This window comes from Rousettus aegyptiacus, unplaced genomic scaffold (assembly GCF_014176215.1).
Source record: "Rousettus aegyptiacus isolate mRouAeg1 unplaced genomic scaffold, mRouAeg1.p scaffold_m13_p_1, whole genome shotgun sequence".
In the NCBI taxonomy this organism is placed as follows: domain Eukaryota; kingdom Metazoa; phylum Chordata; class Mammalia; order Chiroptera; family Pteropodidae; genus Rousettus; species Rousettus aegyptiacus.
In genome coordinates, this window is record NW_023416284.1 from 164,739,815 (window position 1) to 164,811,903 (window position 72,089).

Here is a 72,089-nt window from a genome sequence, read left to right on the forward strand (position 1 = left end):
ATATTCAAAAGATATAAACTTACAGTTGTAAAACAGGTAAGTTGTGGGGAAGTAATATACAACATGGTGACTAGAGTTAATACAACAGTGTTTTATATTTGAAAGTTGCTGAGAGAGTAGATCTTACAAGTTCTCATCAGAAGAAAAAATTGTGACTATGTGTGGTGACAAATGTTAAGTAAACTTATTTTGGTGACTATATTGCAATACGTACAAATATCAAACCATTATGTTGTACACAAGAAACTAATGTTTTATGCCAATTATATTTAAATTTTTTAAAATCCCATATTCCTTTAAGTATAAGCTGTACCTTAATCTTCTACCTACCTTCTCCCCACCCCATATTCTTCCCAAAGCCAGGCACAGAACCCAGCCTATACGTGGCAATACTTTCTGGGGTGAGTCTTGACTCTGCTTTATGAAACTGCTGAGCTGTGAGAATGAAAGAACAGTTTGAAATGGAAGAGAAAACAATGGACTTAAAGATATCCTTACGTATATTAAAATACGGAAAATTTTTTTGCAGCTCAGGATCCTACATTCATTGCTCCTTAGCTTTGAAAATTCCTTTGCAACTCACTCTCCCTGAGCCCATCGTCCAATTTGTGCTTAAATGCCACTTCCTCAAGAGTCTGACCTGATCCCCACTCTCAATCGAGTCCCCTTGTAATGCTCCAGTTGCACCCTGTGTTCTTCCCTTATTACATTTGTCAGTTTTGTAATGATGAATTTGATGATTTAATCGATTCCTTCCCATGCTTACGGTAACTCATTTTTATTAAGTGATTGCCATAGGCCAAGAATTGTGCTGAGGGCTCCATGCGATTATCTTATAATCATACTAGGTGTGAACTACTGTCATTATCTCTGCTTCATAGTAAACTGAGGCAAAGAGAAGTGAAGTAACTGGCTCCAAATCATTCAGTTGGGCTTCTAACTCAAGGATCTGACTTCAGAGTTCTTGTTTTTAATTAACTACTACTTTACACATATTTGGGACTAGGGTATCAGCAGTGTGTTGACTCTGAGTGGGTGCTGAATAAATGTTGACTGAAAGAGAAGATTTATTAGACTATATAATCATTTGAAATTCATTTTTGAGATTTTGAATTGAAAGCTCTTTCTGCAGCCATAATTTCTAAGCCATTGTGTGTTAGTATCAGTGACGCCTTCTTATGAAGGCCCACGCACTTCACCCTGCCCATGTGTGCAATATGACATTTTTGACCTTTAGCCAGGAGGAGAAAAGGGCCAAGTCCACCCTCCATTCTCAGTGCTCTGGATTCTCTCCTTCCTGGAGCTTCTCATCTGGCAATCCCTGATCATTCTCCTAATTTTGAAAAAGGACCTTGGCACTGACCAGCTACTTGACAAGATGGAAGTTACTCTTCCTCTTCGAGCCTTAGTTTCTTCACTTAGAAAAAAACAGGTAATGTGGAGTTTTAGCAATGAGATAGCACAAGTGAAGCACTCAGCATAGTGCCTGGCACAGAGCAAACACTCAATAAATGTTAGTGTTTATATTCCAGCTCTGGAGTTGCAGAGCTTTCTAAAGAATCTCAAAGTATCTCTGAAATCTAAGCATGAATCTTTAATGAGGAACTCATTGCAAACCTGCTATCCTTCCATCTCATTGTTGGCATCATCATCAATGTCTATCTCTGGATTTATCTTCCTCTAAGCAGTTAATTCCTCCCATTCTCCTTTAGATTTTTAACTATCATTAAAATATTTCTACTTTTACAGTCTTTTAACACAGCTTAAGCATCCCAGAAAACATTCTGTAAGATCTCTCTACCACCAAACATGCAAATAACCACCAGCAAGCAGCAGAGTGGGAAAAAGTGTGGGAGGCATAATCTTCTTTCCTCCAGCGCCCTGGGCAAGCTATGTAACTTGCTCAGTCATAGTTTCATCATCTTAAATGAGAATTGCAGTTCCTCCTCATGACATGTTGTAAAGATGAGATGAGATTGTGTTATTTTTGAAAACAGTTGAATAATTATACATTCATTCTTTTGTTTATTCATTCATTCCTGATTGGTAGCTCTCATAGAATGCAGCCCAAAAGTCCAGGCTCCAGAATGTAGAGGCATACAGGCGGAAATGTAGAGCAAATATTGGGCCACATAGATGAAGCTAACTAACCACCCTGCAGATGGACCTGGAGTTTATTATTTAAGTTATCCATTTATATTCTTCTTAGACATAAACACCAGCCAGTAATCTTAGATAATTTAACTTGGCATGAAATGATGATGCAATTAACACTAATTTTGATAACCAGTAATAATTTAGAAAAAAAAATTAAGAAGCAGAACTGTGTCAGGAAGTGGATCCCCTTATTAGTTAACTTAAGTTGAAACATTGACTCTTAGAGCCAAAAAGTAGTTAATCCAACTCCCACGAGGCTGAGTTACCCCAGTCACCAGCTTTTGACCAATTAAGTGGGTATAATGCTCTAGGGAAATAAAGAGCCTCAAAAGTTAAACTATAGACCAGTATAAAGCTAAAATAATTAAAAGTGTAATACAGACGCAAGATGGAACAATGAAAGTCCCAGGAGTACTGAGAATTTAGCATATGATGTGACATTTTGAAATCAGCACAGAAAAGTGGGATGATTTAGTAGTACTGGGACAACTCATTTATCAGGTGAAATTTGAGTTGAATTGTGTCCTCTCAGAAGGTATGTTGGGGTCCTAACCCCTGGTACCGATAAACATGTTCCTATTTGGAAAGTGTCTTTACAGATTTGATCAAACGATGAGGTCATGTGTGGCCCTAATCCAATGACTAGTGTCTTTACAGAGAGGATTTGGACAGAGACACACAGGGAAGAACGCTATGTGACAAAGATTGGAATGATGCAGCTACAAGTCAAGGAAGACCAAGCAACCAGCAACCACCAGCAGGTAAAAAGAGGCAAAGAAGGATCTTCATCTACAGCCTTCAAACAGAATCTGGCCCTGATTTTGAACTGTGAGAGAATAAACTTCTGTTGTTTTTAGCCACCCAAGTTTGTGGTAATATTTGGCAGCTTAGAAAACAATATAATAAAGCTGCATCCCTATCTCACTCCTTATGTGGAGGGAGGGGGGAATCTAGGTGAATAAAAGAATTAATGTAAAAATGAAACAAACAAAAAACATGGATGAAATTTTGTATTTTCTTGGGAAAAGATTAAGAATGAAAGGAAAAGGTGAATAAATTTGACTTTATAACCATTTTAAACTGTGTGGTAAGAGACTTAGTCACAGACAAGAAATTACAATGACAAAAGATGCAGTCAAATAAGATATAAACGGCCCAGAAAGAGGCAAAGGACAAGATTAGTCAAGTCACAGAAAATACCTAATATATAAAATACGCTCGGCTTTCCTAATTATTAAAGAAATGCGAAAGCATTAAAATGGTTTACCTATAAGACTGGAAGAGATTAAAAAGACCAGTATCTGTAAGAATCAGCTAGTGTAGAAAAGCAGGTACTGCATTTACATCTGGCAGTACACCTGAGTACAATCCTTTGAGAGAGCAGTAATTTTTGCTTTTTTCCCATTCTAATGTGTGCTTTTTCATTGGTCTTAAGGATTTGTTTTTAATAATTTTTCCACAAAGGATTAAATTCTGTAAAGGATGTATATTTTTATGGAATGTGGTATGTATTGGTACATCAGTTAAAAAAGCAATTCATAAGACATTGTTCTCCAAATAAGTAAATATGAAACCTCACCAGTATTTGATACTTTCTTCCCCACTAACAGACTAGCACCTCATTTTAGTTTGCACTGTTAAGTGAGGAGCAATATTTATCCATGGTTTGTTATTCATCTGATATTTAAATTTTTCTCAATTAATTTGAACCTTAAATCCTCTTAGTAATTCCCAAGAACTCATTGTGTGATGTAGACATTAACTGTGGGTTTGCCTCTCTTCGGGGATTCTCTCTCCCACCACATGCTTCCCAGGGTCCTCTCACCCACTTCTGTGGCTCCGAGCACCACTCTTCCGCTAGAGACTCCGCAGTCCACACGCTCTGGATAAATTTGATCTTTTCTCTATACACTAGGTGCTAAATATTGAAAGACAGACATAAAAGGACCATTTTTAAACATTAGACTACTTTTAGAACTGTTTTAAAGACTAGATGTGAATAATTAGAAAATGATTCTATACCATCAATGTAAGGGAACAAACAAATGGAAGAAAAATATTCTAGTTAACTGCTTGAATACAAAATTAATTTTTAAAATTCTTTATTTAAAAATCTCTTAATGCAATGTTCCATAAAAAATATATACATGTTTCTATTTACATACTTTTATTAATTTTGAGTTTGAATTTGATTTTAAATTCAACTTGAAAAGATTTCAGAATTTCTTCTGAAAGTAAGCACTTAAAAATACTCTAAATTTATCAAAAAAAAAAAAATCCAAAAAACAAAAAACATATAAAAGCACAGATAAGAAAACAAATCCTTTATATCGCTTGATATGGTTAGAAAAGACCCTGGGTGTCATGTATTATCATTGGAAGTAGGGTTAATAGAGAGTGTTCACTATTATATGGAAAGGTTCAGATGTGACAAGTTCATTTTTCAAAAGAGTCTTTGAGGTTTCCAGACCACACGTGACAGTGCCAAGCTGGCTCTTTACACTTTTATCTAAATCAAGGTCCTTCATCTGATTACTATCCATAAAGGTACACTATCTGAAATCATGATCTTTTCATGAAATCAAAGCAGAAAAACTGTTCAGGACAAGGAGATCCTTCCACGTTGGTCCATGTTGGCCGATCTCATGAAATCTCTTTGGAATCTGCTGTGACTCTATAACCAATCAAGGACTCTTTACCACCTTCGTCTACAAGCAGATCCACCAACACGTGTGGTTTATCGTAACCAAAGGAGGTGGTAGTGTTTCTGAGCATTGTGGACTCCTGTCCTCCTGTCTTTATTTCAGTTTTATTATTTGGAGGAAATTCTGAGTCAGATAAGAAAGTGTCCGATTCTACAACGCCACTATCAGAACCACTTCTGGAGTGATAAGAGTTTAAAGCAACGCTGCAGGGTTCAGACTGGTTGCTACTTGAATGGACAGAATCATCTCTCTTCACTGGGGTCAGAGGGCTACCAGGGGCCGTGTCAAGGGTATTCTCTTCGATGGTCACCACGTCCGTTTCACTAGAAAAATCTTCTCTGTGCTCTGCTTTTGCTAGATCGTCCTCGGTATGTGAGCTTGAAATTACTGCTGGAGACAACTGCTCTTCCACCTTCTCATGTTCAGGGACGATGGGTTCGTAGGTGACAGGCGATATATATTTCGATTCAGATTTTGTCTCAGAAGAGGCATTTTTCACCACAGATAGCTAAGGGAAGATAAACCAATGATTAAAAATAATAAATTACTAAACTTAAGTGCCTACCCTCCCTCCCAAAAACAAACAAACAAAAAACACACAGTCTAAGGGTAATGGACATTGAAATTTACCACTAAATGGCATATTTAGGATAATAGCATAATAAAATCTGGTGGTTGCCTTTTCTTTCTTTCAAATGAAAGTATACTATGTTAAGATTAAAAACAAGGATTTTTAAATAGTTACTATCTCACTAATATACATCGCTTTTTGTGAACTGCCTTTCACACGTATGCACGTTACACTTACAATGGGAGTACAGCTCCTTATATTTTTACCATATGCCTTCATAATTATCATTTTCATTATCATTTTCATGGGCTCATATAATTTCTTACACTGATGATTAAATAATTTCTCTAACAGTAGATGTTAAAGTGTTTCTAGTTTTACTATTTAAAGAATATGTTGAAATAAACAATCTTACAGATCTTTTTATTTATGAAATTAGAATAAATTCCGAAGGGTAGAATTACTAAGTCTGACGGTGTGGCATGTTTAAGGAACTATGACACTGCATATCCATTGCATGCTTACCTTCCCACCAGGGCTGTAAGACTTTTTACCAGTCTATACCAGTTCTACTACTATCGGTACTCCCGGATATTCAGGTTTCTTTTTCCTTCTCTAGTGGGTGTAAAATGGTATACTACAAACTTGCTTTTTGCTTAATTACTACTAAGGATGAGTATTATAATTCATACATGAATTGTCCTTTGTTGATAGTTCTTATCTACTTGACTGAAATGTAGCAGATTCATAATGAATTTAAATGTGCCCTCTGCCTATCAGACATTATTCCTGCCGTATTTGATTCAAAAAGTTACCGTTCTATTACCCTTTAACTATTCTTTTCACCATACAAAGACTTTTAAATGTAGACATTAAAATGTCAAACTTCTAGTTTAGTCTCACTTTTGGTCATCTTTCCTACTACACTCCAATCATAATGAAGTGTTTTTATATTTGCAGTTTTTCAAAAGCCAGGCTTTCTTGATGCTGGGCCTTAGCACGTACTGTCTCTTAGTACCTGAATAAACTCCTATTTGTTCCTCAAGACTGCTCAGGCATCACTGCCTCTGGAAAAGCTACAATTAACCCCCACCCCCAAAAAGTCAACAAAGTCTTCACTCACATGTATATAAACCTCTATTTTTGAACCTATCACACTGTAAACCCGTACACCCACTGAATACTTATCCTTTTATCCCACTAGACTTTAAGTTCTTTAACAGACTTGTCTAATTTTTGCCACAGGCATCAAAAAGTACCTGGTGCGTAGTGAAAAACACATGGTTTTGGATATGTGGTAGATCGAGTGATTTATGGTAGCTGACCTACTGCTGAGTATCATTCTACTTTTAAAAAGATTTTTCAGGAACTATCGAAGAGGTTCAAATTAACATTTTAGTATACATAATTAAAGAAAAATATTTAAATACATTACCAAGGACTTGGGTAACATGATGCTTCCTTTCTTACATGGATTTATCTTCTTAATGTGAAAACATACAGCTAGCAGGATAACTACTACAAAGACTAGGAGAGCAGCGACAACTGGAATCCAAAATGAATCTAAAAAAAGAGAAAAAAATCACAAATTGGAATTGAGATGAAAGACTGCTATATCCATCGATTAGTTATAAAGTCTTAGAGCTATTCTTTAATAGATTTACACATCGGGTAATTAATAAGGAAATGGTGTTAAGGAACACTGACACGGAAGTCAGGAGAGATGAGCAAAAAATTAGGTCCCTGTCCCAGAGAGCAACATGACTCTTTGCAATTCCACAATTCTAAACTTTCTGCAACTACACTTTCATGACAAAATATGTTTAAAATAGCTTTTTCACAACAATTGCCTTATGGCCCCAAATAAAAGGTGTTTTGAGAGTTCTGCTTTTTCTTTCATTTAAAGAGGGAAAAGAAGAATTTAAAAAATATAGCTCATTAGAAATAAATTCTAGTAATGTTCAGAAGTCTTAAAATGAGTTAGTCTCACTCCTCAGAATTTAGTTACATTTTATATTTCAAGAATGCGAATACTTATAAAGATATACAAATGTACACATATGCACACACATATATAGGAGAAGTCGCACAGAAATAAAGTCCCAAATCAGATAGAAAGAATATAAAATAGAGAAGATTTGTTTCGGAGCACATGACATCTATAGTCGCTGTTGTGCATTTTTCTCTAACGCTGTGTTTATTTTCACAGCACCATCTTCAGTGTTCTTTTTCACAGTTCTCTCTTCCAAATCAATAGTGCTCTACATGGTATGGTAGTGTTTGGCTTCCTTCATGCCATTTCATTACCTTTAATCTCCATTCCAGTTACTTCTTTGGAATAGTAATTCTGGAAGTTACTACTAAATGAATGCTTGTATCACACCTATTACAGGATGTGAAAACAAATTATAACAGAAAAAGATAAAAATAACTACATAACTGAAGTAGGCCAGCACTGGGTTAGGAGCGCTTATCAGGCAGATGGGGAAGGCTGCTAGGAGCCACTGTCTGCCACCATGTGGCCACAACATTCGTCCAATTTATAATTCAGGATGTTCTTTAAAATTAAATTTGGGGTATTTGCATTATTTTTGAATTTTGTAAGTAAGATTTTATTTTTCAAATAGCATAAAGAAAATGGGAATAAAATGCACTCCATTATTTTAAGTCATCTATTTGAAACTCTAGTATAATGGCCTAAAAGTTATTAGTATTCGATTTTAAGTATTTGGCTTGATTCTTCAGCCTAATTTCCATTCTTCAAAAAGATATTTGTATCATAACATTTTTGTACATTTTTAACCTAGGAAATATATTCTAAAAACATCCTAACAATTGAAAAAATATATAAAACAAAGATAGTCATCAATGCATGATTTATCATAGAGAAAAGCTATAAATAATCTAAAAGTCCAAAAATTGGGAAACATTAAATATAATATAATCTACATGATGAAATATTCTACATACATTAAAAATAATATTAATAAATTATGTGAAATAATATGGAAAATATTTATACTATATGCTTAAATATTTATAATACATGCAGTATAGAAAATTATATATACTATATGATATGGTCATGGCCTTTAGAAAAAGAGAAAAACAGGATAGGAAAAGAACCCACCGAACTGTGAGTAACCAAGAATTTGTTTAGATGGTAGAACTACAGATAATTTTGTTTTCTTCTGGCTTTTTATATTTTTTAAATTACCTATAATGAACATTTAAATTTGAAAACGTCAAAGGCCCAAATTTTTGTTACCATACCTGACACTTGAGAATGCCAGTTCTAAAGTTCTATTATATATGTATCTCCCACACACAATGAAAAGATGAAACAAAAATTATTTTAAAATGTTATGTGACCCATAATCCACTATTTAAATGAACCTATATTTATTTTTGAATATTAATTTCTAGGGCTTATCCAGTTTACATTACACAATTTTAACCAACGCTCCTGCTATTTGGTTTTTACTGTCCCCATAAAGAACATCTTAATGAATATATAACATCTTGCTTTATTAAAGTAATAAATTGACTTAGATTGTTGTGCATAATCCTGAAATGCAGACGTTTATGCACATAATTTTATACTTACGCGTTTATTATACTTCTTTCTTTCCTGTGTCATGGCTTCCCAAATTGGTTGTTTTATATTTTTTAGCCTGAGAAGTGGACTTATTTTTAAAAGAGCAGAGAGTTACTAAAATTGCAAACTGCCTCTTTTCACATTAACCTATGTTAGTTATCACTTCTTATATTTAGGGGAAAATAGCATGAACTTACTTATTTTGCTCTTATGGTCGGAAATGGTGATACAAAGTTCTTCGGATTTTTTGGTTGTCACGGCCCACATATCTGAGACTCCTTCAGCTGCAATACAGTACCTAGAATTCAGTGAGGACACTGGAATACTTAGGTGGCACTGAGTCTCATTGCAATCATCTTCCTTCTGTATGTACATTCTAGTTGTGGTCTGCATGGAAAAAAATGAACAAACAAACAAACAATGAAAATGCGTAGCTCCTTTTAATCTGTCCCCCTCCCCCAAATCACCATGCTTATATCAGTCAAACACCCGGAGAAAACACATATATGATAAATGTTGAACAAGTCTAAAAATAGTATTAATATCAAATAACAAGTCGGTTTGTTACTTTGACACAGCATGATGCTATGTATCCATTAAAATGTTCTTTATAGAAGTTACAAATTTAAAAACTCAAAGAGCAGGAATGTTCACTGTTAGTTGTTAAGTTAACAAATGTCATTAGTCCTATTTCTATAGTGCTAGAAACTTAGCTGATGAGAGATAAAAGCATCTTTTATGAAGAATAATAAGGGTATTATGTAGAATCTCTTGGCAGTAACACATAGAAGGGATTGAAGCAGTCTCTAGGAGTTCATCATTTGTTCAACCAGCCAAGTTCGTGGACCACCTGTGTTAGGGCCTGAAGACCACAAAGGCAGGACAGTGGTGCCTGACCTCAAATAACTGACCACAAGTTATAGAAGAGAGATATGAAAGAAATGTAAGGGAGTAATGAGTATGGCAAAAGCACTCCTATATGGAACTAGGAATCACCAGACAGTAGATGATGAAATAGTCTACAGTGTCAGAGAAGATATCAAAGGGGAGATGATACACCAATTGAATACTGAAGAATGAGCAGAAATTTGCCAGAAGAAAAAGGTGGAGTAGGAGGAGGACATTCGTTACTTGCAGGGAACTGCAAGCAGTTCACCAAAGAATGAATGAAAATAAGGTTGGAAGGAATGGGCAGACAGGTAGCTGGGAAGGATGCAAAGGCCAAACCATGAAGGTCTTGTAGGCCATGCCATGAAAGAGAATTTAGATATTATTTTGCAGCTGATGGGGATTTGTTACAGGGTTTTAAGCAGTGAAGTACTGTGGTTAGATTTGCACTTTAGAACAACTCTACTAGCAACCAACGTGATGTTTTAAAACCTAAATCAGATGTCACTCTTCTGTTTAAATCTTTCCAGATGTACAACATCTCACTTGGAATAAAAGCCAAGTTCCCCCAATGCCCGAAGACACGTGGCCCCCAATGATCTCTGTGACCTCAGCTACTTCCACACTTTGTGCAGCCTTACCGCTCCCTTTACCTGTCTGGTGTCCTTTTGCTAGGGTCTTTCCCTGAAACACTCTCCTTCATTACCCACAGAGCTCACCTCCTCTAGCCCTGGCTCCAGTAAAATCTTCCCCATGAGGCCTGCTCTGACCACCATACTGAAAATCACTACTGCCTCTTGCCCTGCTGCCTGTACCTCTGCCCTGCTTTGCTCTTCTCTATAGCAAATATCACTAGAGATTTGTCTGTACTGTCCACTGCTTTCTCCTGGTGCCAAAAGGCACAGAGCACATGCTCGACAAGTAGTTAAATGAAGGAATGGCAGCACTGCGGAGAACGGATGGAACAGAACAATTCCAATCAGAGTGTGGTCTGCATACCAGTGTCAGAATTTAATTATATCTCCATAGTAGTGCTGTTAAGCTTTTTCTTTCAAAAACAATGACTCCAATTAGAGCTTCATATTGTTTATCATTACTACCAATGAGGAAGAAAAGATTAAAATTATCCTTATCTTACCAGTGGAAAAATGAAAACATTACAGGTTAAAATCCTAGATTAGGGCTGTGCTGTTAAACAAGGTAAAGAAGAAATTTAAATGTGTTCACTTGGCCAGTGTTATGTGATCAACTCCAACACCAATTCCCTTCAAAAGCATTCACATATTTCTTTTTTCTTACCAAAACCTAGGACCCACAAGTCTTGCCTGAATAGTCAGAAGCATTCTACTTTTTTATACTATAAACACAAACAACTTGCACTAGTGATAGAAAAATTTCCATTTTGAAAAAGATGATATAGAAACACATACCTCATTTCCATTTATTCTCACATACACATCGTACGTGAATGCATGACAAGTACTTTCATCATACATGGCTCCCAGGTCTTCTCCATTTACAATAACTAAAGGATGATGTATATCAATAATGATATGGTCTTCTTTCCGTCTGATATCCAGTTTAGGTGGTCCAACTTCCCCTAAGTTGGCGGTGAAGAAGACAAAAAAGAAGTAAATCAGTACTAGCCCTGGAATTTTAGAGTACACTATATAAAATTACTGGAATAAATCAACCTACTATTTTTGTTTTTGTTCTAAAGCAGAACCACATTTAAACCATTTCAAAAAGATCTAGAAGACATTTTGTGTCCTTAATAAAGAGATGTTTAATAAATCTCCTCAGGAAAGAAGTATTCTTATCTAAACTCCTTTTTAACAGTATAAATTCATTTCTAGTGCTAAAAAAAAATAGTTCGTCATGTAAAAAACCTCATTATTTTTTTCTTTTATCTTTGTTCTGTAGATTTTTTAAAAATGGTTTTCTAAGAAAACCATTTCAGGAAAGGCATTTATCTTTGAATCCTCACCGAAACTTTTTGTATCTCCAACACCTTTGGATGTCTGGCATGAAGGCTACATAAAAGCTTGCTAAATATATTCATTTTTCATTGTGAAAATCAGAACTAGATATTCATTCAGTCAACAAATATTTATTATGTGTCTGATGTTTGGCACTTTGCTGATGAACCATTTATCTACTCTTCACATATTTACTGCACATCTACCAAGTGCCAGGAAGGTCTGCTTTTACTCACCAATGTGTCCCCAGGGGCTAACATACTTTCTAGTATATAGTATGCCTTTGACAAATCTATGTGGGAAAAGTCTGACATACAGATGGTATAAGTATCAGATGACAAAGGCGTAAACTCTAGGGAATAAAACTATTTCAAAGGCAAGTAGAGAAAGGGCTATGGAAGGGACCAAGTAGGCTCAACCTGAAAAGCAGGAGGAGAACAAGGCAGTGGTTGAATTAATGAAGCATGAAGCTGAATAAGGAAGGAAATGAAGCTGGAAGACAAAGCACAGAAGCATTAGAAGTCTAGGGAGGAGTCAAGTAACTAAAGGATTCTTTTTCCCAGGAATGAGGGTTTGAGAGCTACAAGGTAGGATGTTAGTCAGAAAAGAGGGATCGGCACTGAAGATCCTACAGCTTGAAGTAATAACAAAGATCAAGTATACATGGGAATGGGATGCCGGAAGTACACAAAGCTGAAAATCACTGGGGCTGAAGAGATTACGGAATTCTAGAATTGTTTTAATGTAGGAAGTTAGTATTAAAATTCCCACAGGTCTTGAAGATTTAGGGCAGAGAGGAAGAATGAGAGCAGCTGCCAAAGTCCTTACTGAATGTAACTCAGAAAGGAAGAACAGAGAAGACAGGGAGAAGGGTGCTGCAGAGTCTAGCTGGGCAGCACTGATCCGTATTTGTGTGGAGTAAAAGAGTAATGGTTCAGTAGGGGACGAGCGACGGGCACCTCTGAGTCCTACTTTGTGGGGCTTGGGAGACAAGGAAGACATGAACTCCCTAAATTCCTGCAAATGTTTCTTGGATATTGTAATAATTTTTAGGAACTGTTAATAAAAGCAAATATATGCAAAAGACGTGTAAGTATTTTTGAGTTTCAAATTTAGACATGTATATATTCTACTAACCTTGTTTGCACAAAATAAATTCTTTGGACTCCACATAGGCTGATTCTTTTTGTCCAATCCTAGCTTTAACTCTGGCCCATAAAGGATGTGATGGATTATTAATCATGTAAAAGATATTACAGTAATGATCAGAGGTATTGCAGACATCAGTCCACGTTGTCTCCCTAAAATGAGGAGGAATAAAGAAACATAAAGGTAACTTTTATTAATATATAAACTTCAACCATCTCTGTCTATGCTTTGCTTTTGATTCACAGTATGGAGCTGGTAGAAAGAGCCAAATAAGAACAGGATGGAGAAGCTAGGTTAAGTAGGGAACCCTTACTCTTTGGTGAGAAGTACTACAAATTCCTTTATAATAAAGAGGTTCAATTCAAATGATAAGACCTGTACAAACCACATTCCACATCTGCTCTTTAAGCAACTTCAGATTGCATTAACATGATCATTACTTAATTACAGAATCCAACACATTACATATACACTACAGGAAGACACGATTACTTACTTAATACAGAACTCTAAGCTTTATTAGTTGTGCCTTAACATCTCGGAAGTTAGTGATACTTGTCTACTTCAATTCTGGCAGGAAAAAACTAAGTGGCAGGAAATATTCTGAAAAGAACTAATTTGCATCCTTAGTGTGTGTCTAAGCATCTATAAGCAGTTCAGGAAGTTTTGCCACATGCGAAGGAAGGGTGACAGACGGCAACAACGAGCGTTATGGAATGTGCAAAGACCTAAACAAAAACAGAATAAAAAGTATAAGAGAGTAATACTCACCCGTAGATCTTTACCTGGACAATAAAAACAGGCGTCTGCAGCATTGACGAGTAGTCCCAGCGTAGTTCAGTATTAAAGTTGTAGGCCTTAACACTAACATTGGTTGGTCGAGGCACTGTAAGAGATTCCAAAAGTATAATGGATGACCGTAAGAAATTAACATTAACACTAGAAAATCTTATTATAAGAAGCCATGTTAACCAAACATATATTTCGAAGGAAAACAAAAATTCACTAGACTAGATAATAAAATTATTTCAATTGGGAGATTTCTAAAAATTAATTTTATTGGAAAATGTGTAGAGGAGTTCTGATTCATTTTAAATTAGTGCAACAACACTGTGATAGAAAGGAAACACAAGTATGAGGCAATAAATTCTTATAATGTTTTAGGAATTTCTAAAATAAATGCACTGTATGTTACAATAATCCTTAATTCATTTAATCGCTAGGATTTTCCATATTTGATAACACCAATTGTATTCAATGTCTAGGGAAGAACTGGCTAAAAAAGGGGTGGCCAATTTTACTCTAAAATACTAGCCAGTCTCTCAACCCTACACCCCGCAGAACTATACATCTTTTAAAACCTCTTCTATTGCACAGGAATAGATGCCAAACGATTGACTGAAGGAACCACTGACCAGTTATATCAACGCTTTGCTGGCATATGCGGGACTTTTTACAAAACATACCTAATATTTCTTCTTGCCTTTGCTCTTTTAAATCATTTCAGAAAAACGTTTGTTGATGTGAGCCACATGAGGGAACGGGCAGAAGTCACTTTAACACCTTGTCATCAGACATTATCAAAACCGTAATCTAGTTATTAAAAGTGGCCATACCCCCCGCCTTCTGTTCAGTGTAAAAGTCGTTGTCCATCACCCCTTGGAAAATTAAACACACGCGCCCATCTCCTCCCTTCTTCTTTCCTTCTCCCTCTCTCCTCCCCCCTTCCTTCCCTTCTTTATGAATGAACATGAAGGTAGAGATAATAATAAAACCGAAAATGGAAAACTCCATTTAATATGATTTACTTACAAAATTAAAATAAATAAATGAATGGCAATGTGGCCACAGTTCAGCGGCTTCCAAACATAACTTACCATCCTCCTCAAAAATTCTGAGAGAGTCCAAAGTATATTTTTAAAGCACCCTAGATGATAATGATGATCACTCAGTAGACTGCTCTTATAAGAAAAATATCCTGTCTATGGCCATGCTACCCTAAACAAGCCCTATCCTGTCTGATCTTGCTCGGAAGCTAAGCAGGGTCGGGTCTGGTTAGTACTTGGACCACCTAGGAAGACCAGGTGCTGTAGGCATAAAAATAAAAAAATAAGGGATTGTAAACTGACAAGGTCCTTGCAATCTGTGAGGTCAACCAACGGTTGCCTCGCCTAAAAATAAATAAATAAATAAATGATTTGAAAAACTATTTAAAAAAAAAAATTTAAAATAAAGTAAAAGAAAAATATTACCTGGGTCGGATATTTAAAAATCTGGGTTCTTTCTTGGCTATACTATTAAATATTTCCTCCAGATTTCCTCATCTGTTAAGTGAGGTGTTAATTTCACACATATAAGATATTTGCTTACTGTTAAAGGAAACACCTACTACACAGGGTACAGCGAGGTAGACTGAGGCTTGCTTAATAGGGCTCCTTTTTCTATGGTAGGTTTGTACTTGGACTATCTGAAACAACGTAGTCTCAAATAGCTTGAAATTTACGGCTGAGGTGGAAATAAAAGGCACCCCTCCCCAGTTCGATTCAACCTTAATATCAAATAATGATCACACATATAAACGGAACTTTACAACCAGATAAAAGTGGTAGTTGATATATGGAAAACTCATATAATGAAACTGAACTTCCTTCAGAAGCCTCTTCTTAATTTTAGCATCTTTTGCTTTTCCAGAGGCTGAGAATTTTCAAACCAGCAGGTCCTGGTTTCTTTTTAACAATCATTCCCTTGGTTACTCTCTCTAGTCTTGCATTTACTAGAAGCAAGAAGAAAAACCACAGAACACCTTCAACACTTTGAGTGGAAACTTCCTTAGCTAGGTCATGCAGGTCACCAGATACATTTCTTGGTGCAGCCATGCTTTCTGCCACTACATGACAAGAATCCGCCTTCCTCCAATTTCCAATAATGACAAGTGCTTCCCTTCATTTTAAAAAATGATTCCCAATAGAATAGACATTTTAACTGTATATACTCAATCTGAAATTCCTGTATTTGAGGAAATGGCATATAGAAGTCAATCTAAATACTGGAATATCAAAGTGCATTTATATTTGAGAGGACTGAATCATGTATTATAAAACCACAAACAATAGAAGATATGCACAACATTAGATTAATTTTTAATGTGAATTAAAGCATATTTCCCATAATTTAAGTAAAAGCTTGACATGGTTAAACTAAGACAAGGACTTAAATAGTAGCTTTCAAAGTAATCAAGACAGACAGGTGTCAGGAGAAAGAGGTTTTGATGGATTATTACAGACAGAAATTACTACAAGATTAAAGGAGAAACTTTTAAATATTTACACCAAAGGATATAACTTGTGGTTTTCATGTTACCAGACGAGAAACCATGTGGTTATTAGAACTGCCTTTGTCATCTTGCCAAAATGACATAACAGACGTGAGTAGTTTCTCATTAAATGTCAGAATTTTGTAACCTAAGTTTAAATTGTTATATATTCAGATTAAAATAACTAGGGCTTACAGCAAACTTACATTCATAATAAATTTACCTTATATAAATGAAAACAGATGTATAAACAGTAAGAGAGTATTATGTATGGAGTTTAAAGAAAGATCCTACTAGAGTACCTCACAAAATAAAATAATCTTACAGATCTCCCCATCTCTTTAAAATGCCCAGATAGTTTTCTGTAACTCATGTTGTCTTTGGAAATGAGTTCAGAGTTATTTGGTGCATTATATTTGTATACTACCTAGAGAAAACTTTAGCTATTTTAAGATCTGCTTCCCAGAACTCCTCAGAACAGCTGAGGATTTGACAAAACTAAACACAGGAGAAAAAAAATCAGTTTTTCATAACATTCCATTATAATGCAGGAAAAAAAAGTGTTTCTGGTTACAGCCAACTGTTTCCTGGTGATAAACTGGAAGACACAGAATATAAGAAAAAGAGCAAAGGAGGGGACAGAAAATACCCACGAAGATCAGCAAGTACTGAAGCAGTATACTTGATAGAGCAATGAGGATGTCACAAAAGATCAAAACACAGCAGCAAGAACAGCTCCGCAATAATTCCTGGAGAGGGGAGAGTGAAGGGGCACACCAACGACTACCGACATTTTCAGATTTCCTCTGCGTGGATGCTGAAAGAAGTAAGGGCTACGACCTGTGCTCCATCTTGTCACTGCCAAAAGCACCTGTGCCTCTACTGAAAGAGTGACAGCCACAGGAGGTCTTCGCTGATTGTAACACAACAGCACAAAAAGACCGTCTGGACTATGTGTCCACTTATGGCAGAAAAGAGCTCATCGTACTCTGTAGACGACATTGGACAATCTGCCTATCAATCTCTCCATGAGAAGGGCTAACTGAGGAGCAAAAAAGAACTATAAAGGGCTAGAAATTAAGTTGTTTTTGTGGATTTCGAGTCACCTGACATAGCCCCAAAACAAATGCTCCAAGTTAAAGCATCCAGACCCTTTCCTGAATGAACAACTCTTAAAAGAGATCTAACACCCTCTTCATGTTAAAGATGCAAGGCCATGGATATATTCACAAACGTTTCTTCTTATACTGCAAACTGCGAAATGTCATGAGAAATCCAGATGGATAAAGTGAAAAATATCATATTAGACTTTTGCATTTTTTTTTTCAGAATATATTTATGGTCGCGATCTCTACCTCTTGAATAGTTTCATAGTGTAGACAAAATGGCTATTTTTCTTACTGCTTTTCAACTTTTTCTCTTAGCAAGTAGTAGTGTCCTATAGATTTAAGAGAATTCTTACACATGATGTTTCAAGTGTTCATAAAAGTTTTTTCATTGAAACTTTCCTATATTTCAGGGTTCTGAAATTCAGGAATCACATATCCATTGTTTTGTGGAAGAACAGTCTATTTTCTACTTCTTTATTTTCTTTTCTAAATTTTATTTCATTTAATTGGCATATAATTTACAGCATGGTATAAGTTTAAGGTGTATAGCATAATCACTTGACTTATATACACTGCAAAATAACCAAAATAAGTGTAGTTACTATTCATCATCTCATATAGATATAAGAAAAAAAAGAGAAAACAAATTTTCTTTTTCCTTGTACTGAGAACTTCTGGGATCTACCTTCTTAGCATCATGTGAATATACCATCTAGCAATATTATAGTCATCACATTATATGTTATATCCCCATACTATGTTCTTACACCTGCAGAAAAAGATAGTTCCAAAACTAAGGGTTTGAGTGAGGACATCTAAAATGCTTCAAGTCTATTTTACCTTCCAAATAATAGTTCCTCAACTGGGTCAAAACCCCAAGTGTCCCTGCAGGCTTCTCTCATCCCTGTCTGTCTTTGGGACCTATTCTGGTTTATCACTCACTCTCTTAAAATGTGGAGCCCAGAAGCGATGCAACGGATGTGAATGAAATATTTTCTTTCTTCTCTTATTTTAAGAGATGGGCATATGGAATAGTGGCTTATACTGAACTTATAATTAACAAAATCCCCCAGATCTTTCACTCGAACCACCACCAACTTAGGGCTTATCCCATAAATACCTGCTCAACCAATTTCCTAACATAAAATGCAGGATTTTATTCTTGCTCCTGTTTATCCAATTTCATCTAGCTGGGTTTGCATGGCATGCCAATAAATTCTAACTGGACCAGTAATCATTTCTCAAGACTAACACCCCTTTGGACTGAGTCATTCTAAGTTGAGAAATACTTTAGGAACTGAAAAAATAAAAAAAGGCCTTTTCAGTCTGTGGAAGGAAAAAGATGAAAGAATAGGTTAGGTGCTAAGTCTATTTAAATTTCTCATATAGATGAGTTTTTTTAAGGCAACACAAATTTCTCATCTATAATTAAAATAATTTAATATTATAAAACATTTGTTAAAATAATGATGCACATAATTGAATGTCAATCACTAGCATACATTACACGTTTACTACAGGACAAGGAATGTGCTCAACTTTTTTACACATTATCTCAGTTAAGCACCACATCCGTCCTATGAGGGATGTAATATTATTATACATATTTTTACTGGTGATAACAAAGGCTTAGAAAAGTTATCTAAAGACTTGACAATATGTAAAGTTTTGTTGGTTTTAATTACGAAAAGCTGCTTAAGTGTCATTTTTGGGATTGTTTAATAAAATATGGGAAAAACAACCTCCATATGTAAATAGGAATTGGTGATAATTGTTTTCTGATGACTTCATAAGCGCCTGCTTCAAGTAATTTTGCCTGATTTATTATACCGTCACAATTAAATGATGGTCACTGCAAAATATGAACAATGTATTTAAGTAAATCATTTCTTTAGAATGGACAAGACTAAAATGAATACCTCATATTAGGGTTACTATGTATTATGATAAGCCAAAATAAAGACATTCTCTTACTAAGAAAATGACAAGTAAACTGATTCCTTCTTGTCAAGAATTCATTTAATTCTGGTTCAACTATTATTCTGATTGTCTGTCTAATTAAAATGGAACCGATAATTACTCATCTAGTTCACACAACAACTGCACTATTGCTGTGTGCTGCCAAATTTAGAAGATAGCTCTTTAAATGGGTTACTTTTCACTTCAATTCTTTAGGTAGTCTTTTACATAGAAATGAAATGTGGAACTTGCTTCAAGGATGAGCAGCAAATTGTGCAGTCACAAGAGGCGCCATGCTTAGGAGGGCCCTGTACTCAAAAGGAAGAGCCTGACATTTGGTTTAATGTCCTGCCTGAATGAGGAACCTGAGTCATCCTCTTCCTCTCTTCCACATCAAGTTACCTCATCAACTCCTCCCAGACTTAAACAGCGACCTGATTAACCTCCCTAGTTGATTCTACCCCCATATTATTTTATAAGATGAATGGTCTTTCTAAATAGCAATTCTGACCCTACATAAAATCATTTCTCCTCTTAAAATAATCCAGTGGCTGCCCACTGACTTGAGCAAGGTACAGTGAGCATATTATTTTGTTGACACAGCACCTGTACTTTCAGGTACCTTATTTCTCTTCTAGGAACTCTCCTACCGCCATCCCCTGCAACAATGTCCTTCCCATGTGACCTGGCACCTGACCCAACATGGACAAATCAGAGCTTTTCTCTGGGATTAAGACAGAAGAAGCTGCAAGATGTCAAAATCAAAGCTGTCAACATCCACGATTCCTCCCAACTAGAGAAAGCTGTCAGTGCTCAGAGTTAGTATTAAAAAATAGAGAGTCTTGGCAGTTTGACTTCCTAGTTGAGCTTCCTGAGGCCCAGCTGGCATCTCTACCTTTCTATTGAACTCCTGCTTAGACTCTCTGAGCTGACTAATCAATTCCTCTTTTTGCCTAAGTCAGCCAAAGCTATGTTTCTATCCTTTGCTGTTATACATGACCGTAACAAGGCACTTCATTAATTGGTTCCTACCTCTCTACCCTTCCGAGCTGCCCCTGCATCCTCACACACACATTCTACAGTAAAATGCTTAATATTCCACTCATTCAACATGCTGTTTCACACCTCTCTTCCTATGCACACACAAGTCTCTCTGCATCTCCAGTTCCAACTATGGGGTCACCTTCTCATCTTTCTGACTCCCCCGGTCAGAGCCAGGCACCCCTATCTTGCTTTCCAGTAAGTAGCCTGTGCAGTAAATTCAAGCTCTTATCACAATGTACTACAACTGCCCTTGTGGATGACTAACTTGTCCTAGGGAATGGCAGTTTGCAGAGTTGTTAAGAACTTGGGACTCTGGAGCCCAACTCCCAGGCTGCCCACTGAGTACCCAATTTGAGACTTCTCTACAAATTGGGCAGACTTCCATATGCCTCACTTCTTCATCCATTAATGGAGATACCAATAGCACCTAGTTTATAGGGTCGTTGTGAAAATGAGATGTGATCAGAACTTACGACAGTGCCCAGCACTTAATAACTGTTAGCTATATAATTATGATCCTTGAAAGCAGAAACCGAGTAACTCCAATTTTTCTATATCCAACACCTGGTACAATGTCTGTCCCAGGAAATGAGTGTTTGCTTGACTTTTAAAGAACAAGCCTGAGAGCTGGATAGGAAGGGAACACACCTAACAGAAGCTCATGGAGGAAGGCATAATATAGAGCTTCAGACTGTTTGTCAAGGGTGATGGAAGTTGGGCCTCCCTGATCCCTTCCAGGCGGTTGCTAGCTGTGGATACTGAGGAGATACTGAAGATTGAAGGGGTTTCTGATAATTTAGGTTTATCCCTCTTGCAGAAGAGATTTACTGATTTTATTGGAGCTCCGAATCATCATTACACCAAACTTTAGAAAAGCGTAATCTCGGCATCTATTTTCTGGGAAATTTCAATCAGCAGTCAGAAATACCAGAAGCTACGTAAAGAGACCTACCACCTGACACACAGGCTCGCAAGTGCATGAGCACCGCTTCCAGATATATGTAAAATGGCCAATTACTGCCACTTAATTCACAGATGGCGAAAGAATGACTTCTCTTCCATCCTAAGGATTTGCCCTTCGTCCCCAAGAGTTTAGTATTTAAATCTTGAGCTGTGGCCACAGTGTACAAATGCTGAGGAAACTGGCTTATTTAAAAAAATTAAACATTAAAAGAACTGGAGAACCGAGAGGCTTGTTTTGTTGTTTTGGCAGCAACAAAAGAGGAGAAGGAAAGGAAACGTGAAGGATGCAAACCGCAGAGACCCGGAGTCGCCTTCCCGGGGGCCAACCGCACAGTGCTTGCTGCCCCGGGGCGTCCGAGAAGCGGGACATCCCGGGCGAATGCGGGTGCGGCCGCGCCGGGCGGGGCTTCCTAGCCGAGGCGGTTTCCTCCCCAACCCCAACCCCCGCCCCCCCTCACCCCCGGTTCCCACCCGGCCGCGACCCTGCCGCAAGCGACAGTACCCGAGGACAGCTCCGGATCCGCGGCGCTCGTCTCCGCCCTGCTCGCGGCCTGCGTGATGAAAACGAGAAGGAGAAGGCGAGCCATTCTGCTCTGCATATTTTCGGGGTGCGACCCTGAGCGGCAGCGAGGGACCCGACGAGCGCGGCCCTCGGGCTTGGGCCTCGCGTCACTTCCGCCAACTCAGACCTTAAGCGGAGGTGAGGCGTGGGCAGTGAAGCCCGGACCAAAAGCCGGCGGCGCGGACCACGCCCAGGAGGCGGGGCCAGAACGGGGAGGCGGGGCCAGAACGGGGAGGCGGGGCCGGGCGGCGCCACCCGGACAGAGTGGGGACCGCGCGTGAGCCGAGAGGTGTGCTCACAACCGGGATCCAAAGGCCAGGAGAGGCCAGTTTCGAGGAAGTACGGCGTTACGGGCATGACAATCTGGGTTTGTGACCTGGGCTCACGGGTTTGTGAGGGACTTGGATCCAAAGGTTACGTTCTTTTTGCTTGACACCACCTTCCGGGATTCTTCTTCCTATTTTTTTCAGTGTTCGTGATTGCAGAACTCCACCCGAGGCAACGGCCCAGCCACAATCATTTTACCCTGTTAGACTTCGCCATCCAGGCAGGCATTTGGAAACCCGAGAGTTTAGAACAGAAATAACTGTTAAGTGCCTTCTCTAATTCCTACATTTGTATTTATTAAGCAGCCTCATCATGAGATCTACCCACTTTCTTTGTGACCACATCTATTATTCTGTGTCTCTCCCATTCCGCTTTGGCTGCGTTGGATATGCATATAGCTAACGACGTCACCTGCTTCAAGTTTCTGCATATCATGGCCTTTTGCAAAATTTTGAAATTGCAGCCCATCTTCTCTTTCTCATTAACTTGCCTACTATTTTTTCATGGCACTTATCACCTTCCCTCACACCCTACAACTGGCATATTGATGTTAATTTCCTCCTCCCTCTAGAATGCAAACTGAAATCCTCGGCATTCAATTAGTTTTTGTTGAATGAAAGAATGCATGGTTACACTAGAGTTAAGCAAAATTTTAGAGAGAAAAACCTTATGAAAATACTGCACAAACTCCAGTGGAATTATTAGCTGGATCATTTTATTTATATTTATAAATCCCTTAGCTAGTACTTCTCCGCCTTCAATGTACAGGTGAACCACCTGAACATTTTGTTAAAATTCAGATTCAGATTCAATAGGTATGATTCAGATTGGGGCTTGAGATGCCACCTTTCTAACAAGATACACAAAGAATGCCAATGCCACTGGCTCTAGGACTGCACTTTAAATACGAACGCTTTAGCTCCTTCTAGACCAAGTTCTGGAGACTATTTTGTTTGATGGCTGTAGATGCCCACTATATTAGTACATTCAGGCTGCTATTACAATGTGTCATGGATTGGATGGCTTATGAAAAACAATTTTATTTCTCACAGTTCTAAAGGCTACAAGTCTGAGATCAGGACTGGTAAGCAGAGGGAGAAGTTGATCTGTGATGCCATTGCAACAAAGTCTTCAATGACCCCTTAGGACTGGGATGGCCTTTTAGAGGTGTCTTGGGTTTGTATGAATGTCTCAGCCTTCAACTGCCAGCATTGAGTAATCATTCGATGCGAACCACTCTTGGAAAGGGACATGATGCTGTCCATTTATTTAACTGAGGCATTCTCCAAAGACTAATGAGAACGGAGAGTTTCTGCCAACAGCACTCCCAGTAGTGGGGAGGACGTGGGACTAAGTCTTCTATTCCTGAAGGAGGAATCTGGGCAGAGCTTCACAATCAGTGCCCACCACAGTGGACAATCCGCTTGAGGCGCTGTGTTAGTCACTTGGTAACTAAAGCTATTTATTAATTCATGAAATGTTATTGAGTGCCACTGTGTTCCCAGCACTGCTGTATGCACTGAGATATAGATCTGAGCAAGACAGAATGGCCTCTGCCTTCGTGGAGCTTACTGAGGGATTAAACAAGCATTAATCAAGCTATTACACAAATAAGTACCAAAACTGTGGTCATTGTTATCAAAGAGAGCAATGGATTTACAAGAGAGCAATGGATTTAAAAGAGAGCAATAGATTTACAGGAGCATAAAGAGAAACTTAGTCTAAGTTTTAAGGAAATTTTTTCTTAAGACAGTTGTTATGAGGTGAAGGATAAGGAAGAATTAGCCTCCATAAAACCTGGGAGGTGGGGGGTTACAGGCTAGTAAGAGAAGTAGGAGAAATATCAGTATAATATATTGTAAAATTCAATATAAAGATCTTATATGGCCACACAGAAGGCAAACGAGAAGTGCTAGTTTCCAATGCCTAATGGCTTGAGAATAACCAAGTATATGTTGGTCCCAACATACCCTCTGGCGAATTTTTAAAACCAAGAAAACCTATGTGAGGGGTGGAGAATTCCAGAGCCAAGTGCCAACTGAAGTGCTTCTCAGGAGCAAGAATACAGTTTGTCAGCTACACTCAACACAGCCCAGAGGAAGGAAGTTAATGTGCCAAATGAAATAATTTAAGAAGTTAGAACTATGATTGAATGAGAACGGAGACAGAGTATGCAGCATAAACTGTATATTTTTGTCTCCTGGCACTGTGCATTTACTTCCCTTTTCTCTAGAACAAAAATGCCTGCCAGTTTCCCTTCAAAGGGAGAAGATCGAAAAGCTTTCGGCTAAAGTATTTAGTCCTGAATTCTTACTATTCTGTAAGTTATAGCCAATACTTCCCTACCCTCTCTACGCATGCCGCCACAGTTCCTTTTACTTAACTACGCTTTTGCCATTAACAGTTATTACCATTTACTAATACATAAATACTGGAATTGTGGTAAGCATTACCCAAAGAGAACAATTACACTTGGACAAGTGCCGATCATTCCATTAATATTGAATAAGTATTCAATATTTTCAAAAATCTTCTAGTAGATGACGTCTCAGAGTACTGCCTAAGATATGAGTATATGCCACATGCAAGATGGTGACTGTGATAGACACTTTTCATTAGCTAACTACTAATAAACTTTCTCGATATCTTTCTTCCATGTTGCCTTCCTACTACAGAGGCTATAAAAGCATAATACTCACTTTCTCAACTTTCATGGCAGCTAAGTGTAGTCATATGACACAGTTCCAGTCAATAAGAAATAAGCAGAAGTCTGCAAGTGTGTGTGTGTGTATGGAACAGATACAACGGGAGAGCTTGCTGGCCTTGACCTTTCTCCAGTCTTCTTGCTTTAAATGTAGAAATGTGTTGCCCAGATCTGTAGCAGCCATCTTGCAATCAAGAGGCCACATGGTTGGTGATGAGAAACCAATAGCTAAATGGAAGAACAGAAAGAAAGCCTGAGGTGTCATTATTAGCACTGAGCGACTGATACGACCACCTACGTCTGGACTCTTGTTACAGGACAAAAGGTAAAGCCCTATTTATTTAAACCACAGCCAGTTTAATTTTCTGTTAATTGAGCTGAAATTTTTTCTCATTCAATGCCAGGACAACTTAAATACTCTTTCAGAGATCTGGAATGTAAACCACAATGGAAGGGTGGATGGCTGAAGGGGAAAGGGGCAAGGCAAAAAGAAGAAACGACAAACTCAAGGACAGAAAGAATACTAGAATATTAAGCAGAGAAGATCCCTGTTGAGGGAAGAAGAAGAGGCCCAAGTCTTGGAGTTGCAGCAGCGGCCAGAGGCTTGGTAGCACTATGTGTATCTGACCAGTACTCCCTCACTACGGCCTCTGAAGTCCAGCTCACTGCTGACTGTTTCCTCTTCTGACTTTTCCAAACATCTTCACTGGAATCACTTGTCACTAAAGGTAATCTGAGTGTCTCTAACCTTGGCAACTAAAAAACCCACCTAACATAACTTCTAGCCATGTGTGGTCAGTCTCATAAAGGACAGCTACCATGTTCTTTTAGAAAATATTTCTCAACATCACACAAAACACAAATCTAGGTAACTGTTGCTGAAAAAGAATCGAGTAACATAAAGAAGCATGCGATTTGTCCTCAGTGCTTTGCACTTCCTTTTGCAAAACTTCTTCCTCTCCAAGTGTTTTCTTCTACCACGCCAATGCCCAGTGCCCTCTTGCTGCTTTTTCAGATACTCGGAGACCTCCTACTTTGAGAACCTAGAACTGTCCTGCTTCACAAGGCTTCACCTTAAGGCTTCTCTCCACGTTAATCTTCGATCAACATTTAGGTAAACGGTTCTATAATTTGTAGGCAGATGCAAAAGGAGATTGATCTGGGTTCTTAACCTTTGGGCTGTGAATAAATTTCTCCACAGGGCAGGCAAGACTAGAGTATCCAGCCTTACATTCCAGGAGATGTCTCCATTGTCCTGGGGGGGCGGGGGTGGTCCACTACTCCTTGACATGAAAAAACACGCAGCTATGGAGAAATAAATCTCTCTGGAACTCAAATGCCTATTACATCATTCTTTCATTAAAATTAACCTTTAAAGACAGCTTGCCACCATGCTACCACAATCGATATTTTGATCAAAGAATATATATGTGCTGCTATCCAATGTGCTTCATTTGTGTGAATGAAGAATTTATAAGGGTCCCATTCTCATGACCCAGTCACCGCTCAAAGGCCCCACACCCAAATACCGTCATATTGGGAGTTAGGATTTAATGTATGGATTTGAGGGATACAGATATTCAGTCTATAGCAAGTAGTAAGAAATTATCTTTTTGTTTCAATTTGATTTCTAGTCCAAAAAATGATATCGTAACAGTATTCTGTGACAGCAGTGAACAAAGTTACTACTCCAAGTTATGGAGAGAAAAATTTTACCTGCATGGAAATTTTTCATGTGGATAAGTGTGCCAATCTTGTTACAGAATTCTAACTAGTGATTAGGATAGAGCAAGACTCTTTTTTAGTCAGTCTGTCATCAGACAGGCAGGATAGTACAATAATCAAGCATGAAGCTTCTAAAGCTAGACCACTGGGCTTTAATGCTTCCATCGCCATCGACTAGCCATGTGATCTTGGGCAAGTTACCTGACTTCTCTGTGCTTTGGTTTCATTACCTATAAAATAGAGATAGAATAATGTATACCACACAGGATCATTGTGAAGGTTAGATGAGATGATTGTGAACAGTGCCTAGCCCCAATGCCTGACAGGTAAGTAGATAAAAGTTAGCTTTGTATTATTATTTGCTAGATACCCCTTGCCACACTGATTTAAGGAAAAAATAAGCTATCATTCCTTCTCCGAAGGAATTTATCCTAAGAGAGGGAGAAACTAAAAATGACATTGCAGCTTTATCTGACTTGCATTAGAAGATGTGTCAGCTTAGGGAGCGGTCAGTTCTCCTGAGACAGGTGGAGAGTAATCAGGAAATTCTTTACAAGAGGAGAGGACCTTCGAACTATATCTCGAAACCAATTTCTACTCTCACCTTGGACTCCTAGCAATTACCAAATAGTGGTGAAGCTACTAAAATAAAAAATTCAACAGCATGTATTTTCTTATAGATAAAAAATGAAATGACTATATCTTTGACCGAAAAAAAAATGCTTACTACCATAGGTTTCAATGATTGCAAGTAACAAATCTATCAGCAGCAGCAGCTTGCGTTCCCCAATTTTTGCCTTTTATAGCTCCTGCATGTGCAGACCCACCAACTCCGCATCTCTACCACCCTCATTCCTTAGTCCTTCATGTCAAGTTTAAGTGCAACAGCAGTCTGGTGGAAGACCATAGTGAGAGCTTGCTTTTTTAAAAAATTGAGATATAATTGATATATAACACTATTAGTTTCAAGCGTACAACATAATGATTCAACAGTTGTATAAATTGTGAAATTATCACAATTAATCTAGTTAATATCCATCCTCATACTGTTGCAAAGTTTTTCTTTTGATAGAACTCTTGAGATCTGCTCTCTCAGCAACCTTCAAAGGTACAGTACCCTGTTATTAACTGTAGTCACCACACTGCACACTGCATCCCAGTGATTTATTCATTTTAAACTAGAAGTTTGTACCTTTTGACCCCTTCACCCATTTTGCCTAACCCCTACCCCCGAACTCCATCAGTCACCAAACTATTCCCTGTATCTATAAAGGAACTTGCTTATTAAAAATCAAGATATAATAAGGCCAACACTATCACTCAGGCCAAAAGAGGGAGGACAGGTTAATCATGACCTAAGTGGAGACATTAGCATATATATATCTATATATATATATCTATCTCTCTATATAGATAGATATATATAGATATAGATATATAGATGTATATTTAAATGCATCAAGAGAAGAAGAATGGTTATAATGGAAACAGAAAAAACATGGAGCTTAGCAATCTGAAATTGTTCAGTGTATCCCCAGCAGAGTTCCAGAGAGGATATCCTTTCCTAATTAATCACACACCTAGTTCCTTTGCAAGAGAACATAAGGGTTAATTAAGGGTGTGGGAAAGCAGACTGCTAGATTCAAATCCATCCCCAGCATTTAATAGCTTTGCGACCTCGGGTAAGTCCTTATATCTCTGTATGCCTCACTTTCCTCATCTGCGAAACGTGGATAATAGTCATACTCACCTCAAAGGGCAGATGTGAGAATTCCATGAGCGCATGTAAGAATATAGTGCAGTGCCCGGCACAGAGAAAGTGCCTAAGAAATCATGGCCAACGTCTCTCTTTTCTCAGCATCAGCTGCTTACAGTTTCATCTTCTTTCCTTTGGCCCTCAGTCCCAACACACTCTATACACTGCCCACCCCATTATTACATTTCTGAAATTAACTCTGGTTATTTTGTGGTTATTTATTAAGCCGAAACTCTCGCTGGTGGTGTTAGGTGGAACCACCCGCTGTGGTTTCTCAGAGCGTGCGAAACAAACAAACTTAGGATGGTCGCAGAATACTGGGGACTTGCTGACTGTCATAAAATGTTCGGAAGTCTTAAACAGGTGCTGAGCCACATCCTCTAACTTAAACGGGACTGAGAACCTCTTGAGATGACCTTGAACCCTGCCTGCAATTGGGACTTGGGAACATAGACACTGGTATGAGAAACTGCAGGGAAAAACAGCAGGCCTCTGGGAGAAAATCTCCATGAATGGGAAGACTGGTTGGGTGGCAAAGCCAGTTGGCTGAGATCGAACAGCACCTGAAAGAGGGGGGGTGAAGCCTAAGGGAAAAAAGAGAAGACAGAAAAGATCTTTCTGGGACGGCATACAGTCAGAGCTGCAGCCCCAAGTTTATTTAACATAGCCTTTTTATGTGATTTTTGAATACCATAATCAATCACCACGTTACCATAGCAAGCACACCATACATATCTAAAACAATGCTTGTCAATTACTTAAGATCCTACACGTTCTTGTTTCCATGGTAGTATAACATTCCATCACCTTGGTAAGCCTCATAAAGTCGCGGCTTACCAAGGTGACTATTGTATTAAACTCATCAGCCATACCATGGCTTTTAGCTACGTGATTTCTTCAGTGCCTCATAATGGCTTCTCAAAATGGCTCCCGACAGTTGGGGACCCATCGTAGGCAGCAGGGCCAGGCCATAAGTGGAGGCCTCATTCAGTCAGTCGAGAGTCACAATAGAACAATGATTGAGCTCCCCTACAAAAAGGAATTCTATTGGCAGGCAGCCTTTGGACTTGAACTGAAACATCAACTCTTCCTTGGATCTCCAGGCTGCCGACTGTCCTGCAGATTTTAGATTTGCCAGGCTTCATAATCACATGAGCCAATTCCTTAGAATCAATCTCTCTCTCTTGCTCTCGATCATGTTTCTATGGAGTTTCCTGACTTACACAGTCAATCTTAGTGTTTCACAAGTTTAGTTGGTGATTTAAAAGACTGTGATGCTAACTCTTTCTCACCAAGTATCTACTCTGAACATTTGGTTTATGATATAGGCAGAATCGGATGTTCCTATTGCAGTTTGGGGGTGGGGTACTTGTCTCTCAGCGGGCTGAGCATGGAGGTGGAAACCGGCACAGAACATAGTTCTCAAAAGCAGGCCTGGGAGACTAAGAAAAGACCTGGCTACCTAGCCACGCAGCTTAACTTAGCCCTAATGAGAGAGGAGAGGAGGCGACTGAAAAAATGGAAAGGAAGGGGCTTGCAGAAGTAACTGACTCAGCCCATTAAAACTGCTCTCTCCCCTCCATGCTGCCCAGTGCTCTCCAGCTAACATGTTTTCCCATAGCTACCAACCCCACCTCAAGGATTCTCCAGCTCACATCTGTTGATTCATAGCTTACTATCAGACTAATGTTCTTATTTTTGTAGCTGTGTAGGAAAAACAAGTCTGTGTAAAACTGCTTGTTATGTTACAATTAATGCTCAGCCTTTGGATAGAAATCTACTGAGCAGGTGCCAGTATCGATAAGTGCTGCTCCATGCTTATAGCCTAGCAGTGCCATCTCTCTGTTCAAGAACCCTTTAATGGTGCTGATAATGCCAAGATCACGGGTTCTACAAAACAAACAACCTGTAAGACCAGTGGTCTAGAAATTCCTCCCCCCTTGCAGCCTCCCACCTAAAGCTCCTCCTCCCCATCCTGAGTCATGAAGCACATGTGAAACCTCAGACAAAGGAATCATGCACCCCTTGCATAGACACTGCAAGGGTATATAAGCTATAAGAAATCTAACCAGGGGCAGACCACTGTCTGTTGAATGCCGCACGCTCTCTGCTAGCATTAAATTCTCCTTCCTCTAACAAAGTTGTCTGAGCATCTAATTTCCTCTGTTAGGTGTCGCTTCCTGCAACACCAATGACCTCTGAAAGCAAAACATCCAACGAAAGGCAAATTAGTATTATCTACTTCAGGAAGAAGACAGTTAGTGTCCAGTACTACACTCATACTCTAGGTGTGGTATCTCAGGAAAATTGGAAATCTGAGACAGGGGAGATATTAGAGATGTGAATGGTATCTTGATCTTACCTTGCAGAACATGGGCACCATTCCTGACTGGGTAACTAACTATGAAAAAAAACAACATCCCAATCCTTAAGACATTGTTGGCTGTGCTCAGCCTCACAGGGAAACGAATTTTGAATTTGTGTCTTATTGTCTTAAAATTTTTAAATAAAGTGAAGTTTCTTTATAAAATGGTAATTGTAATACAATCGTCCTATATTTAAGTTATCTTTATATTTCTTTTAGGAAAATGAATGAAAAGACAGAAATAATAATCTTTGATGGTAAACGGTATTCTTATTTTCTCTGCCAAAAAAAAAAACCGAAGAGGTTTTCAATTAGAGCCTAAAAGTTTAAATAGCTATAGCTGTAAGTTTCCTTTTTAGAAGGTGTTAAATTCTAATCATCACCTCATTATCACCTCAAAAGATTTGTTTTTTTTTTCGACTCTGTGGTTTAAAATACATGTGTTAACATCTCAGTGGTGAAGAGGAGGTAGGGCTTTTGTTGAACTATAATTGTAGTTTTTAGCTAGAACACTCACTGTAAACATTGCTTTAGTCCAAATTTATGTGAACAACATTTTCTCTTTTAAATGGAAGATTTTGAAACAAAAAAGGAACTGGGCATACGATCAATTTTTAAAAGATGTAGATTTGAATTTAAAGATCTGTAAACCCAGTCTGATTTGGAGATTAGGAAATGAAAAGGACAGACTTGCCACTAGTTGCATATGGCCACTGACCACTTTCAGCATGGCTAGTTCAAGTAGAGGCATATCGTTAAGTGCGAAATACATGTTGGATCTGGAAGCCTTAATGTTCAAAAACAGGAAATATATCAATAATGTTTTTTAACATTGATTACATATTGAACGGTCATATTTTGCATATAGTGGGTTAAATAAAATATATTATCAAAATTAATTTTACTGTTCATACCTTTTTATATTTAGTTAATGTGGCTTCTAGAAAAATTTGAAATGACATATGTGACTTGCATTAAAATCTACTGACTAGAAGATGCTGTCCTTCATTTCTGCCATTTTCTCTACATAGGTGTGGTCACCATGCGGGTCTCAGGCTCTTTTTCGGTACTGCAACAGCCTGTCATCCACCACCACGTTCATTCCCACCTCACTCCATTGTAGGAGGAGAAGAGTAAGTTACATTCTATGCTTCTAAGTTTTTCTGGCAGATCTAATAATCAAATTGACTTGAGACAGATTAACAGGAGAAAATAACCAAATTTATTAGGTATGTACATACAAGGGCCCCTAAGAATACCGGATCTGAGGACAAATCAGGCCTATATGCCATTCTGGACCAAGCAGAGGGAAGCAGGGGTCTGAGACTTCAAAGGGAAATTAGGCAATTCACAGGTAGATGAGAATAAGCAAACATGTGGTAAACAAAACCTAGAAACAATGGGACACAGGGGAGTTAGAATCTTCCCTGTCCGCCACACTGAGTTTACATTAGGATGGTGACAGCTTCTTTCCTCCCTAGCAGATTTTTCTAACTGAATTTCTTTAAACAGGAAAGGGGGAGTTTCAAAGATTTTTTTTCTGAGTCTTTTGTTTCTTAAAAATAATGAGCTTAAAACAATCAGTATCCCAAAAGGAATATTTTTAGGAGGAAAAAACTCTGCTTCCCCTCAGAGGCCACTGGATGGCTTCTGCTGTTTACCTACGAGTCTATTTCAGCTATAGGTGGAAGATGACACCTGTTACAATCTGATTCTAAGATGTAGATATCTAGCTTCGGATGTGGTCTAGCAACTGCATCTAATACTTTTAATCTTTCACACTGCAGTTAGCCTGAGCATATCGGTCATCTCTTACTACTGACTAACTGATGTAACAGTAGTAACAGGAACTTACCATTGTTTGCTTTATAGCTAAGGAAGCATTTTTAAACAACCATTATATTATTGGATCCCCACAATTGTAAGCTGGAGATAACACCATTATCGGTTATTATCTTTTTTGTATATGTGGTAACAGAGGTGTAACAGACCAACTACTTGACTTTCCCAAAGTCCCAAGCCAGATGACTTGGTTGGCTCATCCTAAAGGCTAGGCTCTTGACCAAGCAACCGGGAGAGTCTTTCCACTCTTACACGCTTTCTGCTACTGTCTTTCTTCAGGAAAATTTTCCTAACTCTGACCTCTGAAAGAAAACGTTATCTTTAAAAGTTACCGAATAACCTGGTCTGCTTTCTATCAAAGGCTCCTTGGACTGTGGGAAGAGGAAAGTGGTGAGCTTTGCTAAATAGATGAGTCATTGTTTCAAGATTGAGGAAGCAAAGATGTTATCTTGGGGACTTTTCAGGAGAATGAGAATTTCTTGATGTTAAAAACAAATAAGCAGCAGAAGAAAGGAAAATAGACAATAAGTTTTTATTTTCCCTTCTCCCTTCCGATGCACATATTTCCTAGTACATTTCCCACTGGCCATGTTTCTCACTAATATTAACAACCTTTTGTTAAAAGGAATCCTCACCAGTTAAAATGTATTTTTAATTCCCAACACTATGGTTTGCTTTCTATTCCATGTTCTCAACTGGCTACATCTATATAGGTGTTGATACATACGCTTCCCCAAGTAGTTTTTCAAGAAACTTTTTTGATAATACTCAGGCGTGGCCTTACTTGTCTCTTTTCTTCCTTTTCTGTTTGTCAGTCCTCATTCTCCTCCAGCATTTTATCCACTTGCAAGAAAAAGTTTCATAAGGTGTCCTTAGATCTTTGCCAGGAAGGAGAGAGTAATGAATTTCATCACCAGTAGACACACATAGGTGAGTCACATTCATAGCATAACTCTTTCCTGTGTATGTATGTTCCTTAAACATTTTCTTGCCAGTCTTTAACTGCTTTAGAGGTATTTAATATTTGAAAATCTGAAGGACTAGATAGTATTAAGGCCTAAACAGTTAGTTTTTTACTTGATTGCTTGCTGTAGTGGGATGAATTAAGTTCTCTAATGAGAAACTAAGTTAATTGGACAATATTATGTTCACACATAGTTTTGTGAAGATGTCTAGGATTTTTAAAATATCCAATTTTGCTCTTTCTGGAGAAGAACTGTAATTAAAAAAATACTTATAGAGGATTACAATATACACTCAGAAAAGTATATATAGGAAAGCATAATTATTCATTAAAAAAACTGAACATGCCTAAGTAATTAGCACTCAGAAAAAATGTTACCAGCACCCCAGAATTCCCCTCATGCTGTCTGCCTGAAAGAAGAAAGGAAAGAAATGGTTTAGAAGTGAATTTAGAAATGGTATTTTCTAAGATATGGAAGATTATACATATCATTACAGATTAAATCTTTGGTTAAAAATGGTTCACTTTTTTGGTTGTTCACTCCATTCACTTATCATTCAGAGATTTGGGGGTTCTTAGAATATCTAAATGCTCACTCATTCCAGGACTCATTCATTTCTAGCCTTAGTCTTTCAATGTCCCCTACAGATTGTCACCAATGAAGACTAGCCACCTACGTATAGGGAACTACTGAGATTTTTGGCTATTTCTTCCCAATTCTTTTCATATGAAATATTTCAAATATTTGCATGGCTAAGATGTACTGAATATTCAACTTTGAATCTTGCCTTATTTTGGCATTTCTTTTCTGTTGATGACTTTTCATAAATATCATTTTTAAAGGCCAAGTATTGTCATTCTATAAATAACCTGTCATGTGATTGCTTATCCTTCTCAGGATGAACATTTAGAGGGTTCCCAATTCCTTGCCAAACAGTAAATGTGTGGTTGACCTTTAAATATGTAAAGTTTTTCCTGCACTTCTCATTATTTACTAGGTGGTATATAAATGCAAAATTACTTGTCAAAATGTCTAAACATTTTAGATGCTCTTGGTAAGTATTTCCAAAAATATTTTCAGAAATATTGTACCATTTTATATTCCCAACAGCAACATATAAGACTGCACCTCTGTAACATCCTTACTAGTACTGCTTCTATATCACTGGTTTAATGGGAAAAAAAATTGAATCCACTCAACCTTCAAGTGAGGTTGAATATTTTCTCACATGTTTACTTCCCATTTGTATTTTTTCTGTAGCAAATATCAATTCATTTTCTTTGTCTCATCGTATGATTCATAAACCATGATTTACATATTTGTCTTATTTTTTTACTACACTAATTTGGAAGGGGGGCACTGTCTCTACCTAGAGACTGAAGGAACAGGTACAGCATAGGAAACAATGGGTAACCGTCAGGGAACAAAGGTGACTAGACTTAAATCTGTAGCTGATCTTAAAAGACTAAGGCTAGTAATAAAAAGTGATTCCAAGAATAGGCATTCAGAAATTCTAAGAGGCCCAAAGCATCTGGATAATAAGTGGAATCAAAGGAAAGAAACATCATTTTTAACCAAAGATTTAATTTGTAATAATACAACCTTCCATACCGTGGGTGGTACCATTTCTCAAGGCATTTACTGATGTTTAGAGCAGGGGTCCCTAACCCAACCCCATGTGTGGCCTGTTAGGAACCTGGCTGCACAGCAGGAGGTGAGCGACAGGCCAGTTGGCGAAGCTTCATCTGTATTTGCAGCCGCTCCCCAGTGCTGGCATCACCGCCTCAGCTCCACCTCAGATCTCCGGGCATTAGATTCTCATAGGAGCACCTGTCCCTGGTGCCAAAAAGACTGCTGATTTGGAGTATTATGCTGCCAGCACCTTTCAGTGTGTTCTTTTTCTTATCTCACATTTGCTTGGCTGCTGTTATTTTTTAAGCTTGGTCCTAACTGAGACATCTTTCATACACTACACTTTGGAACCACAAAAGACCTTCTTTTGTACTTCAACTTAATATACCAGAAGTTTGCCACATAAAACACTGATTAATTAATGGCAGTTTTCTTTAAAGTTTGCTTTTTTTGCTGCTGCTGCTGAAACTCACTAAAGTTTGCTTTTAATGATTCTGCATAGAGAAATCTAACCTTGAATGACCAGTTTTGAACTTCTAGTTTAAATAACGTGAACATAAAATTCTACAGTTATATGTGAAGGTAAACTTGTTCTGTGTTCTTTTATACTCCCAATCAATTTGAAAAATGTTTTGTATTCTGTTTTCTTTTTTATTTTATATCTCTGTTATCTCAACCAGAAATGCATATGGCTTCTTAATCCTTGTTTATGTTTAAGACATTAACCTTTACTCTCTGCTCCAGACTATAAAAGAAATTTGAAATAAAATGTTTAATAAATTTGGGCTCTAGGATGGGCTACATACTATTTCCAGAATTTTTGTATGAGAAAATCTAAAGAATGTTCAGACTAAAATCTAGAATTAGATCTTCATTTTTCCCCCCTCTGCCTCTTTTTGTCCTTTCTCTTTTTTCCATTCTTTTTCTTTCCTTTCTTTCTTCTTTCCTCTTTTCTTGTTTAGTTTTATCATTTCTATCTTCTTTCCGTCTATAAATATTTATTATGTGGCAGTTATGGTTCTAGATGCTAGGGATAAAGCAGTAAATAAAACAAAGTGCTCGCCCTCACATAACTTTCCAAAATCAGGTTTGTTGTGGTATTATTTGCATGCAGTAAAATTCACAACTTTAAGGTATATAGTCCTATGCTTTTGACAAATCTATGCAATCTTAAAACTACTCCCATAATCAAGTTACAGTACATTTTCCAGCGTTCCCCTCAGGCCCCTTCGTAGTCTCATACTCTCCAACCACCGCCAGCCCCTGTAAATACTGATGTGTTCTGTTTCTATAGCCCTTTCCCAAATGTCATATAAATGGAATCATTTATATCATTCAGTATGCAGCCTTTGGTGTCAGGCTTTTTGCACTTAGCGTATGCTTTTTGAGATTCATTCATGTCGTTGCATATATCAGGACTCTCATCCCTTTTATTCCTTTGTAGGATTCAGTTTTTTGAATAAACAACAATTTGTTTATCTGTTCACCATTTGATAGTCATTTGGGTTGGTTCTAAGTTTTGGGTGATTATAAGTAAAACTGCATTAATATTCAGTTACAGGTTTTGTTGTTGTTGTTGTTGTTGTTGTTTGTGCAGACATATGCTTTAGTGTATTTTAGGAAAATACCCAAGAGTGAGACTCCTGGGTCATGTTAAATATTTGTTTAAATTTATGAGAAACTGACAAATTATTTTCCAAAGTGGCCAGACTGTTCTTGCATTTCTGCCAGCAGTGAATGAGAGTTACAGCTGTTCCTTGTCCTTACCAGTATGATATTTGATACTATAAGTTTTTTCTTGTTTCTTGTATTCTTTTTTAATTTAATTATTTTAGCAGGTTTGTGAGCTTATATTCAATTGGAAAACATCAGTCCTTTGTCCAATTTAATCAGTGTGAGTATTTTCCAATCTCCCATGCTTCCTTTTAAATTAAGAGACTGAATTAGTCCATCAAATCATGGGAAACAGAGGGGCCCAATCATTCACCTTACAGCTCTAATTGTGGGTTCTTTCTGTGGAGTTCAGAAAGACCTTTGCTGCTCACAAGTGCATAGGTATATATTGTGAATCAGGAGATCATAGTTGTGCACTGGACCGGCCAAGTGGGTGAGAGAAGCCTCTTATTAGCATGTTTCTGAGGAAAGCCAAAGTGATTGGGAAATTCCTGAGGAAAGCTTTGTTCTATGATGACTAATCTGAATGGATTGCTGGCGAGGAGCCTAGAAACCAGGAAACAGTTTAGAAGGGTATTCAGTAGTCCAATTTTGAGAAAACAGGGGCTCGAATTAGGGTGTACTATTGGTAAGGGCAGAATATGATTTTTTAAAAAAATCAAGGATGAATATAATAAAAGGATATTCTAAATCAGTAGCTGAATATTTGTGTGAGGATGAACAAACAGTTGATATGCTTGAAGTTTTGCATTTGAATGATAAGGAGAAGGATCTCGATAAAGTGAAACATTTTACAAAATCCCCAACTGCTAAATCCATGTAATTCTCAGCTGTATGTTACTTATCAGTAATATTGACATAAGTCAATTGATACATCAGACACTCCCTTTTTTCTCCTCCTAACCTGAGGATACTATTCCTTGAGTCTCCTTTGTAACAACCTGCTTCTTCTCATTCTTCTTTGCAGGTTCCTCCTCATCTCCTCTGCCTCTAACTATTTATATCTCTAGCCTAAACCTCTTTCTTGAACCCCAGATTTGCAGCTCTAACTATGTACCCAGCACCTCCACTCTGGTGTCTACTAGGCATCTCAAACTCAACATATCCACAGATAAACTTCTGGTCCCTCTAATCCCAAGCCTGTCTTCCTCTCTTCTTCAAAATGCTCAGGCCCTGAACCTTGAGATCATCTCATTTGTAGGGCCCAGTATAAGATTAAAATGTGGGCCTCTTTGTTAGAATTCTTATTAATAATTCCAAGATGTCGACTGCAGAGCATTCGACAAAATTCATGGCCCTTCTTAGCTCAGGCCGACCACCCTGTGGGCTGGCCCTGCTCTGACCTCATCTTTTCTTGCTCTTTTGCTTGCTTACTTGGCTTCTACTATAATGGCTTCTGTGAATTTCTTCAACATGCCAGTTAGGCTCGACTTCATGTTCTATTTCCTCTGCTTGACTCACTCATCCCTAAAGACCTATGCTGCTCATTTCTCCTCTGCTCAAATGTCCATTCATAGACACAGGCAAATTAGGAAAGGGTGGTTTAGAGAATAATATGATGGAGTTTTGTCCTATATGTAGAATCATAGAACTATACAGTTTATGCTTTGGGGATCAATTAAATGTACTTCTTTCCAGGATTAAAAACAAACAAACAAACAAAAAACAGGACAAAAGAGATTAAATGCTTATCTAAACTTGTGTAATTCCCTGCAATCAGTGAAGAGTGTGATATTCAGAATAGAAACCTCCATTTGGAAGTTAAGGATACAGAGAGGAGCAGTGTGGGATATATCAGATCTTACCGGATTGCAAAATCTTACAAGTAGGAAATGGGCTGATTCTCAGATACTCGTTTGGGAGGAATGCTTTTAAAGGCAATAGTTAAAATCAATAAAAGAATATATAGAGGAAAGAACAGAGGCCTTTGGACCTGTTCTTTTGAGAATACCTGTAGTAATGAAGAAAGAAAATTTAGTTAAAAAAATTAAAAAAATAAATAGAAGCATTAATTTTGGAATCAGGCAGTTATGGTTTTGATTCTTGGCTGATTCATTCATTAGCTATGCAATCTACTCTTTAAGCCTTACTTTTCTCACCGGTAAAAAGAGGGTAGTGATAATGATGTCTTTTCATAGAATTTTTGGAAGAATAAATGAAATAACCCACATAAAGCAATACAGTGTCTTGTAAGTACTGAATGACTATTATTATTTATTATTTCTATAACTTACAGAAAGAAGAATTCCATATTGGAAAATATATAAAGCTATATTTGAAAAAATTTTCTCTTTCCAATAGCCCCAACTTTGAATCTATTCTTTTCAGTTGCTCCTTTTTAAGGATGTGACTGTTTATGCTGAGACTGTGGTTTATTTAAGGGGAAGTTGCACAATGTACTTTATGCTGACCATTTGAGAAATTTCTCTGTTGTCACAGGAGTCGAACATTTCTGAATAACCTAAGGCATGGTTTAAAAATGGGAATTTCTGGGTTTTGAGAATAACTAGCATGTTTCTGAATTGCTGTTCAGCTGTTCTTTCTGTTTACAATAGAATGAGAATGCTTTGGATTGGCAGCCCATTCCAATGATCAAGACTACAACATGCAATATTTCTTGTCACCTTTTCTTTGCCTCTAATGTGAGACCTTTAATTCTTACTCTGCATGTTTTTTTTTATCAAAAATTGCAAGATGGTTTTATTCTCTATTATTTGACAGAGAGACCTTTAGGGAGAACTTCTTTTTTCTTTTCTTTCTTTTTTAATCAGACATAGTTATCTAGAAAGAGAGGTGATAAATGCTCTTATTCAAACTTCCATAACTTTCTTATTCCAAAAGACATAAGGTTTAGATTCTGAAAGAATGCCCCAAATAAATGTTGTGTCAACTGCTAAAGAAGTCTTTATTATTGACTTATTATTCCTAGGAGATGGGTTGTTTTTCTGGTGATAACTTAAAAACAAACAAACAAAAAAGAATGTTCATTAACCTGACCTTTTTTTTCAGGACTCCTTGTGAAAACTGACCACCTATTAGAAGCAGCTGATCGGGATACGTGAGACAGACTGTAGCCACTGAAAGTGAGGCTAGCTAGCAATCAAAGAGCTCCAAATCCAGCTGGCGATAACAATGTGGGATTGTGTTCTTATACTAAGTAGTGTGCATGAGTCAAACATTTGAGGGAACAGTCCATAGAATTATGTTGGTTTCTTAGAATTTCTTTTTGTTTGTAGATTGTCCTGATGGACTGTGACAATTGCTATCAATTTGTGTTTGCTAGAATTTACCAGCTAAGTGCTGGGAATATGCGTATATTGAAATGAGTATGCTAAAACTCATTGTGCCTTGGTTCATGGTTCAATCAAGGAGTCATTATGTAAGAGCTAAGATATACATAAGAAAAAAGTTCTGCCTTTTTTTCTGTCATCTGTTTGTAAGGAAATCACAAAACTTTAAGCATGAGCATGATTAGTCACTATGATTAAAAAATATAATTTGAACAAGAATCCAAGAAATATAAATACTTAAGTATAATTAATGTCCTCTTCCCTATTTCATAAATTTGGTTCTCCATTCTTCATTTCTGCATTATAAAAAATACTTCTGTAATTTCTCATTAAGTCTTAGTACTTCATTCCCCAAACTATCCCATATTATGGATAGTTTCAGGGCTTTGAGAATTCTACTCAGTTTGTGGGCAAACATCCTAACATTTTTCTTGCAGCTTTCTGACTGTCGAATATTGAAATTCTTGCCAATTTTTCCAGCCCTCCCTAAAGGCTTGTCTCTAAGATAATTCTCAGAGGTTTTCATTTCTTCTCGTTGAACTTGTTTTCCTTCTTCCATAGGACAGTAAAAGAGAGATTGTATCTGTCCTTGAAGGGCTTTACAGTTTCCTGGATAAAACCCTATAGATATTGTTTAACGAATCAGGGAATACTTTCTTCTCTCAACTTCAGCTCCAGCTTTACTTTTTTTTCTAATGTATATCGAATATTCTTTTCACAGCCACCTTTCTCAAAGATTAGATTTACAGAAAATATAGTTATAACAAATCCCAACTTTAAAAAGTATATTTAAGCACTACTTACAATTTTTAACAAAATAAGATTCGAAACACGTATAAGGGTTAGCCACATACTGTCCCGTTTTATCACATAAAGTCAATTACAATACTACAATACTACATATTTTACTAATTATTTATGATTGTCTTTCCTCCTTTCAGTTTTATTCATTTTATTAACTTCTGTATTCTGGGTACCTAGAACAGTACCTGACACATAAAAGACATGAACATATTTGTTGTCTGAACGAGTTCATGTTTTTTCTTTTCTTTGTAGCTCCTATGATATTAAAGGGTCCTACAATATTGTGTTCTGTTCAAAAGATTCCAACGAATGAGAATTAAGAGGTTCCAAACACGACACTGATATGTTTTAGCTATATTCACGAAAAGATACAATTGAATAACATACACATTTTTTCCTCTGAAAATTCTGCATAGGAAACCTGAATAAGGTATATTTATTTAATATCTCATACAAATATAAAAGTTTGTCACACCCACACAAAAATTGAAATGATGCAAGGGTTAGAAGTTCGAGATTCCAGTCCCAGCTCTCCCTTTAACTATGTCTGGGACCATAACCAAATTTACCTTCATCTTTCTAGACTTAGTTCTGTAAATAGGGCTCACCAGTTTGGATTAATATTTCCATTATCATCACTCTGCCATGTTCCATTTCACTCTGGCCATACTCTATGTTTCTCCCACCTATCACATTATTTTGAAAATATATACTTATATGTCTTCTCTCATTAGATTTAGGAAATTTGGACTCTACTTCATACAAATAATTGCTACCTTTTTTTTGAGTACTTTCAAGTGGCATATTGTACTTAACTGAATATTTTTAAGAACATTAAGTAAATACAACTAACTTTATTTTTTCAGAAGAAATTTAAAACTTTGGGAACACAACAAATATGCCCAAGGTCTGTATACATCTGGAATTCCAACCTCTACTCTGACCCCCAAATCTCTGTGCTTAATCGCCTTACACTAGATTTTACTGCCTCTCTAAAAGAGGACCACCATGTACTGAATGCCTACAAAGTGTCACATACTTATATATCAGTTGTAATCATGAAAACAACCTTGCAAGATAGATATAATTATCCTCAGCTTGCAGCCTATAGACCAAGTAACTGATGCTTAGAGATGACATTCTCCTCCCGAACCATGCAACTAGTACATGCTGAGTAGTCTGGTACTTCTTTCTGCAAATTATCACAAGGCTAATCGATATTTATACTTTCTTTCATCCTCTACCCATCTGTGTTCCCTTTGCCCTTAGCTATCACCTTCGGTGGGTAATTGGAATTCTTATGTAGTTGGGTGATTTTTTACTTAGTTGAGTTTTTCAAACTTTCATTCCTGAACAATCTTTAGTGATCTTACCTCTATTGAGTTGTTCTAGCCTTCTGCAAAATTTATCACTGAATATGAAGTCCTGACAGATGCTCCCTGCCCCCAGTGATTTGCTGGGGCTAAGTTGAGTCAATTTGCTCCCTAAAAGAGACCAGATTTGTAAAAATACTTTAACTTGGAGTTGTCCCACATGTGATTACATTTATGATGATTAACAGTTAATTCTGCAAGGCCCATGTATCTCCTTCACAGACTAGACAAGTGAATTAAGTGGCGTTGTCATAGGAGTTATGCTCCAATCCCTACATTTTCCAAGTCTTTGATGAAAGGTGGTACTGATGTCTGTGATTCCCTTAGGGAAGTGCAATTGTTTTTAGTTGATATTTTGGAAGAAGAGGCAGTTAGAGAGATTCCCATTTAGCCTTTTCTAACATAATATCCCTTACTCCATAGTTGAAGGGGTTTTTTTGTTTTGTTTTGTTTTGTTTTGTTTTGTTTTGTTTTCCAACTCTTCCAATTACAGACTCTGGAACTGGAGAAACAGTCACAAGTTGAGTTTGCAGACTATTTGAGAAAAATTCAGGCTAACGCTTCATTTCCATCTGCCCTCCACACTCCTGACCTCCATCATTAGGCCCCACTCTGACAGATGAACCAGAATAGGATTCTGGTTCCAAGGGGATTAGGGTCAGCTCAGATCCAGTGTCTAATAATACCCCTAAAGTCTGGGGGTTTCCTTTTCCCCAGTGCTTTGTCACCCTGGTAAAGGACCACATGTTCCTTTAGTGAAGATTTAAGAAGAAGATTTATGGTTCATACTTATAGCAGTGATGAATGGGCCCTTCCCAAAGAAACTCGTGGCCTATAACTGGCTCAGATCTGAGAGCTAGATGAGAAACCATGATTCTCATAGTGGTTCAAGTTACATTCCTGTTTACTAGTTTCTTTGTTTTGCTTTGATTTTAACACATGTAGATGTATAGATACGCCTATCATGCAAAAAATACTTTGCTGATTGTGTATAAATATTTTTATTTTATTTAAATAGTGTCATGTTAGAGATCTTTTTTCTTTATACTTAAAACTAAATATTCTGTTGTTAAGATTGCATCCATCTTCCTTCTGACTGCTGTATAACATTCATAACAGAAACATACAGATTTTATTCATGTTTTTCTCCAACAGTAGTCACCCGGAACACCTTTAGCTTCCTTCCTTCTCTATGCAGGTGTTTCTATGGGCAGGTTGCATTCTGTGAACTTCTGTGGAGGCCATTCTAGTAATATACTCAGAAGTAGGATTGCCTGTTCATGGCCTGTTTTTTGGCTGAGGATGACCCATGTACTCTCCTGAATTGCTAAAACACTAATTACCACTTATGGTGCATAATCATTCCCATTTCCCCCTGTGTTTACTAAAACTTAACTTTTTTTGATTAAGTAATTTTTATCTATCTGGTGTTTATCTACCTAAATTTACCTAAAGTTTAATCTTGTTTAGTTTGCATTTCTCCAAATAATAGTATGTCTGAGCATCTATTTATATACCTGTTAGCATTCTGTATTTCCCCATCTAAAAATTGCATAACATCCTTTGTTGATTTTCTATTGTGTTTCCTGACTTTGTTAATTTATAAATACTTCTCCTCTATTGTAGGCATAAATTCCTTTTGAACTTTAAGTATCACAAACATTTTCTCTCAATCTCTCATCAATGAGTTTGTCTTGCCTGTGCTATTTGTTAAATGGAAATTTGGAATTTTAATGTAAATTAATCTTTTTTTTCTTTATAACTTTTAGTATTTGGGTCTCATTAAAAATATTCCTTCCTATCTTAAGTCTGCAAAATATTCTCCTAAAGTTTTCTTCTGTGAACTTTATAGTAAAACCAAAGTGGTGAGAAGTAGTAATATGTAGGAAGTAGAACCAGAAGGAGATATTAGTGGCTTGAGAGACAAAAATAAACATAAACACAGATATGCATCTCAGGAAATAGGGGGTGCTCACTTGATAAATTTTAAAATGTATAAATTTTGACAAGGAAGTTTGAACTATCTCATGAAAAGTCTAAAAGGAAAAAAAAAGAAACAGAAAGCATGGCCAACAGAAAATGTGTAATACAATCACAGAAAAAAACCCTAATATAATAGCAATTACATTCCATTAAAAAAGCTCAAACTTATCAAAATCCACATATTTTGTGGGGGGGAAAAAGAATACAGAAAAATCGAAAGGGGTAAATGGGAAGAGATAAACCAGGAAAACGTGAACCCAAAAGAAGCTGAGGTAGCAATTTTAGGTTCAGTAAGATAGAATTCAAGGCAACAAACACCCTAAGTATCAAAAGAGGGACATTACACATGGGAAAAAGAAATGTCAGCTCAAGGAGATGTGCAACTATACATCCACCAACCAATTTAGCAGTCGAGATACATAAGAGAACAATTGATCACATGGGGAGAAGTTCATAAGGCTCATCAGCCCCGTTATTATTTATTTGCCCTTTGCTGATGTGTGCACCTCTGAGAAGGAACAAAGCCTCAGCTCCTAGTTTCGGCCTTCCAAGTGCATTTAAGGAGTGAGCATAGTGGGTATTTCCCTCGGCGTGGAGGAAAGTTCCGGTTCTACTTACTGCATACTTCTGATGTGAGGTCCTGTTTATTGTGTCCCCAACTCCCATTATCCAATCTCCCAGGGGACCTCCTTGAACCTCAGCTCAGCGCTGCCTTTCCCCAAAAGCTGCCTCCCTGGGCTGTCATCTTCTGGCTTCGAGGGGTGACCTGGACAAGGATCGGGATGCAGTTTGTGAGCCTGTGCCAGCTGTCTTTCATCCCCATGGCGACTTGTTCCTCGACTGTCCTGATGTGACACCACAGCCCCTGACAAGTGCTGCGGACCCTGACTGGCAATGATCCAGCCAAGGAACATGGGTCAGAGAACAGGGCACCACAGGAAAGCTCCTAGCAGGCAGTCCTCCGCTTGCGGCGCTGGCTCCGACGCTAGGATCCAGCTCCTTTGGTTTCACCCGGTTTCTCAGAGTCTCTGGTACTGATTTATTCAATTTCTTTTCACTATGGCCTGTCCGGGCTCAGTTTAGGGAGGAGTGCTGGCATTCGACATTAGTTCATCATCTTGTGAGGAACTAGAATACTTTATGCATCTTTATTTCCTTACAGATAATAGACACTTCAGATATGTTTGTAGCAACATTGATCTGAACTGCCTCACCTACCTTCCCAGTTCGTTATGAGGAACAACTATATTTAAAGTATAAATATAGATATATAATACACCGTACTTAAAATAGTATAACTTAGCATATGATAATTACTTAGCAAATAACCACTAAATTAACATTAATTTAGAGGAGCAGAAAAGTTTACATGCCACTATAACAGCCTTATTCCCTGTTACTATAGCTGTTACACTTTGTTTAGAAAGAAAAGGTGACTTCAGGTCAATTTTGATCAAATCTTTTAACACATTTACAAGTAGCTTGGGATTTGTCATTTCAAAAATATGTTAACTTCTCAATTTTGACCCAAATACCACAAATTATTTGTGAGTGAGCTTTGAAAAATTGAATGCAGAAGTTTTGACCATGAGGCAAAAATTCTCTCACCCTATTTAAAAAAAAAAATCTACATGTCCTTCTGGGTGATATTATAGAAAGAAAAAGGAGAAGTGCTCTCTGGGAGTGAATTTTCACTACCACCATTTTCTACTTCCTTGCAAGAGTGGAACAAGTCCTTATTTATTTGACAAACAAAATGCACTCCACAATTTCCAAATAAGAAGTGAAATTTGCCATGTACAGAGATGGTACCTTATCTCTGTGGATCTAGTCTCATTTGTCAATAAAACATATTTTTATACTATGAAGTCACCAAAAGTTCAATTTTGAGTTGACCTAATTAACTCATGCAAAAAATGCAATTGAGATAAGTGATATTTGACAACAGTGTAAGTAAAATATTGACCATTCACCTTTGTCAGATTTCAATTCTATCCCTTTATCATATTGTAACACCATAAATTAAACTATCTGGTCTGAACTAGAGTAACTCTCACTAAAATTGAAATTGCCTTTACTAATGTAACCTAATATTACTGTCTTTGGCATTCTTGAATGTTGATGTAAGAAATGGTCGTGGGGAATTAAAATTTCTGCGCCTTTTTAGATGTCTTTTTTTGCAAAGATTAATAACCTAGCATGAGCTACCATTCATAGGGTACACGGTCTGTTCCAGACACATGCTTTACTGAATTTATCTCAGTGTAATCTTGCTAAATCAATGTTATAATCCTCCCTTTATAGATGAGGAAACTCAGGCCAACTGAAGCAACTTGTCCATAGCTAAATAGTTCAAATCACAGAATTTAAACCCAGGTCTGTTTGACCTCAAAGTTTGTGACCTTAACTCCTGTTTTACATTGTTATTATGTTGCTACTCAGTTTCTTCTAGATAAGGATTCCAGTAATCAAGTTTCCTTATAACATGGCAAGATGTGATCTGCAGAACAAAGGAGCTGCACTCTAGATCCAGAAGTCGGATTGAGGTGGCAAGTTACAATGATCTGTGCACATGTAAGCTTGCCTAGAAATCCCGATTCCTTTTGCTAGGCAGCTCGAAAAAAAAAACTGGACTTTGGTCAGCCTAGCATGCTGGTCACATGGACGTTAAAGGAAAACGTCGTTTCACAGGTCAAGATACCTGCGACACTGGGGTGACACATACTCACAGGAATTTACCTTTGATTTCAGGGCCTTCAGTGAACCACTGATTAAGAACTCCCAATCTAAACCTTGCTTATTTCCCAGTTTTCTTGGCTTTAAAGAAACCTAGTATCAAATGAATCCTCAATTCTAATATTCCCCCAAATAGTCTTATGAGCTTCCCACTCTCTAAGTCCGTAGGTTTCAAGTGATGTTCCGTGTAGCTCTAGGAGTTCCACAATCTCTCTCAAGGGATGCCCTCTTGCTTAGTGAGAAGAAGGCAAGGTGGAGCTCTGGCTGAGCATCCCACATCTCAATTGAAATAGTTCCTTAGACACAGCTATAAAGAACATAAGTCCAATTCCACTGTCTAGTGGCTTGATTTCTTTGTGCCTCAGTGTCCTCATCTGTAAAAAGGTGCAACAATCTTACTTTGTAAGTTTCAAGTAATGATTAAATGACTTTTAGTAATGATTAAATGACAATATGTATATGACACTTAGAGCACAGCCTGACAAAGAATAAGCGCTCGTAATTCTTAGTTATTACTATTGCTTAATTATGATTTTGTCTATAATTTTCTTATAATCGAGAATGCTGAAAAAAAGTTTTTAAATCACTTTCTCTATGATCACCTTAACTTCTTTGTATTTAAACTGTCTTTTCTATTTAATTTTTATTTATATTATGTATCATTTTCACAGTATATGGTAACTAACTTATTTCCACAATACCACTTTTGAGCCAGCAAACTGCTCTTCCTAAAAATGACCCTGACTTTTCCCAGGGAAAAACTTGGAAATTTGCCTTTATTTCTTGGCTAGATGATCTGATAAATGAGACTGTGACAATTTAATATATTTGGCCGTCCTTTCTGTAATTGAGAGAAAATAGAAGTAAAAGAGTTAGCTAGCCTATTATTGATTATTTCAATATATCCTCATTTTTATGTTTGAAATATCTTTAATTTTTCAATGAGAAAAAATATTGTTTTATTGTGTTTTTCCCCATTATTGAGCTGTAAAATAGATCATGCATACACACATTTGTATAAAGAACATAAATGTATTGATGTAAAAGGAGAATGAAATGAGCCCCATTGTGCAGACACCTCTGGTTTGCCCTTCACTTTGAGCCCCTCCTTCACTCTGTGTCACATGATCTATGCTCTGGGAAGCTGAACTGTATGGTCTCCAACTACAGCTTCCTTCGCCTTCCTACTTCCAGTTAGCTTTGGCCAATGGAACGCTGCATTAACTTACTTTTCTACACACACTGCCCTTTCCTTTGTAAGGATCCCTTTGATAACCTCCCTTCAAATTACTTTTAGTGGGCCATCTGTTTCCTTTAAGGACCCAAACAACTCCTCAGGGAGGACTCTCTGACACCTTTGAAAAATACATACCAGTCTAATCTTTGTGTTAATCATGCCCTCGATTTTTAAAAAATGTAATTTCACCATATATGTATGTAAAAACATTTATTGTTTAGTTGACTTTTTTGACTTATGTAAATGCTTTGATTTGAGGTCTCCCCTCAGCCACATTTCATTTTTTTCCTCTGTTAATTTGGAAATTATACATTCTATTTCTGTATATTTAGTAACTATTCTAGATATTTTAATATTCATATTTAACTTAAGAAGTTTCAACTGAATCAAACCTTTACCTTCTTTCTCAATACCAGGCCCTTAGAATGCTTCACCTCTTCCAATTCCTTTGCCAACTTCAGTCTTATTTTTACCTAGTATTTCGGTTCTGCTTTATTTCATTACTCACAAAAAATAGTTGTTATTGTTATTTTATGTAATCAGAGAGAGTCTCTAGCGTTAGCTATGTGTGTATCATTTTCTTCACTCACCATTCCATCTTGCATCTGAGATCTTCCTTCTGGTATCATTTTCTTATTTCTGGAAGAACATAGAAATTCTTTAGTGAGAGTCTGTTGCTAGTAAACTTGGACTTTATGTGCAAATGTCTAGTTTACCTTTGTTCTTGAAACATAGCTTTACTGAGTATGTATTCTCTTAGCACTTTGAAGGGATCACAGCCTTTGGCTTCCATTCCTAGTTGAGACACAGCTGTCAATCTAATTGTTGATCCTTCGGAGGTAATTATCTTTTTTGTGGGGAGGGGCTACTTTTATATCTTTTTGGTGTCCTTTCGTTTCAATATGCTTTCTATAGATGTAGATTTATTTTTATTAATCTTGATGGATGTTCCTTAGACTCATTGAATCTGAGAATTGTTATTTCCCATCAGTTCCAAAAACTTCTTAACCATTATCTCTTCAAACTCCTTTCTCTCTCATTTTATTGGCCCATTCTGGAAAACTGATTATATATCCTTTACATTTTCTCATTCTGTGACCCTAAACTTTCAACCTCTCTTTCCTAATTTTCATCTCATCTTTTTCTGGCTGCTTTTGAGTAATTTCCTCTTCAATTGTGTCTAATCTGCTGTTCAATCATCCACTGAATTTGTAACTTTAAATATTACTTTTTCATTTTCTATTTGATTATTTTCAAATTTGCCTAGTCATTTTTGATAGCCTCTTATTTCTTCATCTTACTTTCAATTCCTTCTCTTGTTTCTTTAAAACATAGTAAACACACTATATTTGCTCATTTATTTTGTGTCTCATTCCACAGTTTATTTTTCCTACTGACTTTTGCTTTTGATGGCTTGGTTTCTTGATAACTTGAGGTCACGACAGTGAAATCATACCCTTTGGAAAATTTTTTTGTAGAATTTGTTGATATCTGGATTTAAAGTACACTTTCATAGAGCATATTTATACTTAGTTCTGCTAAGCACTTTAGTATACTATCGACCTAGAGATTTTTAACTAAATTTTCAACTTAGGTTACTAGGAACATAGCTAATTTGAATTTTGATTCCGCAATTCACATAAATATCTATTTATGGTAGGAATTCTCTGAAAAGATTCTTTCCTCTTTCCTTCCCCTGATTTTCCCCTCTCACTTTTCATCTTGTCTTCCTACATGCTCTCTCTCTTAATTTCACTATATCTTTAACCCTTCCTTCCTTCCTTCCTTCCTTCCTTCCTTCCTTCCTCCCTCCCTCCCTCCCTCCCTCCCTCCCTCTTTCCTTCCTTCCTTCCTTCCTTCCTTCCTTCCTTCCTTCCTTCCTTCCTTCCTTCCTTCCTTCCTTCCTTCCTTCCTTCCTTTGTTTTTATTCCTGCTCCAAGGCTACAACTGGTATCTAGCCCTAGCACCTACCTCCGAAAAATGGGTTTTTATTGCCCCAGTTATCCTCCCTTATGCTATACTTAGGAGGCTTCGGTCTGACTGAATCCAAGCCCAGACTACGGACCCAGGGCCACCAAGATTAAGAATGTGCTCTCAGCATAAATACCACCTTAACTCTGTTGTTTGGGACCTCTAAACTTGCATTACTATACCACAAGTTTAACCATGTGTTTAAAAAGATTTTTTAAATGTAATTTTAATATAAGTGTTTTGCAGTGGGAGGTTTTGTTTCGTTTTGTTTGTCTCTTTTCTATATAGTAAAGGGGAGCAGAATATGCTATCTCAAAACAAGACTCTGGTATAAAGATTATCTTGAGCTGGTTATTTTTAAGAAACAGCAGACCCAGAAGAATCTCTGCAAACTGTATAGAAATTATTCTTTCATTAAGAGAAATTTACATTTATAAGGAAATTTCCATTTGTAAGGATGACTCACTCTCTGTATCTAGAAGAGGATGACTAAAACTCTGAAAACTCTTATCAATGAAGAAGACTTAAATCCGCATGACCATATCCTCAATTCTGTGCTTGTCCTGGTACCTGACCATAACAGGGTACTCCTACTCCACAACATCTTGTCATTAGCTGGAGATGATATTTAAAGTAGTGGCTTTGAAGAAGGGTCAGTTTGGGACCCCCGTAGTAAAGGCCTCACAGCGTCCCTGGCCTCACCTTTCCTCACCTTATAGCTTAAGGATAGATTGTTTCCAGCGGCTTGACCCAGAGCTTGGAATGTCCCCTGCGTAGAAAGTTGCCCTGAAACTTATGATTAATGCCTTTATTTTTACTGATTACAATCTTTCCTGCCTAGCACTCTTTCCAGACTGCTCACATCTTTGTTCCTGGGCTGTTGACAACATGAGAGGACCACATTGCCAGAGAAACGGCCCTGTGAAGCTCAACGGACCATCCCCTACCCCCCAGAACTGTCACATAGCCCCTGAAATAATGTGTAGATCTTCCCTTAAAAACCCTAAGCTGGACTGAGAAAGAAAGGCAGTTGTGAAGGTGTAAACCTACTGCCATCTCAGATCACTGGTGCTCGGAAGATAAATGCTTATTCCAAATATCCCAACTCTTGTGTAGGCACAGGCAACGAGAGCCCCAGACTCTGTTGCCCTCCAGTTATAACTTGGGGCATTTCAGGGAGTTACTCAGTTTTCCTGGAAGCCACTGGTGTGTGCAGGAGGTATACATGTTTTTAAACTTCTGCTTGTTTTTGTCCTGTTAACCTATCTTTTGTTGTCAGCGGTTGAGGATGGAGGGTCCTCTCTTACCAAGACCCTAGAAGGGTAGAGAAAAAATTATTTTTCCTTCACTACATAGGCAATACACTATTTGGCCAACAATGAGAGTGGAATAAATAATGCAGTATTTTGAAAACTTTAGTAAAAGTAATGAAATGAAAGAAATGAAAAACTTTGGTTTAAATATTATGATTTAATATTTGAAAAACACATTTTATCTTTTTTTTTTTTTTTTTTGCGGTGCAATAAAGAATATGTCTTCAAATACCCACTTTTATCTATTGTAGTTAGAAGCAATTGCCCCGTTGATGTCAGTTATTTGGAAAAGAGAGCAGATTTATACTTGCACAGAATTTAGGGATCAAGGCCTGTGCGAGTCAATCATCTGGGAAAATTATTTCTCTAGTACCATCTTCCTAAAACTGCACTGAATTAGTAGCAAAATTCTCTGAGGTGAACGTTCTCATAGCCTGTGATGTTGATGGGCTCACTTCCCACATTTTGTTCCCTAAATCTTAATGACAGTGCCTCTGAGAATGGAAGCTGAAACAAAAATCGTTGGGAACATAACGCTCTGTACCCCAGCTTGCACAACAGACCTGTGGGTTGACAGTTAGTAAAAAGAAGAAAAATAGACTTGTGTGTTCAAACAGGACGAAGAATAGGGGTTCAGGGCTTAAAAACCCTGTACCTCTACATTTCGGAGCTGCTTGATTTAGGGTCTGCATACCCCTGGTAGACCCAGCTGGCTGAATAAAGAGTGTGTTTCCTATAACTTACTCATTTCTGGTGGTCCGTGTGTGTCTATCGGGGGCTGGTGGCTACAACACTCCCATGTTCTCAACTTTAAGGTTCTTTTCAGCAAAAGAGCAAATAATTAGTAAATCTAATTTTCTGTTTAACTGGGTGTATCTAAGTTAGTGACACAAAATCACAAAACTTCACATATTATTACTCTATTTGGAAAAACTGACAGATTCATTTTTCTTGACTGTTTTGCATTGCTTTACAATTTTCTTTAAAAAGAGGTCATAAATCCATCAGAGTATTAAAAGAGTGTACTTCATTTGTAATAACAACTGAAGGTACTTTATGTATAGTTTTCTTATAACTCTACAGGATAGGTATTATTATATTCAGGAACTGTGGATCAAAAAGGTTAAGTCATTTGCTCAAGTAGCTCTTAAGTAGCAGAACTTAGATGTGAACTTGTCATAATTTGTTCTATTTTTTATTGTACCACACCAATGCCTCTATAACCACACACAAAAGTCGTTTCTTTAATATAGTGTTTATTTTCTCTGATTCAAGCCAGTTTTGCCCAGATAATGGCATCTGACTCACTTGCTTTTTCCATCTTTATCCTTCCACCTGTATATACCGCCTACTTCTTTAACCATTAAGCCTTAGGACATAAGATTAACTGAACCTCTGGTCTGTAATCATGAGGACAAATAGGTTTCGGTTGAACTTTAAGGATAACATCTGGGCTTTAGATGTGTCTGAGCCCCAGGCACATCGAGGCAGAACAACTCCACCAGGCCACCAGACCAAGCTAGGCGACCAGACCAGACGGGATGATGTCATGGCTGATTCTAGAACCGGAGGGACAAGATGATCAATTACCCCAGCCTTGTCCAATCAGTAGAGCCCAAGACCCCCAATTCTCTTAGTTTTTATGACTACTGATTTTTTCTCCGTATAATCTGGACTCTTGAGACATCTGGGAAGCCAGGACTTTGAAAGGCAGCTCACCTGTGCCTCTAGATCTTGCAACTCTCTAAAATAAATCCTTGCTTTCCTTGCTGCGAAACTGTATGTATCTGATTGACTTAGATGCACACAGACAGACGGACCCCTTTTGCTCTGGTAACATCTCTTCAAATCTTAAAGATCTGAACCCATATAAATGTAGAAATCTTAAAGCGGGGAGGAACTTCTCCAACAGTCCTATGATCTAACCTCCTAATTTTACAAATCAAGAAATTGAGACCCAGAGAAGTTAAGTGAGTAACCAAGATCCCACAAAATAATTAGAACCTAGATTTGGATTTTTGGGCCTCTGATTATTTCTCTATATAAATCTGTAATTTAAAATTCATGAACAGTGAATGAAAAACATTTAAATAAATGTTTTAAAAAATCCAAACTTTGGATGCTGTTTTAATGTAAGAATATTTGCCAACCAGTACTGATATTAATGTCGTCGTTATAGGAGCAAAGGGGTTTGTCTGCCTGTACGCACCTAAGTCAATGAGGTAAGTAAAGGTCTTGCAGCAAAGAATGTAAGGGTTTATTAAAGAGCTGCAAGTCCCAGAGACACAGGTGAGCTATTCTCTGAGAAACCTGGCTCTCCAGGTATCTGGAGGGAAAAGATTATACAGGGGAAAAATCATTAGTCATGGAAAGAGAGGGAGTTGAGGTTGTGGGTGCAACTGAATGGACCAGGCTATTGTAATTGATCATAGTGTCTCTCTGGCTCTGGAATCAGCCCTGAAGTCATTCCGCCTGGTCCCAGGGTCATGAAGCTGTTCTGCCATGAGGGGCCTGGGCTGAAACACATTTAAAACCAAGATGTTATTCTTAGGATAATCTAAGCTATTTTTCGCATGATCAGATAGATCTGAGTCTTCATTCTTAAAGGATTTGACTTGGGAACCTTAAGTCCTGAGGCTTAGTGGTTAAGGGAGTAGGCATTCAAAGCTGGAAACAAGTGAGTCATAATATCATTATACTAGGCAAAGCTGAGTGTAATACATCAGAGGAAAAGCTATCTTAAGAAAATTGAAGTTCGGTTACATTATGAAAGAGTGGGGAAGTGGTGATGGAGAATAAAGAAGGGTGAGGCCTTGACCTTCTTCCCTGGAGGCCAACCTGCTCCAGGAGAGGATGTCAATCATTCCTTCTTTCCTTTTCTATCTTGGCTCAGGGCCTTTGCAGGTACCGTTTCTTCTGCCTGGCATGCTTTCCCACTTGTCTCACTTGGTTAGCGTCCATTCTTCCTTCAGAGCTCAGCTCAATGCATCATTTGAATGTATCATTTGACATCTTGAACTTCCCTGGTTAGGGAAATGCCCTTATTAGGCATTCATAAACCCACACCGTGCCTTTGGACAAATCACAACTGTAACTATACTTGCATCTATAGTGTTTTGATGAATATCTGTGCAGCCCGTAGTAACCTGGAAGTTTCGAGAGAGCAGGGTTTGTTCATATTTGGCGTCCTGTCGTACTCCTGCTCTCTCACTATGTGTAGAGGAGGCACTTTAATATCTATTTGTGGAATGAATGAGTAAAGGAACTCAACAAATATTTACTGAGCCCACTAAGAGCTTTGTAAGAGGCCGTATGTCAACCTACAAGGGCCTATTATAAAGGTCCTCTGCCTTAAGTGGTTTACTGCATAGTGAGGGAGAAAAAGAAACACAATGCACTGCTGGAAGTTACACACACACACACACACACACACACACACACACCACACACACAGGTCGGGGAGACATTGCTTAGGGGAGAAATGGCTTTCAGATGATGAGATTAGGGGAAGTTTATGGAAGAAGCTTCTGTGCTGGGCATAAAGGACGTATTTCAAAATCTGCCTTTGAAAACTCTACTGTTAATTACCTAAGATGACATTTGCAGTAAGTGCAGAAGTAGTTATTTAAAATTGAGATATAACTGACATACAACATTATATTAGTTTCAGGTGTTCAACAAAATGATTTGATATTTGTGTAATTGAGAAATGATCACCATAATAAATCTAGCTAACAACTATCATCACACACAGCTACATTTTTTTTTCTTGTGACGAAAACTTTTAAGATCTAGTCTCTTAGCAATATATATATATATAATGGTATTGTTAACTATAGTCACCATTCTGTACATTACATTCCCAGGACTTGTTTTGTTTTGTTTTGCCTTGTCATTTTTTCCCATAGCATTTAAATCCTTTCACCATGATTTAATTGCACAATGTATGAGTAATTGCTCAGAAAGAACAAATTCAAGGGAGCAGATGTAATCCTTAATTAGCTTCAGATAGTCTCTCCATAATTTCAACTTCAAATGTTTTAATTGAGTAAATCTAGGAGGGTGTGTTAGACTTAGAGGGACGTCTCTGACTGTTCGTACGCGTCTTGCCTGTTCCTTCGCAGAATCTTTTGTGACCTCATCTTCTTCCTCTTCGTTTTTATCTTCTATGCTATCCTTTGAGGTGTTTTTGATTACCATCGTTTAATTTCTTAATTTGAAACTTGCATTCTGGATACATTTTAAATACAAAGAACATATACCTTTAATAATAATAATAATAGAATGTTATCTCGTATTCAAATGAATACATCTTGAGACTTGAATCCCAGCTCTACCATTTGTAAGCATTGTGTTCTTGGGAAATTAAGTTACTTAACCTCTCTAAGTATTAGATTTTTCAGCTGTAAAATGTGATGCAACACACACCACAGGACTGTTGCAAAGATTAAATTCAATAATAGATATAAAGACCTCCTCACCATTCCTATGACTTAAGAAGCAATAACCGATAGACGTTACTATGCTGAGTATAGCTTCAACGATGCCTATTTATTGGCTCCAATCCAGGGCTCTCTGCTGAACTTCAAGCATAGATTTATGACTGCCAATGGGCCACAGGCACCCAGTGGCTCGGCCTGTTCACAGTCAAGCTTTTCCTATCTTAGCGATGTTGCCACCCTCTTACATTCAAACAGAAACCTTTCCCTCTCTCTGTAAGCAAACTGATAACCAAGTTCTGGGGATTTTATCCACCTAGTTATGCCTCGTTAGCACCTCTAGCATGTGACTTCTCTCCCTCTACTGTAAATTCTGTCATTGCTGACACAGTTTCCTCTTACCACCCAGACTTCTCTCGGGTGCATGACTTGCAGAGTGTCCTTTCTGAGGTGCAAATCTAATCAGGTTGCTTCTTTGCTAGAAACCCTTCAGGGCGTCCTCATTGCAGCGTGGAATACAGACTCCCTCCCAGAGTTGCCCCTGCCTTGCTTCTAGAGCACTCTTCTCCCCTCCCTTCCTCTCTTTACTTCCATTCTGACCCAAAAGAGGGAAATGACTGCAGTTTCCTGACTCAGCCATGTCCAGAATCTGGCTCAGGCAAATATCTGCCCCCAATGCCACCCTCCTCCTTTATATTCCCGGAGCCACCCTATCCTCACCTTCTTCACCTGGCGGACACCTACTTACTCTTCAAGACATAGTTAACCATCACCTCCTGCTCGTGAATCTTACCCTCAGGATAGACGTAACCATAGTAACTATCATGCCCTTCACACTTCTGTCAGGACACTGATAATGCTTTACAGCTCTGGTGGTACTGCTAAGCTGTGATTAGATTTTCCATCTCTGCATCCAGAAGGAGTGGTTTGGAATAGAAGGCAGTTTTTACATGAATGCTTTATAAAATAATAATAATAATAATACAATAAAATCTCTGAAAACTATTCAATTCATATTGAAACTCTGATTAGGAAATAGGTAGTATATATTTATAGTTTCTCTGAACAGAAGGTTCTCCATTGCACGTATAGATATAGTTATAATGCAACTGACTCTGTTTACACTGTACGAAATAAAAGTTCCACTGCGCTCGTGAAGCTGTCCACTATCTTTTATACATCACATTGTACATATTCATTTAACTCATGCAATGGGCTAGGTACTTGTGGGTTTTTAATAAGTATCTGGTCGTTTTCTGTGCTCTCAGAGAGAACAAAGTCTAGGCTAGGTGTTGGCATCCCTGGATGCGTCAAGAGAACCTACCTTCCTGCCTTGTACTAAGATCTCCAGGGGCCTGAGAAACCCCTCCTCACTCCAATCGTGCTCCTCAGAGTAAAGCCAGCGCCCAGGACGCACACCCTCTCCACCCGGGGGCCAGTGATAATGTCCCTCCCTCTCTGCTGCACTGGGCTTCCCCCCAGCACCACCAAACCCCAGCATCCCGGCACTAAGAAGTCCCCCAACTAAACACGTTTTCTTTCTGTACGAACACCATCCCTTCCTAAATCCACTATAACCATTTCCTTTTGGTGCGCTAACAAATTGCTACAAACACAGCAGCTTAAAACAGCACACGTTTATTACCTTACGGTTCTGGAGGTCAGAAGTCTGAAATGGGTCTCAGTGGGTTAAACCGGAGGGGAAAGCAGGCTGTGCTCGCTCCTTTTTAGAGGCTCCAAGGGAGAACCGTTCCCCTGCCTTTCCAGCTTTTACATGCCACCCGCATTCTTTGGCTTGTGTCCTTTTCCCTCTTCTGCCAGCAACTGAAGGGTGAATCCTTCTCACATTTTACTACTTGGACCTTCTCTTCTGTTTCCTTCTTCCACTTTTGAGGATTACATTGTGATTCCATTGGCCCACCCGCATAACCCATAATAGTCTCCCTTTCTCAAAATCCTTAACTTTGTTATCATCATCTGCAAAGTCCCTTTTGCCATGCAAGGTAACATATCATAGGCTCTGAGCATTAGGATGTGTACATCTTGGGATGGGGACATCATACTGCTTACTCACCACATCCGCCATTTCCACGAGTATTGCCATTTTGCACCAAAATATACATAGCAATCTGATTATTCTCCATCTTTTATCAATTAATTCATTAACTTAATAGATACTTATTGACTGCTTTCGTTACAAAAATACAGAGTTAAAATATCTCTGTTCACCATCTAATAGAAATGTACACACCTAAGCAAATAATTACAAAACGATAGCAAACGAATTTCAGAATACACAGGATCAGAGAGGGAACAGCGGTCTAGTTTTCCCTGATTCGGACAGGAAATGGAGAAGTTAAGGGAAGGCCCCTGAGGGCAGCCTTCTTCAGACAGCATCTTGAAGAACGTGTGAAATTTTCCAAATGGATGTCAGAGAGAAGATGCTGGATAGAAAGCACAGCAGCGCAAAGGCGGAGGCCGTGAGAAAATGTGTGGGGTTTGGGGAACTGCAACTCGTTTGGAATTTCTAGAGCAGCATTGTCCAACAGCACTTCCTACTGTGGTGGAAATAGTCTCCATCTGTGATGCCCATCATGGCTGCCCCCGGCCACCAGGGCTCTTGAGCACTTGAGATGTGGCTAGTTGCCAGCAGGACTGAATTTTTACTTTTATTTAATTTTAATTAATTTAAATCTAAAGAGTCACATGAGACTAGTGATACCATGGTGTCCGCACAGCTACAGAGCGTAAGGTATCTCTGGGGGATTGATGGGAGGAGATGAAGCTGGCGAGGTGAGTGGGGGTTAGGTTACTGGAGGCCTTTTTTTCTATGCAGGTAATTATAAATTTATCGTTTAAAGGTGTGCCTTTCACATTGCTTTCCATAGAGACCAGGAGTTATGTGATTACTCGGAGCTGCTGCCAGGGTTAAGGGGAGAGGTGGGAGGAGATCCAGCAAGGCCGAGTGGGTGCCTAGGGGTCTGTTCCTCCTCTTCCTATAAACCCATCTCATGAGTCTCCTCCTTTACCTGAGCAGCCCTTGTTTTACTGCTTTAATATATTAGGGTTTTGTATATAGTGTTATGAGCAGGGGGGTGACTGCTTTAGGGAATGGTGCAAAATAGGATGACAGGTTTGCATTTCTAATATTACTCTGGCTAGAGGTTGGATTTTAACTGTGAGGAAGGGAGTGCAGGCAGAGAGAAAAATTAGAAGTTGATCTTAATAGTCCGGACAAGAAGTGGGGCTGCCCAAACTAGGCAGCTGCAGCAGCAATGGAAAGTAGGGGCAGATTTAAAGGGAACTTTAAAGAGAAATGAGTAGAGCGAATAGAAGTGCCCAGGGAGTACAGGAGGAAAAAGAGTTAAGAGAACTTAGATGGTGATAATGCAGGACCTTGTCCCCGTATACCTCAGATAACTTGCTACCTGAGTCCACTTTTATATGGCTACTAAACTGAGAGCTCAAGCCACACAGACTACTGAATACAAATTGACCCTTGGCAGGCTGAGTTGTGGACAGCACTCTGCTGTAAGAGGGAAGGCACAGAAATGACTTTGAGGACATCTTATGGACACTTTGGACGGCCTGATGCTACCCAAACCAGCAGTGCTTTTCAGGTGGCCTGTGGATCTTCGACATTAGAAATTTAATTCAGGGACCTGGGTGGGGTTCAAAAGTCTGCATTTTCCGCTCGTGGGATGATTCTTATGCACCCTGAGACTAGGAACTCACATCTCCAGAATTTATTTGCATAACTTCCTGCCCTTAGAACGAGATAGAAACTCAAGATCAGTGTAGAGATTTTGAGAATCAAATATCAGGATAAGTTCAGGTACCTGGTGATCCCCAACTCCTGTATTTACTGGGGAAGTAGCCACAGGGATCTTTCTGAGCTCAGGGAGGCAGAAAAACAAACCTGAGCCCCAGAGCAGTGAGGAGAAGGGGCAGTGCCCTCTATCTAGTAAGGGGAACTAATTCGTTTGCAAGTTAGCATATGTGAGAAACACCTAGAGGCATGTGGGGGAGGCTGACTTTACAGGAAGACTAAATCCTGCATGAGCTGAAGGGGACAACTGCCAAAAAAGTATGTGTCATTATTGTTAATGTGACCTCATCTGCCTGCCCAGCTGGTAAGGTCTGAAGGAAGTTATGTCACAAGTATAGAGGACTGTAACACCGGAGCCTTACGCCTGGAACTTGCACCTGGACTTTGGATATTCCGGAAAAACCACCAGGAGGACCAGAGGGGTGAGACATGCCATTTATCACTCACGATACAGAGAAGGTTCAACACCTGATTGGTTGATGCTGCCGGAAAAGGCTTCAGGCCAAAGGCAAGCAATGTTTTATTCTCAAGCAGGGGGTGAGTCATTACCTCATAGGGGGAGCAGCTGCCTTCTCCTGTGGATTGGAGCAAGGTGTTCTGCTTAGTTATAGAAGCAGATAACATCCATGAAAACAGTGGACCAGCCACCTTCTTGAATGGAGAAAGCAGATAATGTCCATGGGAACAGCTAAAAACAAACTTGGGAACAAGCCCTGCAGAGAACTCTGTACATTGTTTTCCTTATAGCTGCAGGCCAGGCAGCCTTCTGTCTTCTGAGTTCGGGCAGGGGTTATGTTCTGAGTTAACCCTACAATGAGGAAGCTGAGGTTCACAAACCATAGGTTCTAGGTTCGTTTTTATATGGTCTAAGATAACCTAGCTGCTGAGTGGAATTCTAAGGCAGGTCTGCCTAACTTCAGAACTGGAGGTTTTGCCATTGTGCTTCCGTGTGATAAATAGGTTCAAAGTTCTAATGGTTTTGAAAATAGAGAGTGGGACATTCAAGTTCGAACTCATTGTTTTGTTGATTCTTGGCAAAGCTTCCACTGACGTAACTCAGGAAGCTTCTACAGCTGAGTTCAGAGTATTTTTCAAAAGGGATAGGCAAGAAGCTTATTCATTATTAATGTAGAATTAGGCATGAATACACTTTGCTTACATTCCCGTTCTAATTTTTCTCACAGTACTCTTGAAATCATTTATTAATGCCATTTTTATGTAAAAAGAAAAGGTAGACCAAAAAAATACAGGGCCAGGAAGTCAAATCATATTTTCCCCCCAACTTCATAAAATTTAAATGCTCAAATGTAGAGCTACTATATAGGTTTGCAAAGTAGCCTGGGTAATCTTAAAAGAAAGGAAAGCCTGGAGTTTTAACTGATGAGAAACCAAAGCCCCTTTTCAAGTCTATGTAAATAATTGACCACTTCCCTGGAAAAATTTTAAGATTTCTCTAGAGACAGGTGAATCATAACAAGTAACCTGAATACATTTTAGTTTTGAATAAGCAAATAATGCAAGGCAAAGTGGTGGTTTTCCTAAAGTGAAAAAAGAAGATGTTTAGACGGAGGCTTATCAAGAAATCGTCCAGAGCTAATGGGTACAGACTTTCTTTTGGTGGTTATGAAAATGTTCTGAAATTAGACATTCTGAAATTAGATGGTTGCATAACTCTATGGATCTCCTTAAAATCACTGAGTTTTACATTTTAACAGGACAAGTTTTATGTTATGTGAATTATATCTCAGTAAAGCTGTTATTAAATAAAATAGTAATAAAAACATAAGCAGATTCAGTCATCACACACACACACACACACACACACACACACACACACGTCACAAAAGTTTCTGGAACTAAAAGGCTTTTAATTAAGAAGTAAAAGATAAGATGGTCACTGTTGGAACCCAGATTAGTTACCTGAGAAATTTTTTAGCAATCGTAAAAGACACTGAAAATATATGAAGGAAAGGAAATCGTTACTGAGAAAAAAATCAACAACTTGTAAGATAGAACTAAAAACAATGCATAAATAACACATTTCCAGAAGAACAAAATATATGGATTTTAAAATTCACATGGAAATAAATGCAAGAGACCCAGAATAGCCAAATAACTTTGAAGAAAAGAACAAAGTTGGGGGATTTATATTTACTTCAAAACTTATCTCAAAGCTACAGTAATCAAGATAGTGTTTTTTTATTGGCCTAAGGAAGAACACAATTAAGAGTCCAAAATTAAGCCTATACATTTATGGTTAATTGACTTCAGCAGAGTGTCAAGACAGTTTAATGAGGGAAAGAATAGTCTTTCCAAAAATGGCTCTGAGACAACTGAATATCTACATGCAAAAAAATGAACTTTGACCTCTATTTCATGTCATATACAAAAATTAACTCAAAAAAGATCATAAGCCTAAATGAAAGTGCTTAAACCATAAAACTCTTAAAAGAAGACACAGAATTAAATCTTTGTGACTTTGGGCTAATCAATGATTTCTTAACTATGACATAAAAAGCACAGCAACCAGGAACAAAAAATAAACTGAATTACATCAGAATTAAACACTTTTATGCTGCCAATGATGCCATCAAGAAAGTGAAAAGACAGCCCACAGAATGGAGAAAATATTTACAAATCATATATCTGAGAAGGGACTGTTATCCAGAATACATAAAGCACTCTAATAACTCAATAATAAAGTCAACCCAATTTTATATCGTTTTTATTTTTTAGGGAAGGCAACCCTTGGTTGACCTCACAAATTGCAAGGACCTTGTCAGTTTACAAACCTTTATTTGATGTTTTTAACACCTACAGCACCTGGTCTTCCTAGGTGGTCTCCCATCCAAGTACTAACCAGGCTGTAGCTGCTTAGTTTCTGAGATCAGACAGCTGAGATCAGACAGGATCGCGCTTGTTCAGGGTGGCATGATCTTAGACTAAACAGCCCAACTTTAAAAAGCCAAAGGATTTGAATAGACTTTGCTCCAAAGAAAATATGCAAATGGGTAATAAACACATCAAAAGATGTTCAACATTATTAGTCATTAGGGAACTACAACTTAAAACCACATTTACTGAGATAGCTTTAAAGAAAGAACAGTAACACGTGGTGAAGGTGTGGAGAAATGAGAACCCTCATACACTGCTGGTGGGGATGCAAAGTAATGCAGCCACTTCGGAAAGCAAGTCGTCTTTTGGCGGTTCCTCATAAAGTTAAACGTAGTTCCCGTGCTATCCAGAAATTTCACCTTGAGGAATATATACCTCAAGAAAAATTCCACACACACAAAATTATATATCCATATTCATAGCAGCATTATTTATAATAGCTGAAAATTAGAAATGACACAAGTGTCCATCAACTGAAGAATGGATAAACAAAATGCGGGGTAACTATACAATGGAATAGTATTTGGCAATTAAAGGAATGAATACCGATACATCCTATGACATGGATAAACCCTGAAAACATCATGCTAAATGAAAGAAGACCACATATTGTGCTGTATGATTTCATTTATATAAAATGTTCAGAATAGACAAATCTATAGATACGGAAAACAGATTAGTGGGTGCCCAGGGCCAAGGTGGAGCAGAATGGAGAGAGTGATTACAAATGAGTAGAGGGTTTTATTTTTGGTTTTTGTTTTTTTGTTTTTTTAAGGAGAGGGCAATGAAAATATTCTAAAGTTAGATTGTAAAGGTAGTTGCATGAATCTGTGAATTTATTTTAAAATATCGAATTTACATTTTATATAATCCTAACTTCAAAAATACTTTGAAATTTTATGGTGTGTGACATATCAATGAAGATGACAAAAAAAAAATGAACAGTAATACAAATTATGCAGTCATTTCACTTTCCAGAAGCCTATTAATTGAAACTCCTATAACTTGTTAATTCTCTAGACTCATAGGGCAGATGATAATAAACCTGTGCTTAACTAGGAATTTTCTAGACACACTCAAGATGAGAACTCTTTAGCTTGGTGGGAAGCCATAGAAACTCTGTGCTGTCTTTTGATCAACAAAATTGGTCAGAATAATTAACTATTTAGAGATACAGGCTTTCTGCTCAACAGACTTTTTCAAAACTTATATTAATTGGGGAAACTAATAACTGTGATTTTTGGCAGTGGAAGCAAGGCTTGCAGGAGATAGTACTAGAGCATGCATATATTTGGTGGGCACTAATTAAGCACCTACTGTTTGCTAGAAGTTATTAGGCACTGGAAAGAAATGTTTAGAGGCTGGGTCCCTGTCCCACAGCAGCTTACAGTCTAGAGGAAGAAACAAACACATTTAAGATTCTATGTCAGTGCTGTGGGGAGAATGTGCAAAGAAATGGAGGCCGCAGGAGGATCAGCCACGGGCTGTGTGAGCAGAGCAGGCTCTTCAGAGGATTTTCTGAGAATGAATCAGGATTGGGGCAAGTGAGGCTGCCAAGTGCAGGCTCCTGGGATATGCTTGTCAGGGAGAAGAAAGGCCCTGTGGACAGGAAGAGCCAATGTCTGAAAAGCCCCGCAGAAGATTATTCTCTGACGTGATGTTTTAAGTTTGCTTGAGGAAGGAATTACCTTGAGAGGCAAAGAATCTGAGCTTGAGAAGGAAATGGCTTTGACTTAGTGTGATTTCCTCTTTAAATATCATCTCAGAGAACTGCTAAAATATGTCTACTGGAGGAGAAGCAACATTGGTCTTCATTTTCTCTTCTTTTCTCACCTCTTTTAACATTTAGGTAAATTTTTTTAAAAAAGGTTCTTCATCATAAGAGCAACTATAGATATAGATACAGACATTTTCCAACCACACAAATTTTTGTATTTCCTTTAAAAAATCTTTTTATTTCAAACATACACAGGGAGAGCAGTGTAATGAAACCCCATATTCCTGCCAAAAAGAGGAAAACACTATTTATACACCTATTTCTCTTTTTCTTTCTCTCTCAATATATAAAATGATATATGTATGTTCTATATTAGTATTCGTTTTCCTCTTCTTAAGTTGAATTTCTATTTACTATGACCACCATTATATTTATTTCATGTATTTGCACAGTCCTTTAAATATTTCTGACAAATTTACTTTACTTCCCTCAGTTTTCATAGCTGAAAAATTACTGGATTAGACTAGAGATGATCTTTAAACTGTCAGCTGTAACATTGTTCTAACTAAAAATATAGAGCTGTCTTTCCTCTTGTAATAACGCTTTAATCCACCAGATGTCAATGCAACATAGCAACCTATTTTTGATTATTTAAGCCTCTTAGATACTAGACTTTAAAAATAAGAATGATAGCAATAGTAGCTTTTATTTATGTTATTTATTTTTATTAGAACAGTTAAAGGTAAAATAGTGTTGTTAAAAGGCAAAGACTATAAGTGTAACTCCATAATGGTTAATATTTTTCAAAGGTATCATCTCATTGTTTAAGTTAAAAAAAAATCATTTTTTTTTCTTCTAAAATCAACACTTAGACTCCTATCAGGTAAGGAAGTGGCTTAAAAAAAGTAAATTATTCGGTCACTAAATAACATTTAAAATTTTGGGCTTTTTAGGAGAAATAATATTCAATATAACCAGAGATAATGGTCTTCCCAAAATAATACAATGTTTAAATTATATATTAAACATGAAACTATTAAATTATTAATTTAATAGTCTGCATCATGAGAGATTTAAAATCCCTTATAATATAGTAATATTTATTGTGCAGATAAAAGTGAATATATTATTTTCCTCCTTGAAAAAAGGGATGATAATGTACTTTTTAAAATTAACTATAAGTTTTGATATAGATTGATGTCATACTTAAATCAGAATGTTAATGTTATTTTTTTCATTAAAATTTCAAGTGTAGTGAGTGAGAAAATTATTTCTGTTGCAGTTGTTTAGTTTTAAAAATTCTACCAGTGTACCATTATAAATATTATTTTCTACATGTTTGAATGTCAAGCAAACACACACACACGGCATATAGTTTTTCCTAATTAAGAACTGTGTAAACTAGAAAAAGCACAACATTAGAAAGAATAATGCTAGTTATTTTTCTGTCCCCTAAACCAGTAACGCTCAAGGTTGCAATAGAAGTTGAAGTGAATAAATTAAGATAACTGTTGACAATTCAAATAAAACATTCATTTTGCATTAATTATCTGAACTATTTGAGTTAATATAGAGCTCAATCTCAGCTCTAAACTACCAATAAGAAAGTCTTTAATTTAGAATTAGTTATTTCCAGTAAAGTTCAGAATAGTAATCTATACTCAGTGAGATTACTTTCTATCTGTTTCAACAAACCTAAATTTATATTTCACACTCTTTTCTTTGTGAAATTTTTGCTAAAATATTCACCAATTTAACAAAATGACATATTTAATATAGAGACAGTTTTAGGCAGCAAATACATTGTGGAAAGCTTCATTCTTCCTGATAAAGAACATAATATATAACATTCCTGGGAATTTTCCATCACATTCTTGTACTTATCTTTTATGGGATTTTAGTAAGTCACTGAAAGATTCAGAGGTGTAGGCCTTCTCTTAAAAGTATATAATCTCTATACAGTTTTACTTTATTTTTTTTCAGATACACTTTGAATAAGTTAACGGTGTAATATTGACAATCTCTAACTAACCCTAACACAAAAAAGGGAAGATACATGTGCTTTAGTGATTTCCTTCCTCAGAAAATTCCTCCTCTTAACAAGGTTTACAAAGGCTTTTCCGTGGTTGTGAATATTTGCATTTCGGGGAGAAAGCAACCTGAGAGGCAGGCCTGGCAGTGGTCTTACAGGTCCCGCTGCTGAACTCGGGGCTGGAGCTGCTATTGAGAACAATCGAGGCCAAATAAAAGTTCAGTTAAAATGAAAATTACTGTGAAACCCTGGAATAGTATCAGGTCTATGTAATAGTAGTATTTATTCATATCCTGCTTGTTTGCAAAGAATTCGAAGCATCAAAAGAAGAAAAAGGAACAGAGTAGAATGACGGTTATTGGGGGCTGCTAGCTCAGGGAGTTGGGGAGATGTTGGTCAAAGGGTACACTTGAAGTTAGAAGATGAATAATTTCTGGAGACCTAATGAACAACATTGTGATTATAGTCAACGTACGGTATTACATACTTCAAAGGTGCTAAGAGACTAGATCCTAAATGTTCTCCCCAAAAGACAATGATAGTTATGTGATGTGATAGGGGAGTTAGCTAAGCTAGGTGGTAGTCATATTGCAATAGATAAATTTATCAAATCAACATGTTGTACACCTTAAACATACACAATGTTATATGTAAATTATATCTCAAATTTTATAAATAATAAAAAAAGAACAGTAGGGAGAAAGTTAGTAGAGAACTAAACTAGTATTAAGCTTTATGAAAACTCATTTTATACAAGGGGAAAAGCAATGGCCATCCTCAGCTCCAAATTACATTATAACAGAAAATGAATGTGAACATGTGAATATTATTTAAACTTGATTTACTGTAACTGTTTATTGTGATATTTTGATATATACATACATATATGTATAATAGCAACATATTTATTTCTATATCTGTATCTGTTTATCTTCTATCTAGCTATATCATCTTCTTACCCTGATAATTTCAATGTATAAAGTTGTTATATCTTTAAGAAAATGTAAAGGAATTTTACACGTGTGCAAAAAATATATTTCATTGCAGGACTTTTGGAAAATATACAAAGAAAATTAAAATTATATTTAAGCTTACCACTATTTTGGTTTATTTCTATTTTTAAGTATTTTAATAATTATACAAATATAAGTTTGAGTCTTGAATTTTTGTTTAACATTTTATCATTAAAATTTCTGTCTTTATGCTTTGGAAGCATCATTATAATGACTGCATAATATTCTATCAAATTTTTGAATTTTAAATAATAATTCATTTTGCTATTTATCGACTGTTGGATATTTTGATTATTGCTAATGTTTTACCATTATAAATAACATGGCAGTGAACATCTTTCATATACATATGTGAACCTATCTTTGATTATTTCTTTAGAAGTAGAATTACTGATTTAAGAACTATGACTATTTTTAAGATAATTGTCAGTTTGCTCTCTTAAAATTAATATCAACTTACATTCTTACAAATAATGTATGAGTATCTATTACAGTAAACATTGAAAGTTAACATTAAAAGTGTATTTTGCCAATTGTACAGATTATAAATAGTATCTTATTGTGGCTTTATTGTATGTTATGCTAGTAATGAGTTTGGTAATTTTTTAATGTATTTGTTGCAATCCCAGTCAAGAATTGTCTGTTCCTGTTTTTTATTAGAATATTAGTGATTTTAAAAGGCTTTTATTATTTATTAAGGATAGCTATCTCTTGTCAAAACTATTTCTACCCAATTAAATATTTACTTTTATATTTTGTTTATGGTTCTGTGCGTGTTTTTTTTAATGCAAATATGTTTTATTTTATAATTTTTTCTTTGTAATCTCTTTCATTGTCTTTATCTTAGAAAATCATTTTTTACCTTCATACCAGTTTAAAAATATGCATCTGTTTTCATCTAGTATTTTAGAATTTCATTGTTTACACTAAAATCTTTACTAAATCCATTAATAAGATGAAAGTTAAATGTTTATCTTAATTATTCTACAAATAGGTATCTTCCAAGAGTCTTTGCTGAATAAATAATCCATCTCTTTTGTATTTATTTAAGATGCTTCTTTACAATACATCTATTTTATTTATATTAGGATTTTTTTCCAACAGTTTTGCTCTAGTAATTTATGTTTTAAATCTTATATCAATATTGGACCACTTATTTTGAAATATGATAATACTTTTACACACATCAGCCTTTTCTTGTTTTGGTGCAAGTAATACTAGGCTATTCTTGCTTGAAAATTCTTCCAGAATCATTTTGGGAAGTGTCTCCTATCTTAGATAAAATCTCATTGTCTGTTACTTTTATTTGGTTTCCATTAACATATAAGAATTAATTTAAGAAGAGTTATAGTCATTCATTTTCCTATCCACAAATATGAAGTGTTTCTAATATTTCCAGCTTACTTTTTATTATTCCTTTGTAAAACTTTATAGTTTTTTCTATATGGCTCATAGCTTGCAGGGTTATTTCTAGGCATTGTACATCATCCCATATGTAAGAAAAAAATCTATGCTGATAAGTTTACAATCAAAACAAAACGTTCTTCAAGGTGACTTTTATAATAAATTTGCTTTTAAAAAATAGTTTGATATATTTACTTATAGACCATTTACTAGATCCATTTCAATTTTTCTTTTAATACACATTCATACCTGAAAGAAATTTGTATTATTGTGCAAAATTGATATTTTCTACCAAAAATGACAAAATACTAAGTGCTACATTTAATTAATATTATCCTAAGGGCAAGTTATTGGAGTTCATTGAGAAAAAATTTACCAAGCACTTAAATTCTGAATGAACAATATTCAGAGAGATTTTTAAATAAACTGCTGCAGGAGGGCATATATTAATAAATTATTTTGTATTATTTCTTGATGAACTATGTAAGATAGAGATCTCTAATAAAATGATAACAATAATTCTAGATGCATGTGTATGAAAACAAATTCGAATGATTCAAATAGTAATTTCAGAATTAATATTTCTGCATGTTTCAATAATGTAAAAATGACAGCTTGATTCTTATCCTTCTGATTGCTTAATCCTTAAACTTTTTGTAACAAAAATGTTTTCATGAGCATTGACATCTTATTTTGTAACTTAAACAGTGTCAGTAAAATTTGTTGTTTACTTAAAATAAAATATGTAAACATTTCTATATTTGTATATTTCTGGTACAGAATATATTTTTTACATTTCTGATAAAGTATGTACAGGGATTTTCAGTCTTTGGTTATTGGAGTTTTGGACACTGAGATCACTCAATTTACTAGGTCTAACCCCACCCCCAAACAAACAAACAAACAAATAAAAAAAACCTCTGCATTCATCATCCTCTCAATAAAATAAAGCCATGTACTTATTTGCACAAAACACAGAGCCAATTAATTTGTGTTCAGTTGGAGATACTTTACAAAACTGTAAATCTCACAGGTAAACAACATTGGTGTTATATTTCACACTAAATAGTTTTAGCAATTATTATTAGCATATAATAGGTAATTTTAAGTTATTTTAATTTTGGATAGTGTATGTTAATGTACATTTTATATATAACATATTACATATAATAATAGCATTGAGATATAGTGAGATAAAATTTATTTTACAATGTAGAGCAAAAATTTTAAAAACTCCTATTATATTATATATGTAAATAGCCAAAGTTCTTATTTTAATTAAAATTCATTCAGTGTGTGAAATGAAACATAAAACTGCTCTGATTACATTTAAATTCTTAGCATGGATTTTACATTCATACCATGGAATTTAAATTCATACCATGGATTTAAATGCTTGTCACTATATTTAAGATTTATTTTCCAGAGGTTTAAGTTAATATGAAAAGTTTTTATAACCATTATATTCATAATGAGTTGGGAATAAAATAAGAACATAAGTAAATTATTTTTAAAGCAACATGTTCTTAATTTAATCTATAGTTCAAGAATTTAAAAATTATTTATTTATTGTATCTTCCATTTAAATTCATTTTATAAGAATTTGTTTATTTGCTTGTTTTTCTTTATGTATGTTTTGTTTATCTGTTTGTAAGTAGTTTTTATTCATGGGCTTATTAGAAATATAGTGAACTCTACTTACCACTTAATTTATAACAATACATGATGTTTAATAAATTAAACAACAAAAAAATCATATGCAGAGTAGTGCTGTAGAAAGAGATTAACCCTTCAGAAGAGAGATCTGAGTTCTAGATTGGCTGAGAGACTTTGGATAAATTATTTAATCTGAGCCTACACACACACACACACACACACACACACACACACACACACTCGATGGTAGACAATTATTAAGATAATGTCTATATACAATTCTACAATTTTTAAAAGATTATTGACCTGTTCTTGAAAAAAATTGTAGCTTGAGCTAATATCATTTCTTCTTTTATTGAAAATTTTGAAATAATGCCCATTTCAGGAGTATGCCTTTAGCTGAGGGTCTGTAGTTACTCCTAGAAGAAATTTGAAGGATTTTACAGTTGGAAGGCTTGCTACAAGCTCAATTTATCAACCTATTCGCTAAAGGATCCTGGAGCTCTGGAATTATCCATGGATTGGAGGGTTTTTAGAGTACTTAAGAGTTACCAAGAGAGAATGTTAGGAAGAGAAAGGTCGATAGTGCTTGGTTAGCCTCAGGACTAAATTGTCTGATTAGAGTCCACATGAACAAGAATCAATTAAAAAGTTATAGAATCTTTGTGGGAAAAATAAGGCTAATTCTATCTGGAAGGAAATTTGAGCCTGTTAGTGTAAGTGGTGTAATGTATAATAGCAGCATGTTGAGATATAGTGAGATAAAATTTATCTTACAATGTAAAAAAGCAGGATACACAAAACTTAAACCTCTGTTTAGATTGATAGATGTGTTTATATTGCAACTTAGTATTATTTGATAACTTTCTGGTTGGACTTGTTTTGGTATGCTGAAGAGCTAGGATTTGGATCCATTAAATTAATGTTTCTATCTATGGTCTTCCAAACCTAACAGCCTGTGAGTAGAATAGATAATGTTTTCCCATAAAATCAGCCATGAATTTTAAACAAATTAACCCTTAAGCCTCCCCACATCTCCAAAATTCTACAGAGAATTCTAAGGAATATTGCCCATCATTGCCTGTGTAAAACACACAGTTCCCTTGAGGAAAACTAAATTTCAACTCCTGTAGAAATTTCAGATCATTTTTGTTTTAATAAAGAGGCATCGACTTTTAGAAATTACTATACTCTATAATTTCTTTCTCTCTTAAAAACAATTTCTTATATTAATTTGGAGAATGCCTGATTGGATTTTACCTATTTCCCCTGCTGCGATATCCCTCTCAAGTACAAATTATGTCTCAGATAGTTCTTGTTCCACAATGATCATGGACTTCAGCTTTCCAGAACGTGTTTTAGAAAAGTCACCAAATGGAGTTTTTCGTATATAGACTTAAAATGCATGTT

General features: G+C 36.9%; 1 protein-coding gene and 1 long non-coding RNA gene across 7 annotated transcripts; one reads left to right on the top strand and one right to left on the bottom strand.

Annotated features, from left to right (window-relative positions):
- Positions 1–4,382: 4,382 nt before the first annotated feature.
- On the bottom strand, positions 4,383–22,155 carry IFNGR1 (interferon gamma receptor 1). 2 transcript variants are annotated; one of them, XM_036222017.1, is made up of 7 exons: positions 21,938–22,155; positions 13,833–13,933; positions 13,036–13,199; positions 11,350–11,519; positions 9,229–9,418; positions 6,869–6,996; positions 4,383–5,370 (listed from the first exon to the last, which is right to left on the bottom strand). In XM_036222017.1, the coding sequence occupies exons 2-7, from the start codon at positions 13,916–13,918 to the stop codon at positions 4,801–4,803; spliced, it is 1,308 nt and encodes a 435-aa protein (XP_036077910.1). In that variant the 5' UTR covers positions 13,919–13,933; positions 21,938–22,155; the 3' UTR covers positions 4,383–4,800. The 2 variants fall into 2 exon arrangements, with proteins under 2 accessions (XP_036077910.1, XP_016021340.2); XM_016165854.2 differs by having other exon boundaries at positions 4,384–5,370; positions 13,819–13,933; positions 21,938–22,128.
- Positions 22,156–22,218: 63 nt separating this feature from the next.
- On the top strand, positions 22,219–51,449 carry LOC107521299. 5 transcript variants are annotated; one of them, XR_001599523.2, is made up of 5 exons: positions 22,221–25,353; positions 25,433–25,756; positions 26,044–26,142; positions 31,906–32,007; positions 39,997–43,408. It is a non-coding gene; the product is annotated as an uncharacterized LOC107521299 (long non-coding RNA). The 5 variants fall into 5 exon arrangements; XR_004951237.1 differs by lacking the exon at positions 39,997–43,408 and adding an exon at positions 51,223–51,449 and having other exon boundaries at positions 22,219–25,353; positions 25,433–26,142; XR_001599524.2 differs by lacking the exon at positions 39,997–43,408 and adding an exon at positions 45,119–48,578 and having other exon boundaries at positions 22,219–25,353; positions 25,433–26,142.
- Positions 51,450–72,089: the final 20,640 nt, after the last annotated feature.

Bases quoted from the DNA above. Each gene is read 5' to 3' on its own strand.
- IFNGR1 (XM_016165854.2), bottom strand. From the start codon at position 22,034: ATGCAGAGCAGAATGGCTCGCCTTCTCCTTCTCGTTTTCATCACGCAG. The intron at 9,419-11,349 runs GTATGTGTTTCT...TTTTCCATGCAG, and splicing joins TGAGAATAAATGGAAATGAG to ACCACAACTAGAATGTACAT. The intron at 6,997-9,228 runs GTAAGTTCATGC...CTCTTTTTTTAG, and splicing joins CGACCATAAGAGCAAAATAA to ATTCATTTTGGATTCCAGTT.